This window comes from Nicrophorus vespilloides, unplaced genomic scaffold (assembly GCF_001412225.1).
Source record: "Nicrophorus vespilloides isolate i.1.1-1 unplaced genomic scaffold, Nicve_v1.0, whole genome shotgun sequence".
Classification (NCBI taxonomy): domain Eukaryota; kingdom Metazoa; phylum Arthropoda; class Insecta; order Coleoptera; family Silphidae; genus Nicrophorus; species Nicrophorus vespilloides.
In genome coordinates this window covers 116543-184381 of record NW_017098319.1, presented here as the reverse complement: position 1 = coordinate 184381, position 67839 = coordinate 116543, and the positions used below count along the sequence as shown (strand labels likewise).

At 30.4% G+C, this 67839-nt stretch overlaps 6 protein-coding genes across 8 annotated transcripts; 3 read left to right on the top strand and 3 right to left on the bottom strand.

Annotated features, from left to right (window-relative positions):
• The first annotated feature begins 24974 nt into the window (after positions 1-24974).
• On the top strand, positions 24975-26119 carry LOC108562160. Its single transcript, XM_017920386.1, has 2 exons — positions 24975-25571; positions 25625-26119. Exons 1-2 carry the CDS (start codon positions 25261-25263, stop codon positions 25947-25949), a joined length of 636 nt encoding a protein of 211 aa, XP_017775875.1. The 5' UTR covers positions 24975-25260; the 3' UTR covers positions 25950-26119.
• Positions 26120-26220: 101 nt separating this feature from the next.
• Positions 26221-34606, bottom strand: LOC108562170 (1-phosphatidylinositol 4,5-bisphosphate phosphodiesterase). 2 transcript variants are annotated; one of them, XM_017920421.1, is made up of 17 exons: positions 34202-34606; positions 33936-34136; positions 33680-33877; positions 33507-33586; positions 32474-32710; positions 29370-29561; positions 29104-29312; positions 28853-29047; positions 28694-28799; positions 28474-28606; positions 28266-28416; positions 28051-28208; positions 27754-27993; positions 27278-27700; positions 27163-27217; positions 26668-27107; positions 26221-26617 (listed from the first exon to the last, which is right to left on the bottom strand). In XM_017920421.1, exons 2-17 carry the CDS (start codon positions 34104-34106, stop codon positions 26360-26362), a joined length of 3246 nt encoding a protein of 1081 aa, XP_017775910.1. In that variant the 5' UTR covers positions 34107-34136; positions 34202-34606; the 3' UTR covers positions 26221-26359. The 2 variants fall into 2 exon arrangements, with proteins under 2 accessions (XP_017775910.1, XP_017775909.1); XM_017920420.1 differs by lacking the exon at positions 33507-33586 and adding an exon at positions 33295-33374.
• On the top strand, positions 29886-32446 carry LOC108562172 (phenoloxidase 2-like). Its single transcript, XM_017920422.1, has 8 exons — positions 29886-30038; positions 30093-30509; positions 30568-31023; positions 31082-31246; positions 31300-31428; positions 31488-31815; positions 31870-32102; positions 32155-32446. Exons 1-8 carry the CDS (start codon positions 29922-29924, stop codon positions 32374-32376), a joined length of 2067 nt encoding a protein of 688 aa, XP_017775911.1. The 5' UTR covers positions 29886-29921; the 3' UTR covers positions 32377-32446.
• Positions 34607-44638: 10032 nt separating the features above from the next.
• On the top strand, positions 44639-51060 carry LOC108562167 (patatin-like phospholipase domain-containing protein 2). 2 transcript variants are annotated; one of them, XM_017920404.1, is made up of 10 exons: positions 44639-44954; positions 48486-48598; positions 48657-48965; positions 49028-49288; positions 49434-49609; positions 49733-49834; positions 49956-50113; positions 50177-50261; positions 50324-50649; positions 50708-51060. In XM_017920404.1, the coding sequence occupies exons 1-10, from the start codon at positions 44795-44797 to the stop codon at positions 50944-50946; spliced, it is 1929 nt and encodes a 642-aa protein (XP_017775893.1). In that variant the 5' UTR covers positions 44639-44794; the 3' UTR covers positions 50947-51060. The 2 variants fall into 2 exon arrangements, with proteins under 2 accessions (XP_017775893.1, XP_017775894.1); XM_017920405.1 differs by lacking the exon at positions 49733-49834 and having other exon boundaries at positions 44795-44954.
• Positions 51061-51731: 671 nt separating this feature from the next.
• On the bottom strand, positions 51732-53722 carry LOC108562168 (transient receptor potential cation channel protein painless-like). The gene is made up of 2 exons (XM_017920406.1): positions 53698-53722; positions 51732-53637 (listed from the first exon to the last, which is right to left on the bottom strand). Exon 2 carries the CDS (start codon positions 53617-53619, stop codon positions 52285-52287), a length of 1335 nt encoding a protein of 444 aa, XP_017775895.1. The 5' UTR covers positions 53620-53637; positions 53698-53722; the 3' UTR covers positions 51732-52284.
• A 1450-nt stretch (positions 53723-55172) lies between these two features.
• LOC108562166 (transient receptor potential cation channel protein painless-like) lies at positions 55173-60779 on the bottom strand. Its single transcript, XM_017920403.1, has 3 exons — positions 60467-60779; positions 57516-57807; positions 55173-57458 (listed from the first exon to the last, which is right to left on the bottom strand). Exons 2-3 carry the CDS (start codon positions 57799-57801, stop codon positions 55192-55194), a joined length of 2553 nt encoding a protein of 850 aa, XP_017775892.1. The 5' UTR covers positions 57802-57807; positions 60467-60779; the 3' UTR covers positions 55173-55191.
• Between the last annotated feature and the right edge of the window lie 7060 nt (positions 60780-67839).

Genomic DNA, 67839 nt, shown 5'->3' with positions numbered 1-67839 from the left:
TCAAATAATATTTGTTCTCTTTTAATATAAATGACTATGATTTCTTAATATTTCATATTATTTTTAAAATGTATCAAAAGATTGTGAACATAACGTTCAAACTATAAATAAATATTGCATAATAGAAAAGTATATAAGGTGATGTCTTGTTTTCTTTTTTATTATTCAACCACATATTTTTAGAGTACATGATAAAGTACACTTAAATACAAAATTACAACAAAAAAAAATGGTTATAGAAGTTAACTTATATAACGTTAAGGTGGCTACGCCGAACATCCATCGCTGTCGTTTCGAAAGAGCAACGTAAAGCTTGGAAAAAGGTCCGCATAAAAATAAATAATTGATGGCCCTTTTAAGGGCACAAAAAAGTGCAAGCAGTGCAATGATTACGGCATTTATTTATACATATTTCTCGTCTCGTCCAATACATGCTTGTCAAGTCGTAAAGATTAATATTGGATTACGGTGTCCGAAACTATTGACAATAAAGTTTTATTACGGAAACGCACAAATCCTGGCCTACCAGTGAACATTGATGTATTCCATTTCATTTGCGAATTTATGGATGGAATGCATCCAAATCATGAATCCCAACACCATCTGGGACCCGCATAAAATAAAAACGTCAACATTACTCTACGTGTGAGCCCGGATTGTCGACCAAATATAAATAATATTAATTAATTACCAACAAATGCACTTTAAATTTTCCACTCGCAGAATCAATACAAATGCAAACGTTTCACCAAATTCACGGAATGGACAATTACAATTAAACCAAAACGTTCAGTTTTCAGTACGATTTACCGTGCATCCACTTGAATAACACATGAGCAATTAATCAATTGATTTAAATGAACGTTTTAGTTGCAATTTTAAAAAACAGTCACAAAATATATAAAATAAATGTTATAAACAAAATTTTATAAAACTTTTGTATTTACTCTATAATTAAATTTTTATTAATATACAATAAAAATTGTTGAAAATAACAATAGAAGGATTAAGGCAATAAATGTATTATTTCTTATGTGTATTCCAATTGAAAACCAAACCGTCTTTATCTACTTATTACTAGAATTTTCTCATTTCCTTTAAACGACGGATCCTTCTCCCCTAAAGACATAATCCAACTTATGCTGTATTTAACGGATATTGCATTCAAAGTTAATCACTTCAAATCTTTTAAGCCGTCCTTAGAAATATCTTTATTACCTAAAGCATGTCATCCTCTGAATACAAAACTTTTAGTTATTATATGATGACCAGCAATGTTCTTTAATTTTTAGAATACCCTTATAACCAGAAACCAATTAGTTTTTAAGTGTTTCAGTTTTATTGATCAAATAATTGAATAATCTTTGCTGAATCCAAAAATTTAGTTATTATGTGATGATAAAAAAAACCGGTTATCTGTAAAAATATAACCGTTTTCTTCGTTTTATATTCGTAAGCTTTTTCTAAATATGCAATTGCAAAATATAAGAAATTTTAAAATTACAAATATGATAATGAATAAATTCAATTAACGTGATGATTATAGTAATAATTAATGACATATGATCAACAAATGAATGAGTTATTTTTTTTTATAACAATATTCCATATACTTATGGTTAACTTTTCTTGTGGTTTTTAAGTACTTCTTTATGTTAAGCTAATTTTGATAATAAACCAATTACCAGATACTTCTTTCAGATTTAAAATAAATGAAGCATACATAGATCTTAGAAAGGTGACCTGTACTCTTTACTAATAGATTGGCATTCAGAAGAACAAAAGTTTATTTTTGAACCCTTTGTTACCTGAACATAGAATAAAAAAATGTATTTCTTTTAAAACATTAAAATTAAGTTGTCTATAATTTTTTATTAAATTTGAGCAATAGTTTCATTAAAATTATGTGGTACTTTCTGGTATCCTTAGGCTATTTTAAACTTAAATCGGATAATAAGTGAATTATATTGATACATTATTTTTATATTACAAAAACACATGCAATTTTCATATATTTATTGTAATTCTGATACACAATTTTTCAAGTAACAAGTATTATTTGAATGTAAGTTTATACTCATTTAGTGCATAAGAAATATTGTTTTTATACAATATAGAGACTACTTTAAAGTATCAACAGGTATTTAGGTTTGTTTTTCTTCATTTAAATAGGGATATACTACTTAGCAGTACAATATTTATAATTATAAATAGCCATTAAAGATAAAAACCTCCAAAGTAATACAATTTCTGCTATTTAATTATGTCTAATGTAAAAATATAAAACTAGTAATTAAAAAAGTTATCAATAAGTCAGTTTTATAATTAAAACTAGATAACAGAATAAATTATAAGACAAATATTTCACAATAAAGCAGGAGATAGTAAAATTGGTCATTTAGTATATCTTAACGGCTTCGCTAAAGAATATCTTTGTCGTAAAGTGGATGAGGTCTTGAATTTAAATATTGTTGCAGACTTTCCGCATAGCTGATGCAACTTGTAGATGAGGCCAATTAAGTATCCCCGAAGAGCCCCGCGGAGTTTATTAAAAATGCCGTGCGTTTGTCCGTCGAGGAAAAATAACTTTACAAAGGAAAGAGCAAATAAAAAGAAAAGAAGTGTAAATATGCAAGTGGCATAACAAACATGTGTGTGTGTGTATGCATGCATGCGTGTGTTGCTGCTGCAAAGTCTCCGGGTATATTTATTAAACATCGCTTGTTTCATGCTGCTCGGAGGCAACTAAAGACGCAAGCACATGGAACTTTCTGGAATTCTTAAATACTTAAATATGAATAACTCTCTGGGCCCAAGCAAGCAGAGAAAGAAACAGTAAATAAAATAATGAGAGAGAGCTTGAAAATAAATCAAAACGGTGTGTTTTAATAACGAGCCAATGGAGCTCAAAGAGGCCCGTGAACCCGTTACCAATTGAACCGGAAGTTTTCCATTGCAACGGTTCAATAGTCCCCGCAATTTATATGATTGTACAGGAGAGGTAAAACATATTCCAACTCGGAAACACGACGTACGTATGGTTTTGTATATGTATACATGTGAGCATGAGAGAGAGAGAGAATGTTGTAGAGCAAAAATATATTTATGTTTCCCCGATACAACTGGAGTGTTGGAGCTACAGTCCCACAACGGTTTTAACTAAAACTCTTCTGACATTTCAATTGGGCCCAGCTTTAACTCCCATATTTCCTTCTTTTTTTCCTCCTCACATGCGTTCTCTCTCCCCTAAATCATAACCACCAGCAAATTCACCGGAGCAAACCTCCCTCTCTCACAGGACCGACCATATCTCCTCGTCCATAAAAGAAGAGCGGAATCTCAGAAAACGCGTATTTTATCGCCCCCATCCGCGATTTATACATAGCGAAAGAACGTTCACATTTAATATGCTTTTCCCTTCCGTTTATTGATTTTATCTTTAATCATTTGGAAAAATCAAACGCGATAATGACACGGACAAACTCGGCAGGGTAGAAAAGGGAAAATTCTACCATCCCTCCTCCCCTTTTCCTCTCAGATATAGCTTTTATCAAATTTAATCAAAATTTTCGCAAGCTGGATTCCAGATTCCGTACAGGCAATCACCCGACCTGTCACAGGGGGCTTATATTAATCGTTTACTTTCGTAAACACTTGTCCGAATTATCAAATATGCTGACACGGAATAAAATAAACGGTGCGTCATTTTATTTGAAAAACAGATTTATGTAAAAATTAATCAATGTTTTAACGTCCATCTGTTACTTGATGTTTCATAGCATACAAAAGTTAAACTGAATGGGTGACTGCTACCCTTTGTCATTTCGTTGTAATGAATAGTAAGTAGAAAGAACGATTTGCTACAAAACCATACACATTCACAAATAATGATCAATAATCTTATGAAAGAAACCTACCTAACAAATACAGAAAATAATCAATATTTATCTATGCATCGCAATATAAAGAGTAACATAACAATTTTTCAAGAAACAATCTATTAAAAAATCATAAATATTGTTTTAGCTTTAATTTGTTCTTTTTTATGTTGTTTATCGAATGATATTATATTGAAGTTGTTAAAATAAAAATGTATATGAAAGATATCAAACAATTTAATTACATGATCATAATTTTAGTTTTGAATTCGTAACACAAATGTTATATAATGAAATTCAATAAAGTAATTAGTTTTATAATACTACTGAATGTTATATGATTAAGATGTAAAAAAAATATATTCTTATTGGACTCATTTTTGTAATATCATAATTTTAAAATAACTTTGTAATTAAAATATATGTACCATATTTCTCAGAAAAATATTATGTGTTTATATAAAAGACCAATATTGAATTTTGTACAATCGATTTAATCGAAGCAAAACGAAGTTTCTACTAGTCACAGGCACAGAAAGCCGCATATTTATAAGACTGTGACTCACTCACTCACTTTATAATAAGAAACTCTGTATTTCCAGGATCAAATAACCTATGTAAAATATGTCAACACAATAAATGCATCGCAAATGTAACATGGAAATAAAAATAAACACATTTCATACTTGTTTTTGGTAATTATTTATGCAATTTTAAGGTTGATTCAAAATTCTAAGTTACAAAAACACATCAACTATTTTTTATGAGATTAGAAAAAATAATAATAGCAAAAGTAAACTAAAATCTATATGTTGATATATACATTATAAGAAGAAAAAAACTATTACATCGATTTATTCACGAAATACTTTGAATCAAAGTGAACATTGAAAAATTGTCAAAACATATTGTCAATATAACTTCTTAATAACAAGATGTGAAATAATTTATTGGAAGCATTGTGATTATTAATACATAAAGTTCATTGACTTAAAGAAAAAAAAACAAAAATATGTGAAGAAAACAAAGAAATATGGTCAAGTAAAAACGATATTTGGTAATTTTAAAAATAATTCAATCTATTTCAAACGCTCATGATTGAATGTGCTTTAATAACTGGACAGTGAAGTAAATTTAATGGAAGGAATACAATGGTGAATAAATAAACGTGTTATTTCGTAAAGTAGTAAAGTATGTAGTACAATGTATCTTTGATATCGCGCAAGGATTGTTGCAATTTATGAATAAATAAATCTGAAAACTCGTAAACATTTGCTAACAAATAATTGTCTCAGAGGGGTTAAATAAAAACTTACCATGCATATCACACAACATCATACATGCATAGCATACATACATAAACTATCCTTTGCATTTGCTTTTTGTGGTAAATGAGTTGTTCATTAGTGCACGCACAGTTTGAAACTGATAAACGAACCGTAACACTTTATGATAAACGCCACGACAGAATGTAAAAGAGAAAGATAAACAGAAAGATGGATAGAGAGAGAGAGGGATATAGACATAGAGAGCAGCAGAGGGAAATAAAGGAAGCAAAAGCCTTTGCCTCGATACATATTAAAATACCAAAACGGCATTAATACGAAAAGAGGACGACGACACATTTTTTTTCAACGCCAGATAATATTTAATCTTGCGCGCTTTTCCAGAAAACATTAAAACTGACATGCGTCATGCTATTCGTATCGAAGGCAAGTTTCCAAAAAAAAAAAATTATCGCCACCCTTCTCATGTTACTCGTGCTCATTGTAATTCTACACTTTCACAGTTTTCATCAATTAATTTTCACAAATATTCATCGGTAACTTTATACGCGAGAAATATCAATAACAATAGCAGCGTTTCAATCATCTCCGTAATTTTATATTCGCTTCATCTGTTTCGTAAGGCGATTAGGTATCGAGGAATTTGTGTCAAGACAATTTATTCGAAGTAATAATACCGGTTCGTATTGATTGCAGTTTTCAATGTTTCAGGAAGTCTGTTATTATTTCATACTTAAATATGTAAAACGATATAGATTTGATTTGTATTTAACCAAATATGTTAATTTATATAATTACCTAGTCATTTTTAATTCATTTCTCTTTATAATCTTAAACAGAAATTTTATTATATTATTATGATTAATAACAGAATTTATGGCATAAATAATGCAGTCAATAACCCATTGTATATGTGTTTTTATATATGCAATTAATTACAGTTATTAATAATAAGTTACAAAATAAGAAATAAATCTACAACCAAAAGCATATAATATATCTAGACACGAATTTGAAAGCATTCCTAAAACGTATTACTTGTTGATTTGCTACTTTGTAAATCTTGTCCATTCTAATTATGTGCTATTATTTTTATACCGTGTTTAACTTTATTAAGACATCAAATATCAACAGGTTTTCATTTACATAAATTAATTTAATTGTATTTCCTACCATTGAATTGGTCTCAATTTGATGTAAGTATATTTTAATAAGGATCATTCACTCTTTTTAATTGATTAAGTTTTAAAGAAAATAATGAAATTAATTTAATTAAACACCAAAGTTATATATAGTAAAATTTCTTTTCTGTATTGTATACAAGTATCAATGCAAATTTAATTGTCTATAACAGACAAGATTCAATGATCACCTTTTTCAATACTACAAACAATTTCTTGTAACAATAAAAATGTTTAATTATATAAATACATAAAAAAAAAGTATGAAATTTATTTATTAGTTTGAAATTAACCAATATAAAACTACAGATAAATAAATCCAAATAATTCTATCAATTGATTTATTTGTGCAGAAAAACAATAAAACATGTATTTGGAAGTAAAGAAATAGAAAATACAAGAGATGAAACAAATAGCATCCATTAATATAATTACATTCTGTGCAGTGTAGTGGTAGTGGTGAAGAAAAAATGTGCTGGTCTATCATTAAGTGGAGCCCAAGCGGAGGGTTAACCTTAAAAAGATTTATTTGGAAAGTTTATTGGATTTCGATCGGTTGCGGCCCTTTGTCCAGGCCCAACATAAACCCCTATAAATTATTTAAAGTTGCAACACAGGACCTTCTTTTCCGCTATGTCCTTCTCTCTTCTTCCTGCGCATCACCTTTCGCTCCGTATCCTTCTCCCCCATCGGAACGCCGCGTCTGAGGACGACGTCCGCATATTTATTCCAAGCGAAATGCAAACGCGACGTTGCAACGAAACGAAACAAAAACAAAAGGAAAAGGGCAAAAGTCCGAAGCCGACAGAAAAATATCAATTCGAGATTTATTCGAGACGCGTGCAATTTTTTGGCGGCTGCAAAATAATGCAATTTAAATGCACATGTATTAAAAACTAACGTTTATGAAATATGTATTCTCGCCTGTACCTAACGAAATATTGGAAAGTTATATTGAGTTTGAAATTGAGAGCACTATCAATACAGTCCCCTCGGGATCACATATGCATTTTACAATTCCCCCCGTTTGCAGAACAGAATAAAAAAAAACTGGAGTCCCCCCAATTTCGCACGGGTTCCGGGGATCCCAACAGCAAATAAAATGACAACAGCAACACACGCAAAAAAAAACTTACCCAACCATTGCGGCGGGGGGAGCGAGGGTAAAAGAAGAAAAAATAAAATATATAACTCCACACCACTCGTTTATTTCTCCCCTTTTAATTTCACCGAGTAGATTTATTTCAACGGCTGGAAAAAGGGTTACAGGATTTATAGCGAGAGGCCGAGCGTTATTCCTCTCCGCAGCCGTCCTCATCCTCCTCCTTTTTTTAATCTCCCTTTGCCCGGCTTCAAAAAATATTTGTTTAAAATAATTTGTTTTATTTTGGAAAGGACGAGGGGGGCGGCGAAAAAAGCGAACTTTTACGATTAATAAGTGGATTTGCGGAGAGTTTTACAAGGGTACGAAAAAAATAGGGAGAGAGAAAAACGCGCGACGCGTTGTGCAGAGGAAAGGGCGGAACGGCATTGTTTTATGCGACAGGCAGAGTGAAAATAAAGAAGGTGGTGGCGGGGAAGAAGAGGAAAGGAAATTGTGCAATTTGGGCTTCAAGGAAATGCGCCAAGCTAAATTACTTTAATTAGCGGCTCTAAATTAAAACGTTTCAAACAGGCTTTAAGTAAATTTAAGCGCGGATGATCTAAATCATAATTAGTATGTTTTACGATACCAACCAAATATTAATCTGACAAAAGGTTGAAATTGGTCAGACCTTTGAACAATAAGATACTATGCATTCTATATTTGATCAAGTTGGCAAGTATCAAATCAGGAGATTATATGGTAGCATAAATGATATATCTGTATACTTGATAAATTACTTGCTAAGAACCTCAGAATTTATACGAGATGTTTATAATACTAGATAAACTAAAAAAAATCATTAATTTGATAGAAGATCGCTAATAAACTATCAAAAACGTTAAATTGTTAATACTTTTTCATTTATAACAGTTACGACTTTCTTACTTAATGACCTAATAAGACCCGTAATAAGCGTCTAGTATCGCATAGTGATGTAAAACTATACAAGAAGTTGTTTAGGCTCAATTTGATTTAATCCGTTTAATTTAAATCAAATACAAAATATTAATACTTAACCAGAAAATATAAGCTATGACATGTTACTTAACATTAGTTATGACATTTAAATTCAGTGCATTTCAGCGTATTTGAGAATATGTATTAATTGAGTACAGAAATCGTTCCAGCATTTACGTGAAAATAATAGGAATTCGTATATTGATAACACATGTATCATCATCATCATTTATTTGCTATCTTTAACTTTTTGTTCTAATCAATAATATCAATAATAAAATAAAATAACATAATAAGAAAAATAAACTTAAATTGATTTGCTGCAAAGGGTTGACATAGGTCTTTATCCTTTTCATGTTCTATTATTATTAATTGAACATATTTTTATTTAAAAAAAACTGAAATATTTCTAATTATATTGATAGATGTGTATTGAAAAAATAAACTAAACGGATATTTTCATAATTGTAAATATACTATGTTGATTTCAGATGTCTACAGAGAAATGTTTCTTATAAATAGGTAAGAATATAGCACACGTAACCAGGGTAATATCGCGAACCCCGTAATCGCCTCGCGGAGGAGAGAAGGCGAAAATCGATGTCAAACTGTCATTTGCATAACTCGTAAAACTCAACGTGCACAAAATGAACGACGCCGACGCTTAGAACACCCCAAACACATATCATCAAACACTTTGTACGTCAATTTGCCAATATATATATATTGCAATTTAGCGTCTTGTATTTTCGATAAACATGTTAGCTTCTCTATCTGCAGCAATATAAAATTTATTGATAAAATTTATTCAAATATCATTTTACCATATACAACTAATAATATAGTATAAAATTATTATATAAAATTATCATTTTTATAGATAATACAATATAATAAATTTAATATGAGATCTATAGTATACAATCAAAAACAATATCAAATCAAAAAAATATAAACTAAATGTATATAAATAATTACAACAAATGTTGCTTTAAACTACATTGTTTATTCAGAAGAATCACATACTGTTTGAAATTCCTCCCATCTCCAAATTGAAACTGTATAATAAAACTATCCGGAAACCGACTTTATTCGGTATCACAATGTGAATTTTATGGTCGACTTGTCCAGTTTAGAAAATTATTTAGTATAGTGACGTCCACCCACCACCCACTGTGACGCTATTCACATAAGATAAATAACTTTATAGACCGAAGCATGCATTAAGAATTTATTTGACGTTTATTGCATCTATTGTATCTGTAAAAGAACTTAATGGATTCATCAAACCACAGCACTGCTTTTCAATTCATATTTGATATTTCTGACACACACACATATTCCATAAGATTATGTTATTGATATTTTTAGTATTTCCAATTTTTCGGATATATATTTTTTTACATGAACAATTAAAGTCTATTGGAACTAATTTGTAGATTTTAATGCACGTTATTTCGCTGAACAAAAAATGATTATGGTCATTTGTTGTGTGGATTCGTATGTGACTGATTGCAAGTGTAATTTGTAGTGTTCGGGTGGATCGGATGGTTAAGCCACCATATCCATAATGCAACGAGCGTGTAGTTAGGGTAGCTATAGAGAGAGGTAGTAGGTAGTATTCGCAGTCTATTGTTCATTGTAAACAATGCCATGGGAGTGTGTAGGTACGAAATACACTGTACATGAATACATCTATGTATACGGGTTATACATAGTTTCATGCCTGTTATATCCCCGGTATTATAGCCCTTAACTAGATTGTGTAGGCACTAAAAGCATTATTATATATCAAAAGTTTTGCGGAGAACGCTCACGCTTCTAACTCCAGATATTTCGGCTGGATGTGTGCGAGTGCCTCTAGCTGTGTGAGAAGAGGAAGAGAAGAGGGCCCAGGCTCCGGCCATTGTCTTGTTGAAAGCAGAATTAATGGAAATATTGCCGAAATGTGTATAATAAAAACTACTTTATTATTAAGTTTCATACGGAGAAGCCCAGCTGGGGCAAAATAAAAAAATATGTGTGTGTGTGTATACATATACACATAGCATGATGCCAGCTTATACAGTATGTTTTCAACTTAACGACTCAAACTTCTGACAACCATTAGGTACTTACACATCGCGGCTTTATGAGGACTTTATTAAAACAATCCATTTAAATTTCCAAACAAACTTCCAAAGCTAAGAATTTTTACTATAGTTTTTTTCTTGCATTCTTTTGTAAGTCATTTTATTTTTATTGACATGTTTTATCCTTTCTACCCTTCTTTGAGGGTCAAAACTGATTCAATAATTTATATTTCAATATTACATATTTTTATATTGATATATGAAGATAGAAATAGTTAAAATAATAATGAAAGGAAAACGTAGATTTCTACAAATTTCCATGTGCAATCTAAATACATGTAGTTTTAATGTAATAGAAATGTTGGGTTTGTTTAATAAAAGCTTCCATATTTGGACTATGAATACAAAAAAAACTAGATTACAATGAAACAAAGCGCAGAGCTTGCATACACCAGACATTTGAGTGTAGTAATTGGGCGAAAATTTCATCTCATTTAACCGAAATCGAGGTTTTGCAATAATAATAATAATAACGATCGGCGGGGAAATCTCCGACCGCAGTGTAATGAGGTAGAGAGAATATCACGAAACGTCTGTTTGTTGGTTTGGCCAACCACCCCCAAAACTACCAACCGAGTTTTATTTATATTTTGTGCAAATTTTCACGTGCATATTTTACGTTAAATTCCTCCCCTTCGCCCATGGAACGAAACAATTCAGACCACTCAAAAAGCGAAACTCCCTTTCTTAATCACCAACAACTGTTTCTAATGACCGCATTAAGAGTTCGGCAATTCCAAAAATTAAGTTCCACTCTAACGCGCAGCCGTTTTGGTGTGTGCGATTCATTCTTCTATTATTTTTTTTAACGCTCTTCTCGCTTAATTACATGGAGAAATTTATGGAAGGGAATTATTTATGCCATTTCCAAAAGCGAAATCTTTGCTTAATTTTACGACCCACTAAATTGCCGGGATTAATTTCAATGGGCTCTGAATTTAGAAAGAAGAACTTTGTCGTATTTATCAAATGCACTCAAATTAAGTCAGACGAGGGGATTACTTATGCTTTTAATCTGAGTTTATCAATTAATTACGCTGATTATGGGATCAAAGCAATATATTATAATCACTGACCTCCTAATATTAATAATCGAGGATTATCCTAACTGAAACTATATGAAATATGTTGACCCACTATTCATTACTATTACTATAAACTATATATCAAATAATCATTATTATTGATGTACCCGAGCATTTTTTTATTAAATAAAAAAAATGAAACTACAGTTCTTGGGCTGACTGAAAGATTCAAACCTAAAGCGCCAAAATTACTACAAAAACTACCTGAAATAGAGCAACAATGTCTCCTATAAACTATCATATTATTTAATGAATATTTGAAAACTATAATACCCCCCCAGGGGGGTCGTAGAAAAATTTAATTACAAACGGGATGTTTTTAATTCTTTAAATTTTTAAGTGCAAAATGGGTCGCGGACCAAAAAGTTTAAGAACCACTGAAATAGACCACAATTATTAAACAATATAAATCTCAAAAATTTAATTTTGAATTATAATAATGGACTAAACCAGTGATTCCCAAAGTGGTCTATATCGACCCCCAGAGGTCTATGACAACCTGCAAGGGCTCTACGTCAGCGAAAAAAAAAGTTGGGGGTCCATGAAATGAAAATGGGGGTACACGATAGTGGATCTCAACATACACTGATACTACCTATTTACTTACATTCTACTATCGTATAATATAAAGACATATACATTATTTATAAAAGTACCTATGAAGTAAAAAAAAATATTATATATGTTTATAAAATTGTGTAAGTTGTAGGATGTAGGCCTTCGCTTTGTGATCGCAATACATTTTGAACTTGTAAAAACCTGGAATATAGCGAGGAAATTTTGAATTTCCTTTCCATCGTCATACCTAATGGAAAGAGGGTTCAGCGCTGTTACCAATCTCCTAACGAAACAAAGTAACAGACTGGACATTAATAGCCGAGGAGATTTAAGATTAAACCTTACAAAATTGACGCCAAATGTTGATAATTTATTATTAAAGCATCAGGTTCATTCTTCTCACTAAAAACATTTACTTATTGCTTAGTGTATGTTTATTTTATGTTACGTATATTTTATATAACAGATACAAAATTTTATTTTGAATAGTTTTAATTTAAATTCAATTGATAAATGTATAAAACATAACATGTGTTTTTACTTTAAGTTTTTAACACTTAACTTCACTACAGTTAGAAATTTAAAAAAAAATCAATATCAGGTAAGTAGGGGATCTACCCAAAACCGAAAAACATGGCAAGGGGTCTACGACACAAAAAAGTTTGGGAACCTCTGGACTAAACCATAAATTCTTATTCAATCGTAATTATATTACGACAAATGTGAAAATTTCGAATTGCGTAATTAATAATAGACCATAATAAATAGGATTAAAATTACCGATATTATTCATAAATACAGTAATAATATATTATTTACTCGTAAACAAATACAAAATATATATGTGTAAATATACGTTTTGATTTGAAATATATACAAAATTGAAACCAGATACGAATGCAGAAATGTTCGCAATTCTAAATTATAACTTTCCATATATGCTTTATACGCGAAAGTGTGGAGCAAATGACAAGTTATCTTTATGTAAAAAATGTTCAGCATTGCGGCTGATAAGCAAATTTACTGTCTGCAAGCTGCGACAGCAGTGAAAATGTTATTACACGCTACAATTTCCTCCAGGCAACAAATATTGATTTGAAACTAAAAAATTTACACTTGTCCCAGCGCTCAATTTGCTGATCACACATAGTTATTTCCTTCATGTGTGATTACTCTTCATGTACAAACAAAATATTCATATCATATATGCATAGAATAATTAAAATTCATATTATACATACCAATAAACATGTGTTACATTGTATACATTTACTTTATTTTAAATGCAATTTATTGATATTTTTATACAATTTAAATTTGTATTTTCAATATATTTTAATATAGAAATTCATTTTTTTTTTTAGAAGACAAGAAAAACTTACAAGAGCGTAACCCAAGTGTGTAATAACTTAACCCAGGGGTCGGCAACTTTATTTATGTGAAGAGCCATTTCTAACATTATATATATGAAACATATATTTAAAGAGCCGCACGCGCTGCTGAATAGCACGATCCAACCGATAAAAGCAAAGTTTGTTTAACAACAAAACGAGCCGCAAGAGCACATACAAAAAGCCGTATGCGTATGAATATTAAATGCAATTTAATACTGACAAAATTTTCCCCTAACAAAAATATCAATTATTATTTAATAACAAACATAATCTAAAAAAATACTATTATGTTTATAATATCACTTTTTCTCACTATAAAAAAAAATCGTTTGGTATATTTATACCAAAACGATATGAAATATTAATACACAATGAAGTAAGTGAAAAGAAAATTGTTTATTGTAACTTGTTGAAATTAAATAATAATACTTACATCATGAATATTAAAATAAAACTTCTTGTAAAAGATATACATAAAATAAATTGTAGTACTGTGAAACATCGCTTAACGAGCACCTCGCATAACGACCATTTCGCTTAACGAGCAGAACGATTGACGATGAGAAGAGAAGTATTGCAAGCCCGACAACCGAAAGACCGTCTATTGAAAGCCCGACGTTCAAAATCCCGACTGTATCGAAATCCCAATTATATCAAAATCTCGACAACCATAATCCCGACAAACATAATCCCGACTATATCGAAAAATTTTACAATAACATTTTTAAATTATTTCGGAGCGTAGTAACCTTTATTTATTATTAATAACAATAAATTATTATTAATTTATTTAATTTTGTTGAATTATTCATAATAAACCTTAACATTATAAAATAATCTCAAATACAATTAGATTATTAATTGTTAGTATTTATTATTAACAATTTAAATAATTTATTAACAATTTAAAAGTCACTACGCTCCGGAATAATTTAAAAATGTTATTGTAGACATTTTCGATATAGTCGGAATTTTGATACAGTCGGGATTATGGTTGTCGGGATTTTAATATAGTCGGGATTTTGATATAGTCGGGATTATGGTTGTCGGGATTTCGATACAGTCGGCATTTCAAACGTCGGTATTTCGAAAGTCGGGAATTTGACTGACGATATTGCCATTGCAACCGCATTTGTATACATATTGTGTATACATATTATGTGTATTTTTGAATATGTTTCACTATACGAGTAAAAATCCGGAAATTTTGGAACGGATTAAACTCGTTAACCGAGGTTCCACTGTATATGTCTCAAAAACAGAATTACGATTTTAGAAATTGAATCGTTCACTGTGAAAAGTGAACAAGACTATGTGAACTAGGTAAAATCTATGATTTATCGGTGCATTAAATTCGCACGAATGTGTTTGACGCACGTCCAACATATGACACGGTCGTAAATTGTCATTAATTACGTTGGCAAGTACAAGTGCTAGTACTCCCTTTACGTCTACCTTGCAATGTAATTCGGTGATGTACTAGTTCCTCCTCTCTCTCATTTTTTTTCTCCTCAATCTCACCCGCAAAACGTAACTAATATATTCTACCTTGATTAATTGCATACTACTCTAAATGAATAATTCATAGCCGGTTCTGATTGATGCAGTTTCAAAGCACGTCCCTTAATTTAGCAGAAGCTGCTGCAAGTCTTAGCTCCGGTACAAAATGTAATGCAATTCTCTAGGCAATTAAATATATTCAAATGCAACAGCGTATACAATTTTAACAAATTAATGCATGTTTTATATAAAATTGTTCGTAAAGTATCGGTTCAAATATTCAGATATTAATTTATTTTAATTAATATAAAGATTATGAAACTTAATTTCTACCAATCTCTACCAAAACAATATGTATCAGAATATGATGATAGTAGTAAAATTTTAATAAGTAAATTTACAGTATAGGCTTCAATTTATCCAAGAAAAAGACAATCCCGTTTAACAAAGAGAATCCAGCATGAACATATAAAGTTATAGAATACTGAAGTTAAAGAAACTGTAAATTTATATTTTTATAATTTTATCACAGAAAACGGTAATCAAAATTCTATTCTATGGATGTCGTTCAGACCATTTAATTTCGTATAAAGATAATAAGAAAATACAGAATTAATGAAATTCCTGCCGAAAAATTGTTAACAACCAAAGATCTAAACAGATACTTAATAACATGATAAATTTGATTTAGAAAGAAATGATATAGGCAATTAAATGAAAGATAAAAAAAGGTACAATCGACTTTAGTTAAAATCAGAAGAATGTACTGATGCCTTCCTGCACTGTATAAAAATCACATGAACAATAGTAGAAAAGAAGTATTCCTGAGGAATACTGAACTTCTATCTTGAACAGAGGTTCCACGTCAATTTAGATGATAATACTAATTATTTCGATAATATTCAACAAACCGTATTTCGAACAATGAAGGTAATTTGGATCCTCGCCCTCCTTTTTTATCGGTCGGAATTAATTTATATTATAATAGAATGTTTCCTGCATCTGGTGCACGATGTCTCCAAACGTAAATAAACGAGATTTTAAAGATTGGAAATGTAAATCACATTCTTTTCTAATTCATTTAAGAAATGCTAATTCCGCACGACGGCCTACTAGGCTTCTTCTTCCTGAAGGTGTTTTTTTTTTCTTCTTCGTTTCTCTCTTCTTCTTCCTTTTTCGTGGAAGTAATTAAATGAAATGGAGCAGCAGAATATCTGCGAGGGCGGAAGTAATTCGTTTATATATGTATAGCCTCGGTAATTGCTTTGTTACGGAACGATTTGCTTTTAAATTGTCGATTTAGTCAACAACCATAAGATTATCATCCTCGTGGACGGATATTTTAAATTGACCCAATGAGATTTCCCCCAGACCTCTGTACTCAGCTAACAAAAATCCAAATTAACACGCTTATTATTTTGAACATGTAAATGTTCAAATTATTTATTTTTCGTTTAAATTGATTTTTTTTTGCAATTTAGATTTCCATAGATAATTATTACCTCTGACGGAAATTATTATGATTCACTGGGAAATAATCATATTTCAATTAACTTTCAGAGAGAAATAAATAATAATTATAGTCGTTTCATGCATTATAATTATTTAAAAAAAAATCAAAACAAATTAACGATTTACCGCTTTATTCTCTTGAACAATCTTGCAAAATCATTTCCTCGTTAAGAAATCATAACTCGTGAGTAGGAATTTATGTAATTTTATAGGAAAAAGTTTCTTAAACAAGAATCATTCGTTACTCAGTTTAATAAAAAAAATAATAAAACTATTGCAATAAATTCATTTATTAACACTATAACTGATCAGTTATATAAACATAATATTTTTATGTACTAATTTATTACAACTTATTATTTTGTTCAATTAAAATTTAGTTTTTTTTTTTATTTTCAAACCAGAATATAGTGAATCCGAACTGATCGAAACCGGACTATGTGATGTATTAACATTTTGAATGAACATAACAACATATAACATAATTAATAATTAAAAATTGTACATTTTAAATTGTCTACAGGAAACAACTTCTTACAAATAATAAAGCACAATTCAAACATACTTTGTTTCCAACAGAATAGAATTATCAATTTTTATTTAAAAAAACGGGAATTTGATCAAAAGAAAAAACGATTCACAGTAAATATGCGGCGGCTATAACAGTAGCAGCTCTGATTGCATAAATTTATATTTATGCAATCAGAGTTGGACGAGTCAATTTCCGACAGAAAACCGCATGACGCCATTTTACTGCGCATTGTTCTGAACACAATTCAAAAATGCTTTTGTCAGTTTTAAATCGAGAGAGGTTTCAACAATTACCACATGACAAAAAAATAGATGTACATTGAAATAGAAACATTAATTGAAATTGCTTTTATTGAATTCGGTTATATCATAAAATACACTAGAAAGTAAAACGATATTTCGATTAGATTCTAATGGTTTTGTAAAAATGTTCATAGATTTTAATGAAGTTTGGCTGTTTTAGATTTTTTTTTATATAAAAAACTTTAAAAATGTTATAAATAATGAATGTAATATTATGATAAAAATATTGTTTTTATAATTTGTGTATTTTATTATAATAATAAAATTTGTAGAAAAAATTATAAATATTGAGGAAAAACCTATAGTCGGGTCAATAGTACTTTGTAAGAATTAATTTATTTTTATTTGTTTATAAACTGTGACTATAACCATAAGTTAATTAAAATCATTTACGCTTCAAACCATAAGACTCAAACCAATTTTATCTCGTAAAAAGTTGTGTCTTGCAATCAGAGAGTCGAACCAAAATTTATTTCGTTCCGGTTTACTATTACGTTTCAAGTAAATGTTAAAAGTTCCAACTTCGCATTCGGTTCGTCTAAAATTTCGGTTCAGTTTCGGTTTAAATAAAAATTTTAAATTTTTTTATCCGAAATAATAATTTGAAAAACTTTCGAATTATACCGAATTCAGACGAAAATTTCTATCCACCGTTATATTTCTACATGGAGCATACATAAGAAAGCGATTAATGAATTAATTTAATGAAATTTAACCGACATTAACTCTCATTAAAACTTCGTTTCGGTTTCGGTTTATTAATTGAGAAAATTTAAGTTTCCGGTTAATTTCGGTTCGGTTCAAATTCAGATGCTATTTAAAATTATTGTTTCAATTTTAACATTATATCGCAATTTGCGTTTTGTTGTATTTTGACTAATAAACTACTATTATTTTTTTAGATACAATTAATTGATTTTATTTTTATTAAGCGATGCATACTTTATTATCAAAATAAAAAAACTGCGATTTGTAGTTGATAAAAAAGGTCTTTATTGCATGGAGAACAATGCGCTCAGAATAAATCACGCAGGGAAAGTTAATCCAAACCCTCCATACGTTCTGCTCTCCCTTTTGCAAAGAAAAACAAAACCAAAATTGGTTATCTAAAAAGTGGTTTAAATCAAATATATTATTATCGTTGTGGGGCCGTGATATATACGTTAGATAAGCCGCAGACACAAAGCCGTTGCGGGGGTGGCGCGGGGTGCCAGAGATTAACCCACTTTTTCAGTACGAAACTAAAATTACCCGCCTTGCAAAATCGATAAAACCCCGTGTGCATGTACATATATATGTATCTCTCTGTGTGTGTGTATGAGAGTGAACGAATGTGGATGACCGAGGTTTCTTCCCCTCTTTTTTTCAACACTTCTTGAGCGAAGCAAAAATAATGAGCTCACGCTGCTGAAAATAGTGTTATTAATATGTATCCGGTCGTAATTGGAACGCAAGTGTGTATACACACTTCTATTTGCGAAATACTTCATTGCATGAAAGATGAAAAGAGCCGTAATAAATGGAATGGCAACAAAATAGATACTCGCTCTTTTCACCGAAGACTTTTAATAACACCAGTTGAATTGCGACATTGTCGATCGAATTACAGAATAGCATGAAAAAAAAACTACCGTCAAGAGAATAATAAACCGAAAGGAGGAAAGAAAGTATCAGAGATGAGAGATGCACACACACAAAAAAAGGCCAGTGTTCCATTCCATTCAGATATTCTTTATTGTTATAAGATGGCACCGTTTCAACATCTAAATGTATTTGGGTGTTGAAATTATGCTCACTGACCCGGTAATATACATTCGGAAGGCATTGTGCCGCGAAGGAAGAAGAAACAAGGATGAATAAAGAAAACGAAGAAAGAAAAAAAAATATACGAATATATACATGTAAAAGATTTACGAGCGCGGAAATGTTTTTCCCGTTCCTTTAAAATTGGTTTCATCTCCCCGAACGTATCTATTTTCCCTAAATAATGGACCAATTTATTCGCTCACACATCTTACTCTCCGGGTACACCCACCCCGAACTTCACGACCCCCGATGTTGTTGTTCTCTCTCTCTCTCTCTCTCTTTTATTTTAGTTCGTACACTGTTTCGCATTTTCGCTCTTTACACTTTTATTTATTTATTTTTTGTATCCTAATTCCACCCGCATGAACTTTTATTTGCATGCGATAAGTCAGCCGGGCCCGACATTCTAAATCTGGACAAATCGAAACACTTTTTCTAGACTCTACACATGCGGGGAAAACACGAAGGAAATTCGCAAACTTGAAAATGAGAGGGGACGGAAAGCGAAGAAAACGGAAAAAAAGAGACCTTTTTTTTCTTTCCATCGTTATTAAACCAATTTGTTATTCTTAAGGAAACGATCAGTATCAACAAAATACTGTTTAAATTGATGTACGCAAAATAGTTTCACTGTTTATACCTAGGGTTTTTCTTTTGTAAATAGCTCAAATCTTGTGATTTCATGCTTGAATTGTTTCTCTCTTTAAGATATTTATTCAACGTTTTTTTAGATCTACGAATTCGAGCTATGAAGAAGCAAGAATGAAAACTATAAAACTGGTAATCGAAAGAAAACAAGCTGTTAATACACAAAATGATAACAAAATCAAATTATAAATCGAACATATAATTATCATAATAGAAATGATAAAAGAGGAATTTAATATTAATGTAGAAGAGAAGAAAATAATGATTACCAATTAAATCTTTTTAACTTGGATGAGTAAAAAAATCTTTATATTAGAAGACATTAAATGAATAAACAACAACAACTTCTTCTTTTTAAACATAATAAAAGTGTATGAAATTCAATAACAAAATAATAAACGAATAAATGAATGGACGTATCATCAGTAGATCGCATTTTTATAGCTCTCCATAAAACAGTACTTAAATTGTGTCAACATTGATTTAACTGCTACTTCAAATATTCTCATAGATTATATATTCCAAAAATAAAACAGTTTGTTTGTTAAAAGATATTAAATCATTCAACAACAGATGGTTAAAAGGCTCATTCAGAAACGTTACCTATTAAACTTAAACAATTAAACCATGTGCGTAACAAAATGTAATTATCTACTTATTTTACCGTTGTCTAAGCACCATAAAACATGTAAAAAAATACATTCCTTAGTCTAAAAGAAAAATAGTATGTAATGATAAAAAAAAATATAAAAACACAAGAAAAATTTCATTATCTCCATTTTTAAATTTGATATTCCATAAAAAAATATATAATGCCATTAATAAAGAAATATAATTAGAAACGTTCGATATAATATTTATCGGAGGACAATAGAAATATGCAAATAAACACATTACTTGGTGTCGCACATTCTTTGATTTTTGGGGGATTGTGACCAGACCAGACAATATAAAACAGGAACAGTCAGAATAGAAATACTGTACTTTATGCATGGATTGCTGAGCTTGGAACACCAGTGGATGTGTCACATAAAAAAATATTTGCTATTCATTATTAATCAACATTAATAAATGTATTCAGGTGTTATTTATAAAAAAAAGACTTCTCCATACGCAACTACTCAACTTTAACTTAAATATTCCCTCGATTCACATTATTAATTTCCGACATTGCGTAAAAGTAAAAATTCACTCAATAATACAAATTCGGAAACTGCCGAGCATGAAATGTAAGGAAAATAACCTGTAATTTAGATTTACAAAAAAATATATTGGATGTAAACTTAATGTCATAAATAATACATGACAATAATAATAACAATAAATGTAATAACTGAAACGAAACATGCAAAACTAACATTATTGAATAAATAAAAAATAATAATATAGATGAGTTACGTCTATGATTACTTGTTGCAACATCGTTAATAATTACTGCCTGCCGCAATTAATTCAACACTTAAATTTTGGTTTCCATAAAAAGAAAAATTGTAATTAAAATATATTTTCAAAACTTATTAACTACTTTTTAATTCTGTACGGAAAAATAACATTCTTATAAAGAATGAAAACATTTTAGAATATAAATAAATAAAGAACTCGTTAATTGGAAAGAAATTGCTAAATTTCATAATTACATAATTATAATATAATCTCTATTATTAATCATTCAGGTATTAAAAGATACAGTTTACATACATGCAATTTATATTACTTTAAATTATATGTATTTTACAATTGTAATTTCGTCAAAGTTAGATGATAGCAATCGTTTCTTACTAATTATGTGCAAGAGTGTTGCACTGTATGACTTAGTGTTCCGCTACTCTTTGTAAATATTAATAGCACTAATAAAACGGATATGATTTGTCACATCAGACATATATTATTTTTGAGCAATTAAACACCGACACTTCCGCAATTAATGAACAAAAAAAAATAAAATTACTCTTAAAAAGTATTTGGTAATAAAGATACAAGAACAATTTATCTAATTTGTTAATTATTACTTACTGACATTATTCTACAATATATTTATACTGAACTAATTAGATGAATTAGTAAATTATAATTGCTACTAAGAATTGCGACATGAGATTAAAAAAAAGAGCTATATCTAAGAGTATAATTTAGCATTTTCTCTAATTTACTGCCTGAAATGAAGTTGTCGAATATGTAATGAGAAGAAAGGAATGCGAGGGTGAAACATGCGGGAGCTAAAATAAAAACATGCCAGTGTGATTATTAATTCTTTTATTTTATTACGAAAACAAGAACAAAAAGAATGCAATAATAATGCAATGAATAATTGTGTTCAATTTTTAACGGTTTACAGGTGCAATGTGGGTGGCCTACAAATTAGGAGTGAAATTTAAACATGACGTTGATAGTTGTGTATGTTTACTGCAAGATAGAACAACTAACCAAAAACAAGCAATTGTTTGTTTAAGATTATCCTGAATTATCATTATCTTGAAGTAATTTCTATGTTTAGTGTCAATACAGAGCCGAATGATATACCTAAGTTGTTTTATCTTCTATGTATTAAATTGGAGTGAAGATGCAGTCACGGTTCTATGTTATGATCGAAGGTAAGGTTGTTTCTGCAGAGGAGACATGCAATCGGCGATATGTCGTTAGCAATTACGCAAATTGCTATTTAGTAGGAAGCCCAATGTGCGAATGTAGGTCACATTTAACCTACAACCTTAGCCCACACGGATCCACGAACCCTGTGGAAAGTAAGCCCGTGAACCCACGTAATCGAAACGCCCGGGACATCACGACCATAACATAAACAATCATTTTGTATAAACAAAAACATCACTCGGCCGCATTCATCCTCACTCACTTCGTTCTTTAAGCTCTCACCTTCTTTAATATCTATTTACTTTAAGCGGGGTCTCTCAGCATTGGCGCGCAACGACTCAACAAACATCGGGACATAAACTTAACGCAAACCGAAAACTTAACAAGACATAATTAAACAGTTGCGAATTAACTCAGGATTTGAAAAGGATGTGTAAATGATTACACCACCCTGCACACAATCTGCCATGCTTCGCCTCGGACTGATCGGGTATGAGCGCATGCTCCGCCTCTGTCATCTCGCATTCTGCCTTATAAGTAGGCATCCCCAAGCACACAACCTTTATGTACTGCTGATGCTGCTACTGCCCGAAGCCGCATTATGTATTTAAAGCCCAAATGCCACGATAAAAATCGCAGCTACACATGTATTATTTACAGTACTCCATTCATTATTGATTCTGCACAGCCGAGCAGCACAACAATTGTTCTGCGCGACATTGTTCAAACGCCGTGCACACAATCACAGTCGCTCTCTCCACACAAATCACAAACACATTATATATGTATGCGATACAACCATTTCCATACATAATAGATCTTCTCTATTTAATGCAATCTCAACTTCTGCTCCTACGACCAACTATCAACTAGCACGTTTTATTTATAGTCTGGTCTAGCCGAAAAACCATTAGATTTTGATCACACCGATTGCAAAACTTTGATTTACTGTACGCAAGATACTACATTAATAGCATTCCAACTGTTAAAACTGATTTAAATGACTTTCATTCCAATGATCTTAATCGCAAAAGTTATATGTAACCATGGGTTCTCCTTCCTAGATATGAATACATGTATTAATTTCTAATTATTTAAATAATGAATATCAATAAACAAAAAAAATAAGGAAATATTTAATCAAATAGATATTTCAATATAATATAAATAAATTGAACATTTGTAGAGTAGCACTTTTCTTCTTCAGTAATGAAATGGTTATTTTTTGTTTAACGTAGATTTACATGTTAATTGTCCTACTTATTTGGTTTAGCGATAAAGCCTATATAGTCCAGGGTCTAGTGACACCGGAAATTACCAATCCTATGGGGGTTTATGTAAACAGATACGCAAGTGCAGTGGCGCAGACATAGGTAACACCCTCTTCAAAATATTAAAGCTGAATTATTAATAATTTAGGGAGCAATTTTATAGTTGTTGTAATAAATGTAAATGTCCTTTCGAGCAAAAGCAATTGATCTAAGTCTTTCAGACTATTATATATTATTTCTAATTATTTCTTCAGTTTATCATTATTTTATAAAAAGTAAATAAATGCTTTGTTTATTTAGAATAATCATATTCTATTCATATTATCACGAGTGACATTCATTTTGCAAAAAATGTCATAAATAACAGTAGCAAAGTAATACTAACACAACGTATAATAGTGATATTACTTCAAAAAAGATAAAATGATGACGATGGTAATATCAACATTTTGTGTAGTAATGGTATTTAGTAAGTGTACAGTATTTTAGTATTATAGGACGTTTATGTGTAATAATGTGTGCTAAAATACAGTGTTCTGGAGTATGGTTCAATATCAACAAAATGAAATTTGTTAACAGATATAAGTTTATTAATATTTCTTATATTAGTTTTAAAAACATTAATAAAAATGCTTAATTATAGGAAAGTTTCTAAGCCAACTGCTTTTATTTAAAATAATAATCATAATTTATTTCATATATGCACATATATACCAAAAGCTACTTACGTGCGTTATATTTAATTAAAATTATAATTATAAATCAGAAAATTGAATGGCTTTACAAAAGATTTTACTATATTCTACCTAAATTCTTATTCATTCATATTGTTTGTAATTTGATGGTTGTTGAAATAAATATAAATATTGAAATAAATATAAATTTAATATTTTTGTATGATATTAACTATAATTCAAAATCAAATTGTTGAAATAAACTATTTAATAGAAGTAATACTATTTTTTAGAATGCACAGAAAATTTTAAGTCTGTGTTTCGTGCACATTATAAAAAAATCTGATTTGATTGAAAATTTGATTCTTGTATAAATAAATCATACTATTTTCGCCATCTGTAGACTATATATTAAAATACTTTGAGAAAGTTTTTAATATTGTTTATAAAATTTAAATAGAACATGTGCGCATATACATTTGGTTAATTGTACCCTTAGATTAGATAATGCTTTGAATATACGTGAAAATTATTGATATGGCACAAAAATAGTCGAAAGATGTCACTATGAAGTTGAATCGAGAATTCTCTGGTAAAGTCTGGAAAAGAACCATGCAAAAAGAAATTACGAACATCAGCTGTTCAGGTTCTTATTAGATCCGTTTGACGAAGCGCCGGTGCGGTAAATAAACAATAGTGCGAAGACCCAACTAATAAGTGTATGTTTAAAGAAAACGGACTCAAATTAACTACTTGACACTTGCCTTTGATCTGGAAGAGCCTCAACCATAATTCTTGTAGTAATAATATGAATATGGCAAACGACCATAACCAACAAAACAGGCCAAATATATTTGGACCAGATTTCAATTATCCTCCACCAAATGCAGAGTGGAATCGGTTTGTAGCTAGCTCAACATACTATGAACACCCAAACTTCCCATTCTCCTCCAATTTTGGACCCAGTCCTGTCACCTTTCCAATCCAGCCAGCACAGGTGATCACACCATCGTTCACTTCTTTCCCATCAACATCTTCAACAGATTCTCTCAGTGAATACTCTGCTGCATTTCAAAGATGTAAACAGATGAGATGTAAGAGAAAAACTGATTCACCACTGTAAGTATTTACTTTTGATTATGTATAAACAAATTAATGATTGACATCCCTAGGCCCACTATGAACAAGCAACACATAACTGAAGAGAAGATGGCTGAACATTTAGCAAAACTTCATATCAGTTCAGAGACACCGGCAAGAAATGAACCAGAGGAAAGAAGAGTCAAAAGATTATACATGTGTGATGAAATGAGGAAATTGCAGTCTGAGTCTATTTTACCAAGTTCCTTATTGAATAAAATACAGAGGCCATGCACTGCCCTAGTCCTGTGGCAACCACCACAGAGGCTTGTACCTGCTGCTGATGTAAATGAGAACAGCAACAACAACAATGAAGAGGTGCCAGACCATAACTTAATGGAAACGGATGGGCGATAGCATCATTGATTTTAAACTTTGGATATTTTACAAAAAAAAAAAAACTTATTTAATATTATTGAGAACTCTCTTTCCTTACAAGACTAATTGTTTTCAACTTGTTTGTTGTATATAAAATGTACTTCATTTAAAATTATATATATATAAGCATTAATTATCAGGATGGTAAAAATATGTGTGTGTTTCACTGTCGAATATGTTTTATTTTTCAATAAAATTTGTTTCATGTAAATGTAATACTTGAGATATTTTAATACAAGAGAATAAATATAACATTCTAGATCTGAACAATAAAATATTTTAAAATCACAACAACGATAATATGAGGCCGAATATAGGTTAAAATACGCTAATAAATTACTTTTATTATTGGTCCGTAAAAATAAAGATCATTAAGGTAAAAAACATCTCTAGGCGAAGAACTCATTCTTTCCGCATAGCTCGTACTCGCTTTCCTCGTTCTTGTACATTTCTATTAGTTTTTGGATATCGTGCGAGAGCATCTCCAACTGTTTGTCGTGCTTTATCTTCAATTTATCTTTTTCTTTCGCTTGCTTAATTTTCATAGTCTTTCTTTCATCAACAAATTTCTTGGTGTTATTCTGTTGCTTCTCCTTCAATCTTCTATCTTTTTCTTGTTTAGTTTTTAAAGTTTTATCATTATTAACCTGTAAATAATTTAATTAAAAATAATATTCAGTTTACGCTTAATAATTACCTCTTTGGCTGTTTCAACAGAGGTCTTGGCTTGTCTACTATTCATTTCCTTCACGTCCCTTTCATGTCTAGCCTCTAATTGTTTCACTTGAGAAGCTTGAATTAATTCCATATGCTTCCTGAGTACATCCCTTTGATCGTCCAGTTGCAAACGCAATGATTCCCATTCTTGTTTCCTGTGCTTTTCCATCAATTCGCTCCATTGCACAGTTTGTTCAGCAACAAGCTTTCTAATAGCCGGGTCATTATTCAAATCGCCTTTATTCTTACCTTTAATTAGTTTATCTATGGCAGTACACTGAGCCTTCTGCATTGCTAATTTCTCTTTAGACTGTTTCTTTTTTAGCGTTTCAAATTCCTTTTGCTGTTTTTTTGTGGTTTTTTGAAAACCTTTATCTTGTCTTATATATTCGATTGTAATAGGTTCAAAAACCAACGGTTCTGAAAAATGTCTAACTGTAATTCATATTTACCAAACAATTATTTAATCACAAACCTTCTTTCTTTTCTTCTTTCTTATCTTTGTTGATATCTCCCTTACTATCAGTTACCTTAATTAATAAATAAAAATAATTATTGAAACACAACTACTATTTGTAAGCTACTTATACCTCAATACCCATGGAAGACATCTGCTCATTCTGTTTTTGTTGGGCTCCCATGAAACCTCTAGGGTCGCTTAAAGCGGCCATAAAGTCTTCAAAACCATCAGGTACATAAATTTTCAATTCAATATTGCAAAACAACATGGGTAAAGACATGGGAAAATTGGCTTCAGTCCTTAAAGAGATATGACGGTATCCCGCCTGAAGACCATCTAGGGGTAAAATCCTTTGGCCAAGTAATTTTCCACCTTCGTCGTAAACTCCAAAACGAAGTACAGCAAGATCTGGCAGGACAACTTTACGGAACAAAAACGGTTCCTCGTTGTAAACGGGGTTTAGACCATTTGCTGGTACCATGCGGGTTCTAAATTCCTTTCTGATTGTATCGGTGGGCAAACCATACATATCGACCTCCACATAAGTTCCTACCTATATAAATAATCATTTAATATGTTGTTAATCTTGGTACAGATGATATTCACCTTTTTATCGGATAAAAATTGTCCTGCAATAACTCGAACCGAACATTGAGCTGCGATTACACCATCCACAGGGCTTTCAGCGAATGGATCGAAAGTACGGTCAGCCCTTCTCATAAAGTCAGGTTTCAGCAGATATCCGCAGTTACCATTGTATTCGAATTTACCCTGGTTCAGTTGCATAGGCAAATCAGAAGTTTGAAAATTCAATGAAACCATCTGACAGCCAGCATTCCAGAACACCTAAAATATTTCAAATCATTATGTTTCTATGTATGTTTTTATTTAAAATCAATTCACCTGTGGCATATAGTTAGATGAATTAGCACGTGTTCCGCTAGGATAAATTCTGGACATTTGCCTTTTATTGTAGTTTACAAATTCAATTGCTTGAGTTTTCAAATAATTCAATCCGGTGGGTTCGGAAAAGCTGGACATATTGTGGTGAACATTCTTTTCTGCAATAAACAATTCAATAAATATAAATGCTTAAAGATTCCTTTAGATATACACACTTTCGGCTATATCGAAACTCTGGAATTTTACCGGCTGCGCGTAATTTACCATTGAACTCAACCATGGATGGACGTTTGTTGTGGAGCCAGTGTATTGTACTGGCGGAGGAGCATCTCCATCAGCACCAGCTGGTTCTTCCGGACCAGGTGTCTGAAATATACCGGTCGTAACCACTGTTATGTATTATTGCAAACGAAGTTGAATTACCACTTCTACAGGTACTTCAGGTGGTGGAGTCTTGTCAACTGGAGCACTCGCATCTTCTTTTTCTTCATCTTCAATAACAAACTGACCTTGCCTGAACAGCTCAAGTTCCTGCTTTTCCACTTCTGGTTTTAATCTGAAAAACAGATAAGACATTTGGTATTAGTGCATAACAGGATGTGGTATTCTAAGATATTGTGAATTTGAAAAAATAATAATTTACCTCTTGTTTTTAATTAAAATCTTTCTCTTCAGCAAACATGGAGGTGCCAATGGGGCACCCGGTTCTAGAGGATAATCTTCCAATTGTTCTTTCAACAATAAATCCCCTAAAAACAATCAATTAAAAATATATAATACTATAATTACATATGTATTTTACCAAATATGTCATCACAATATTTAGCCATTTTATGCTGTTGAGTTTTGCAACAATGATTCTCGAAAGAAAGAATGACGGGGTAATCGGAAGTCACAAAAGCTGTATCTCGGATTGCATAGATAACATCTTTGAAGAGGATGTCTGTACACATTGCTTTACCGTGGGTTATAATCGGTTCCTCGTCTTCGCCCTTTCCTAAATTTAAATCATTAACAATTTTCGGGAAATTGAAAAAATAATCAAATTCTTACCATCCCAACAATCTAATTCGACGCATCGACAACCAGCCAATAAAACTTGCCTGTACATTTCTACTGAAGATTTTCCACCAAACTGTCTGCCTGATAAGTAAGTGTTATGACTAGAATTGATGTAATAATGGCATAACGGCTGATCCATCTCCATATAAATGTCGAGTCGGTCCAGGAAAACTGGAGCGTTTTCGTCGGACATCAAATATCTTAAAAAACATTCAATTTTAATTAATTAACTCAATTGTACATCTTTAAACGCCTACCGAATTAATCCATCTTTTGTTAGTCTGTTTTCTTTTACGACTGCTTCATCCTGTTCGTAAGTTGCAATAATCTCTGCAGCTCTCTTCTCTTCGTAAAGTGGATATAAAATTTCATTTAGACGAGGATCTCTTTGTTTATCATTCATAAATGTTATAAATTGCTCTAAGTTGATGAATTCTTTTCCTTTTCCACTGAAACAATATTATAAATAAGTTCAAGAAAATAATATAAAAGCATTTAAAGACGTTATTTAAATAAATTTATATTATAAAACTTCTAATATTTGGTAAAAACCCATGATTAGCACTTTGGATTTACGTTTGGCTAACTTTAAGTAAATATTGATTTTTTAAATTTAAACAAATATTATTTGCATTAAAATATGCACCTTTTTCTAAGGAAGTATACTAAATCAAAACAAAACTTATCAATTTTCAAACAAAGCCTCAGACCACAACATCCTTATCATAGAGTATAAAAGGCTAACACAACCAAAATTCTACAACAGTTCTCGAGGTGAATTGTCTTGAGAAACACCAAAGCTCATAATCATGACGGCAACTGACAAAAAACAAAACCTTTTGCTGCTCTTCGATCGCCCTCAAGAACCGGTATTCATTCCAAAGGGTCCCAAGAAGAGTAGCTTCAATGTTCCTCAAAGCTATTTGGTAAGTATATATTTAGATCATATATAATTTACGTGCAATTATATTGTTTTAAAGGCTGATCGGTATAAACCAATCGGGGTAGAATTGTTTAATCGATTCGGAGAAGACGCATCCGAGAAGATTCCAGTCAAGGAAATTGCGCTGCCAAATTTGGGCGAAATTTTGGATCTGGGTCGTCATGAGAATTTCTCCCTGTTCTTGCCAAAGCACCGTAGATTGGCAGGTCGTCTGATCGACATTTTCCTTGGAATGAGAAATGTTGATGAATTGCAATCCATTGCTGTCTTCTCTCGTGACCGTGTGAATCCGTACTTGTTCAACTACGCTCTGTCTGTTGCTATACTTCATCGCAAGGACACTCAGGATCTGGATTTACCTTCCTTTATTCAATCTTTCCCTGATAAATATGTCGACAGCAAAGTATTCACCAGAGCCAGAGAAGAAGCTACAATTGTTCCTGATGGAAATAGGGTAAAATCATGATATAAATAATAACAAGAATTATTAAATCTCAAAAATACATATTTAGGAACCAATTGAAATTCCAAGAGATTACACCGCTTCCAACTTAGAAACGGAGCATCGTCTTGCCTACTTCCGTGAAGATTTGGGTATCAATTTGCATCATTGGCATTGGCATTTGGTTTATCCATTCGAGGGATCTCCTACTGTAGTCAACAAGAACAGGCGCGGTGAACTTTTCTACTACATGCATCAACAGATTATCGCTAGATACAACTTCGAACGTCTCAGCAACAAATTGAAGCGCGTAGAAAGGTGGACAGATTGGAAGGCTCCAATTGAAGAAGCTTACTTCCCGAAGTTGGACAGTTTGGTTGCTAGTAGGGCTTGGCCAGCTCGCGTCGCCCGCCAAACCATTTCCAATTTGAACAGGGAAGTTGATCAAATCCAACAAGATGTTGATGATTTGATCCGCTGGAGGGATAGGATTTACGCTGCCATTCATTCTGGATTTGTTACCAATGTAAATATGATACACACAATTTGCAAAAAAATGCAATTTTTAAGTAATACAACTTTAGGAAAGTGGACAACAAATCCCGTTGACTGAAAACGAAGGTATCGACATCCTGGGCAACATCATGGAATCAAGCAACTTGTCTCCAAATAGGACTTTCTACGGAGACATGCACAACATGGGACACGTTTTCATTTCTTACATCCATGACCCTGATCACAGGCATTTGGTATATACAAACATTAATATTTTCCAGATTATTTTTACTAATATATAATTTAGGAATCATTTGGCGTTATGGGAGATTCGGCTACAGCCATGAGGGATCCTATTTTCTACCGTTGGCACGCATACATCGATGATATGTTCCAAGAGTACAAAGCAACCTTACCGAGATACAATGAAGAAAACGTAATTTAAAATTAGAAACTAGTAATAACATAATTTCTTAAATTCTATACTTTCTATAGTTGAATTATCCTGGAGTAACTGTCGATAAAATCGAAGTTATGGTTCAAGGAGGAAAACCCAATATGTTGAACACCTTCTGGCAACAATCAGATGTCGATTTATCTCGTGGCATGGACTTCCAACCTCGCGGTCCAGTATTCGCTAGATTTACACACTTGCAACATCAACCATTCACCTACAATATCACTGTGAATAACCAGGCCGGAGCTGGCAAGATGGGTACCTGCCGTGTCTTCCTCGCTCCTAAATTTGACGAAAGGGGCAACCCATGGTTGTTCAGAGATCAAAAGAATCTCTTCATCGAACTTGATAAATTCGTGGTGACACGTGAGTCTTTGAAAATATTATATAACTAAACGACATTGAATATTGGAATTTTAGTTCGTCAGGGCATGAACACCATTACTAGGACTTCTGATCTATCTTCTGTGACTATTCCATTTGAACGCACTTTCCGTAACCTCGATAACTCGAGACCAACCGGAGGTGAAGCTTTGGCACAATTCAACTTCTGTGGTTGCGGATGGCCCGCACACATGTTGCTTCCTATGGGAAGCCCCGAAGGATTCCAATGTCAACTGTTCGTTATGATTTCTAACTACGAACTCGATAGGGTAAGTACATAACAAAATACAACGAATACATAAACTGATGATTGAATAATAGGTCAACCAGACTACGGAAGGTGTGTGCAACGACTCTGCTAGTTACTGTGGAATCAAGGACAAGCTGTACCCTGACCGCAGGTCTATGGGTTATCCATTCGACCGTATGCCACGTCCCCGTGTTGACACTCTTCAGCAATTCTTGACAACCAACATGAGGGTACAAGATTGCATCATCAAATTCACCGATCGCGTGGTCCAGAGACCAGCCGCACGCACTTAAAGTATTTAATGAAGACCATGGCATAATTTTTTGAATTCGACATAATTGATATGTAGCAAAATGAAAATAAACAAATATATCTTAAAATTCTTCTTACATTTCTCTGAACAGCTCCTCGATGTCGTTCCTTGGGCAGATCTTATGATAAAGCGCATAGAACTTATCGAAGGTGAATGCATCCTTATCCATGACATCGCCCTTTCCGGATGGCAATCCCATTTCCGACAAGCATTGATGAACTAATTTCTCGGTTTTACCAGAGGCAAACGTTTTAGCGATCACTTTCACGGGAATCTTCCCTTTTGGATCCACCAAGAAACCCAACCTCATCCAACTAAAATACAGTGAATATTACCATTGATAATAAAATTAAGTGGTTAAACGTGCAAAATGTTTGTTACTTGATGAATGATATTGTGCAATTTGTATTTAAAACTAATTTAACAAATTCATTTTTGATTACTGCTATATGAACACATCTACAAATAGTTTCGCAATTTAAGTTTGTTAATTTTTATTTGCAAATATCGATTTTTTATTGATCAATCAAAAATGAAAAATATAAATAACGTTTTATGTGTGTTTGTTGTTTCAGTGTTTCATACATATCGTTAAATAATAATGTGAATATATGCATGCATTTATTATGTACAACTTTATGGTTTTGGCGCATTATGTAAAAGTATTTCACAAGTTGGCAAATATAAAAGCAAGTAATAAAGTGTGCAAGTACAAAGAAATAAAAAAAGAACATTAAGCTACTTCAAAAATAACTATTTGAACTAATAATAAAATCAAATATTAACAGTATTGCCGTGCGGGCGCATCGTTCGATAAAATATTATAACATTTATTAAAAACAAAAAAATAAGTGTTCTCATCTATTTGCGATGATTTCGGGTTAACAGAAAAACTCACTGTTTCATAAGAGTAGTACGAGGACACACATTACTTATTTTATTATTATGAGTAATAACTCTCAAGCTCTCCTGCCAATTCTTTAGACATGCAATATAAAAGAGACCTGATTAATTTCGACATGCAATATAATGGATTATATAAGAGACAGAAGAGAAGAAGCATTCTGAATATTGCCTGCATGCAATTATTCAAATCAACATTAAACTTACTGCTTTTTCAAACAAGTCATTGGACAGAAGTTATTCGCTTTGACATTATGTGTAATCTTTCTCAAACCATCCAACCACACCTTCAAGATATTAATAAAAGTTTAAATTATTACAGAATACAAATTGGTAAATTTTCAAGCATACATGCAATTAATCTACTATATTCAATTTACCTTAGCTGTGGTAGCATCTGGACACACAATATGCTGATAATTTATATTGATGTAATCCGTGCCACTGCATATTGTTAGAGATTTCTCATCCAAGTTATTACCATGCTTCTTCTCCAGATTGGAAAGCAGCTTTCTGTCAATTGGGATTCCACCAGCTCGAATATCACTCACTTGGCATAACTCAATAACATCACCTTCCTGCAATAGCAATGTACTATAGGATATCCTTTTTAATCAATCTATGTACAGCCATTACCTTGTCATCACTCTTCCAATAAATAAAAAATCCATACTCATCCACTTTAAACATGCAGCTCTTCTCAAATTCAGTGTTGTCCTTCTCCTCAGTCCATCGATCAAATACACAACCCTGCTGCAGTATTTCAGGCACAGGGATGTGCCAATCAAACTCGAACTTCTTAGTCATGTTTCCACTCAGCAACTAAGCAACCTTAAACTGAAGCAAAGGCCTCGGTGAAGGAAACTACTCAAAATAAACTCACCAAAAATAAATTTATTTACATTAAGGAGAAATCCAAAAATATTGTTTAGATTAGAGAAACGAAGGTAGAACATAAATTGGCGGAAACCGCTTTGAAACTGACATAATAGAATACATGTGTTTGGGAGTATGGGCAGCTAAAAGTGCGAGCAACTATTTAATAAAATGAAAGACGAGGCGGTGCGATCTAATTGACAACTGCTTTCATGTACAACACTCACTCCAAAACATGAATGGAAACCGAACGGAGATCACATTGTTTACATTTGTCCGTTTGTTACGGCAGCAAATTGAAATTTGCGTCATGAAGACCAATTGATTTACGTCAAAATTCTACAGTCAGACATTACGGCAACTTCGTGAACATGAGCAAACAAATCAACAAAGGCGTAGCAGAGCAGCACAGCATCAATCTGAACAAATCGAGTAGGCGGGTTCCTGCAGAATATCAATGAAAACGTTGACACGTGGCTCCTTCCAGCGACAAATTATGGAATCATTTCAAAATTCAAATTATACTCAAAGATAAGACTGTTTACTGGATAAGATATCTTATCTTGGTGAATTATACTTAAGCAACTGTGGTTAACATATATTTGGCATTTCCTTCAACACTTTAACCAATTTATTTTCAATAGAAATTATCCACATTGTATTACATAAAGTACAAAAACAATATCCAAAAACAATTTCATATTAATATCATATACATAATTATTAATACAAATGAAAGTTTGTAACTGAACTATTATCTAACTTTTGCTTAATTGTTTACTTATTGCACAAAACCATATATAAAGTAATATTAACGGTAGTCGTTTCGTCAGTATTTATTTATCTCTTAATTAACACCTCACAGACAAACACATTAAATGAGATTCAATTGCATTTCAGCATTTACAATCTAGCTTTTAATTATATGCACATACATCCATATATTCATGCTTACTTACAAGTTCTTATATCAGTTTCTTGAAATGTTACCTGCAAGATTAGTTATATATACAAAACCATTAAAAAAGAAAGGAATGTTAGGGTTTGTGAAGCTAGAGTGTCTACGTCACTGATGTTATAAAACAAAGATTCCAAGATTGGATTTAACCGCATTTAACACGGCACAAACGGATGAAATTTTTGAATAGTCGACAAGTTGAAACTGAAAGGTACAAATACAGCTTTAAAAATAGTTTAAATGCACAAGGACACGTCTCCTTGTAAACTGTTTGTAAATACTCGAATTCTTTGGTGATGTTGTAATGCTCTTAAATTACTGAATTTATATAACAACAAAATAGTTATTGCTATTCTAATATCTCTAATACCATAAAATAATTATCAAATATTTATATTTTTGATATTCTTAACAACAATTTTCATATTGTTTAACAAAATTACAAATTTGAAAGTAATATTGTAAGAAATCTGTAATAAATTGTTCTTACATTAGTATATATGAGAATAAATATAATTGAATCAATATAGAATGTAAGGATTCGAATAAATAAAAAGGATTTTGAAAGGTTTCATTTGTTTTTGTACTTAAGAAGTCGTTTTATCGCATTTCAAATGCGAATAATTTAAATGTTTTGTTTGTAATAATTATGATTAATATTCATTAACTATTGTTAAGAGTTTATCTGATTTATCTTATCTATAGCTGTATAAAAGATCACCTTCTTTGTATATATTCGCTTGCATTATAGAATTGCGTACTTTGGTCGTTCCTCATACTGTTTTTTATTGTTATTTTTACTATTAAATAAAGCTTTTTTAAAATTATTATATGGACGTGATGCATTATGTTCAAGATTATAAGTAATGTAAAATTAATTATAAACATAAAAATTAATAATTCTTAAGAATTGTTAACACTAACAGTAATAATGACGTATAAAGGTTTATTTAACACTGTACATTTATTATGACAGAACATATATGTCACAAGTTACCTCATTAACTTATATTATTATATTTAACTTTCACAAGCTTGACAACTGCAAAATGGAAGTATTGTTCCAATTTATACAAAGAAAGATAATGTAATTTTGGTAAATTACTAACAAAAGTGTAGTTCAATATGTTTTAATATAATGGTTTGTAGCTACCATCTGGTAACCATATTTTTGCTTGTGCTCAAAAGATTATCAGCATATATACATAAAATCACAAAGGTTGTAAGTGGGTAGAACCAGACTTTCATTGAGTTTTTTCCTTCTACCTGTGCTTAATGAAGGATTTATAGTGTTCAGAACCTATTAAAATTTAATTTCCATATTAATAAATCGTTTTATATTTCGATCAATGGCAAAGACCCACCCATAGTTCGTATTCTTAAATCGTCATTTGGTCAGGCTATTTTTATACCAACTAACATAGACTGTGATAGGATTGAAATAAGAAGTAAAACAATACAGCTAGGTTTCTTAAATACACTGTATAACATGAACCTTTTCAAAGTAGCTAATTAATTAATTAATTTTAAACATTTATCTTCGTATAATGAAAATTTAATATAAAAAAATCGTTATCTATCGATATCACGAGATTTCAATGTACAAAAAAAAGTTCGAAATTAAATTTGAAACATAAAAGTCCTAACTTCATTGTTTATCCGCAAATATAGGAAAAAAAACTTCATGCAATTCAAGATCGTGTAAAGTCCAGTTTGTTAATAGCTCTAAAATAATATCTTACGTATGTAAAACAAATTGCTAAATGCGTCTTATTATTGAAACTGAACAAAATAAAAATTGATGTCCCGGTTATTGTATGCAATTATTTTAAATGCTAATCTTAATAGTTTTGATATACTTTTTAGCATCCACAAATTTAGTGATCGATTTTTAAAAGATCATTTCGATAACATTTATATAATTAAACCGAAAGATAAAATCGATCGCACAATTAAAAAATTACAATTTGTCTAAATTGAATGGAATGCGTCATGATCTATAATTGCAACGGATTGCAAACAATTGCTTTATTAAATGTGATATTACTTACTTTGTCAAGTGCATGTTAAACGTAAACTATGTGGACTGATTCTCTGACAAAAAAAACACACACACAAAGAGGTCTCACCGGGATAGACAATTCAATTATCGGATTATTTTAAATTTAATTTAGCTAAGCCATAAACTCATGCAAATATACTCAAAGCATTAAAATAATATGCATATGGATTCAAAAACGATCATATGCTATACAGTAAACTTTCATATAACGCGTTAATATCATAATTCGACTTCCGTATAACGCGGAACAAATTTGCGACAGTGGTTTTCTATATCAAATAAATGTAATAAGATGAAAACGAATTGATGACATTAATTAATTTCTATATTAAGTGTATTGGTAGATGAAACTATAAATAAATAATGGATTGACAATATACATTTGAATGATAACAAATGGCGACTTTATTTGAGAAATTATTTGAATTGCATTTCTTTAGGACGCGAATTAATCTGATTTATACTCAAAATTCTGAGATTTATATTAATACTGAATTTCATGTTACGCGATTTCCATATTACGCAGTATCAATAAATCGTGTTAGTGTACTGTATGCTATTGATTGATTTATTCGCAATATAATTACTTACAATTATCTCCAATGTTTTAATACTTTTAGTAAAGTGTCAAAAGCACATTAAAAGATTTTCATACCAACTAACTAAATATGAAAAATATTGATTTACATTCTTATTATATGTTATAAATAATCAGATGAAACATAATAATTTCTGAAAAAAATATCTATAAGACGCAAGAATTAAAGTCCAGTTTTTTACAATAAAAATGTAAAATTATCAAAAGATATTATTAACACATTAACAATACAATATAGGAACAATATAATTTCATGAATGTTTTACATAGCTATACAATCAAATAAATTAAACAAAATTGGTCTTTCACATTATTTATATTATTTGTATATTTGATATACCAATATCAAATCATACAATAGTTACTACATTTGTAGATAATATTAATGTTGACTCATAATAATCAAGAGGCATGTCATCATTCAAATTGACCTAAATCATTAATTATGTCATTTTTGAACAAAGCCAACTGCAAAATCCTCATATTTCGTTGAATTACTTATTTCTATATATGACCAATTAAATTTAATTGAGAATGTAGATTGTTTAAAAAAAAATCTATTGTATTTTAGAAGTAAATAGTTAAAGAAAACTTCATATTTCGTTAAATTTGTATTTATTTTTATCGGGATAGTCAAATAAAATGTGTACAATAAAAAGCAGGAGAAAATTACATAAATTCTTATTTAATGTATTTTAATTGAAGCGATATTATCCAGCTGCTTTACAAACAAGTACAAAACAAGCAACAGCAGATTCCAAATACAAAGAAATGACAACATTGGTTATTCCAGCAACTAAATAAAATTCCAAATTGCGTCTTTAATGATTCTCCATGCTACGTACTTTGTACATTTCCATGCGAAATCTGTAATAATCGTGCGAATACATCCATATCTCAACTACACTTTAGATATTAGACCCACGGGCATTGTTCGCAAATCTCGCTTTATCAAAATTGCCAAAAAATTAAATTAATGACATTTTCAATAAATCGAAATTAAATTATCGCCAAGATGGACATCTTTTTCGTATTTGTTTTTTTTTAAACAAAGGTTAAATAACGTAATAGGTCTGCAGTTATGAACTGATTAGTACCAATTGAGCAATTCTTTGTGCATTTCAATTAATTCATTAAAGTGTTTAGTGAGGCACATTGGCGAGGATCAGTGACCTCTGAGTTGCTGAAATCTACCTCGTCCATTGAAAAATAGTTTTCGAACGTAGGAACAACGATCAACAGAAACGTGCCCCTCTGACGTATATCGCTGATATATAATTATAATATCGTAATAACGCGATTAAGAATTGAATGTATTTTTTCACGCTCTACTTATTCTAATATCGATCTATAATGTTTTTTTTTTGGTTTCGCGTAAAGAAAATAAACAAGTAAATAAATAAATAAAATAAAAATTAAATGAAAGAGGAAAGCAGTAGTAAGTAAACAAATGGAATCGTATATTATGCCAGTTATTATCTGCTGAGTTGATAGATAACGTTGATGGCAAACGAGCAACGGCTCTTTGTTCGGCTTTTTGTTTTACATGAATTTGTGTTGATTGAGACCCCGAGTGGCCGTGGATACATATGACCCATACACACTCACACGCGAAGGGTCATATGCTAACTACGTCAGATGGAAACATGTATAATCTGACCTCTTTGGAATTATCTTAATTTCAGAGCGCACACATTTGCAGTCCGTTTATCCGTACACACGAGTCCTTATTTCCGCCATACCACAGAATCCGATCTTCTTCCTTTCAAAATTTGTTTTTTTTTTTGATAACTTATCGGAAACGAAAGGCTCGATCTTTATCATGTATTTCATAATTTTCTGATACAGAAACAATAAGCATCAATTTAAAACAAGTTGAGTGTTTTTAGAACACAATATTTCTAAAAAAAACAGTATTTGATTTGATTAAATAATAATATATTAAAAATATTTTGATTTTCATACATATTTCTTATAAATTGCATTTTAAAATGCATTCAAATAATAATATTTGATTGTTTTTCATCTATTTTTTGGTTGATTTAAAAGTTGTTATTACTATTTTGAAAACGATATAATTTGGAGAGTAAATCAAAGTTTACTCAAACTATTTTAGTGAAATCTTTTCTAAACATTGATAGAAACGATTGGTACTTTAATAGGAAGAAAATAGAATTTTATACGGTAAACACCAAAGAAGGAGTTGAGTGATTAATTACCAATTGAGAGCAAATACATACACTTTTACTACTGAGCAAAAATAGAAACATTACAATAATAATAGTAAAAAGAGATAGCAATAATTGGAACAAAATCTACGATAAGTAAAGGATTATCTCGGCAATTGAGGCGCATAACGCAGAAACTAATAATAATAATAGCTAAAAAAAAAATAATCAGAAACGGAAAAACAACATTCCTAATCACACTTCTTTGTACAACCTAGCATTTGCTCAGATAAAGAAAAAACATTCGATTTTACGAGCCAAAAGATTAAAAGCATCTTTAACGTTAAATATTTGTTTATACAGATTTTATAAAACGCATTTTGTTTTGTAAATGAAATAATATAGAATTAAATATTTTGTTTTAAAATTATTGAATGGATGAAGTAGATAAGTTGATGTAAATGGGTCTATATCGCAAGTCCTACAACCGAAAGACCGTCTATTGAAATCCCGACGTTCGAAATCCCGACTGTATTAAAGTCCCAACGTTTGAAATCCCGACTACCATAATCCCGACGTTTGAAATAGCGACTATAAAATCTACCATAATCCCGACTATATCGAAATCCCGACTACCATAAAAATGTTATTGTTGAAATTATAATAATAAACGTCGGGATTTTGAGCCAGCCGGGATTTCGAACGTCGGGATTTCGATCTATCGGATAGACGGTATTTCGGTTGTCGGACTTGCGATTGCCACCAGATGTAGATATAACGAAATTTTCGAATGGTCATGATTCTTTTCTTTCCTTTCTTGTTCTTAAAAACATAACATTTTAATTTAAACTTATTAAAGAAATTTGAAGTGACAATTAAGTGTTTTTTCTTCTTTAAATATTGTTATTTACCAAATTTTGAATTAGGGCTAACGACCTTCAATTCATTCATTTGTATGTTCCTCTGTTGTAATCCTTTTGCTTAAGTAAGTAAATAATTAAATATTAGAATCGAAAATAATTTTAACGTATCGAATGGATATATGTAGATAAAGTACTAAATATATTGAAATGTTTGAATGGTCGTGGTTTTCTTTCTTTCTGATGTTGTTTTTAAATTTATTTTTAATTTAATCTTATTTTAGTATAGATATTGAAGTTACACTTCAATGTAATTTTGTTTAAATATAATTAATATGAAGTACATTTTTTTTTATTATAGTCTTGTATAAATAGAATATTAACAGTAATCCTTTGCGAATTGAGAACTAATAGAACAATTTTTAAGTAGAACGGAAACAATTTTCTATAAGTTTTTCTACGCAATACGGATATCCAAAGAAACTCATATTTAATGGTCTTGTACTTACTACTTTCCACTTACTTTAATATGTGTAACTTCAATAGCAGCATGTAAAACAGGTAATTTGTAGTGTTGAATTTTATGACCATTTTTATATTATGGCGTCAAAGTGCTGTACAGGTAAAAGCCGAATGGTTAAGATTGCCCTATCCACGGTCCCGTTAACGCCGGTTCAAATCCTAGGCATGCCAGGCGCTTTGTGAGCTCCCTTGGTGCAGCAATGGTCTTATTGTTGCAAGCACCGAGGGAGCTCACGTTCTTCATAAAATGGATGAGATTCAACATATGGCACTAGCAAAGTCGATGGACAATGACAGTGTTAAGGATAACAGCAGATACACAGACAAAGGGAATAGTGGAATCGCAGAACATCAATATACTACTGAAGCCAACAAACAAATTAAAAGATGAAAATAGCTGTAAAAACTTCCATTGGAAAGTATACCAAAAAACAAATGTCTTAATTTGATTTGTATAGAAAGTTGATTTTAACTTACCATAGAATTATATGTTTATCTTTTATAAAACTTTTTTGTAGAAGAGAGGAAACCTTACATAGAGAAACTGTAAAACGTCTGGGAAGGCAATAAAGTATTGTAGCATTTCTAATAGTTTTCTTTCATTGTGTTGTTAGGTCCATGTATTGCTACCAAACTGACAATATTTTCGTGCAGGTATAAATGAACATATTTAAGTTTAAAAAAAGTTAATTAGAAACTTTCCTAAACAAATTAGATCTTATTCAAAAATCCTTAAAACATTTCACACTTGAATTATATACAAGTTATTGTTTTTTATCTTAATTAATTATAGATAAGTAAATAAACAATTAATTATGACCATTGTTTCTATCATTTATTTAAAATTTTATTCTTAAAATAAATATATATAATTTCAAAAAAAGTCAACTGATACAAAGGCCTATTGACTATAGGTCTTTCTGTCCTTTTATTCTTATACATAATATAAACTAAATCAAGTACACAAAATATAAATACAGAAATATTTTGAATTGTCCGGGTAATCGGTTGTTTCAATGTCCCGGATTATTTGAAACAGGACTAATTGAGAACTTTAAAACATCATATAAATAATGAAAAAACCGATCATTTATATTTATAACAAATTATTTTGTGTAGTATATTTTTTTTAATTCATTTAAAATTTAATCAATAATTTTTTAAAATTTTCTTTCTATTAGTATGGTAGTTGATTTTGTATCTTCATTATTATGAATTCACGTAAATTCACATTCCTTTCATATTAATTAATGAGGAAATAATTTAACATAATTATTGTTAATAAATGTATGCAACGGACCAAGTAATTTAATTTGAAATATTTTAATCAGAATGTAATAACAAAAAATTATGAGATATCAACACAAAATTCCAAAAGTTTCTTACATATTCTAATATTTCACTACATTCTTCTTTATGAAATCAACATTTCAATATTTGATGAACATGCAAATTTGATTTGTTGAATGACAATGGATTAAAAAAATCCTTCTAACAATACATGAAATTTATTAAAACATAGATGTCATTACTTAAGATGCATGCATTTCATGTAATTTTTTTTCTACATAATGATGTAATTATTGATTAAAGTTATTTTGGCGTGTGGTAACACAATGCTTTTTGATATTTCATTGCTTATAATGTAACAGCCGAATGGCAATTTAAAACCAATTTGCAAATGACACCGAGTCACTAAGTAGTTGACTGTAAGTAATCGTTCCAAAGAAATACTTCAATTACTTGGAAACATGAATTAATTGAATTTAAAAAAATAAATAATTGATGATAATGGCATTGATTAATCGAAATCCTTTATTAAAGTTGGTTTTGCAATACTTTAACTATTCGTTTTAGATAATGACAAAGACGCAGTAAAAAATTAAAAAATATTATACAATGATTTTTTACTTTAAATATCATTTTTTTTATTAATTATTTACCAATTTGTATTAACACTTTTTAAGCAAAGTTTTCTGTTAAATGCTTATTTAGTGTAAAAAGTGTATAAAGTATTAGCAAAAACCATTTGATGAGAAAAATCAAGTTTTACATATTATATTGTTACTAAAAACACTTCGATCATTAATGCAGTGTATATTAATAGTGTTTTAAGAGACAATCAATAATTTTAGATGAATGCTTCTCTTTATTAAAAAGTAGATGACCAAGAAATATGTATTTATAGTTTAATTTTTATTAACATAAAATATGCATGAATATTTAAGAGATTTATGTAAATTCAATCATTAATCCTAATTAAATATGAGATTGACTTTAGTTAACAGTTATTTACACCGCAAATGTATACCAATATTATTAGTATTACTCGAATTACAAACGAGTTTCTCAACATCAGACAAATTTAATTAAAAGTGTAATAACACAAAATAAATAAATACATATTTGAAATATATAAGATTTAATGTTAGAATACTATTTTTTTATTAGTTTTTCGTTTTATAAATTAATTAAATATTGTGTACTATTTTTTTAGAATTTATTTATGTTTTGTCCAATTAAAATTTAGTTTGTTTTAAAATTTTAAAACCGGTATAATTTATTTAATTTAATAGAATTTGCTTTGTCTTCTTCTGGGACACGCGACAATTAACTTAATGTCATTCATATGGTTTTGGTTTGTACATCAATCGTGAATTACGAATGATAACCATTGGGTATATAATATGTATCATTATTTAAGTAAGATTTACTGTAACCAATTTACTAAATTTAATTACTTTATAAATATATGGTATTTTTTGATTATCGGTAGCAACTGGATCGATCAATATCTGAAATCAATAATCGGTTATTGCGGTCTTAAAAGCCACATACATGCGTTTATTTGTAATAACTATAATTAAAATGTTGGTGTTAGGGGACATAACAGCAAAGATATAGCTTTCCTTGGGTAAACAATCTACCCTAAAATCTACCCCCATCGGCTTATAGATCTACCTGCTATATTCTGAGAAATAGAAAGAATAGATCTTACTAGTGTGTTCTATTGCACCCACAAAATGATGCATTAAAGTATTATACAAACCCGAATAAATTGAATAAATGGTTAATTGCTATTAATGTGGATATAGTAGTATAGAAAGCATAAACATTTTATGTGAAAGCCATTCAAAAATCCCGCGATTTCGATCAGCTGTGCGGCTTGGAGTGTTTCTATTGGACGGCCTTGGACCACACCACCTATCTGCAGCGAATGGACGACGTCCATTCCCCACCACGTTTTTCGTTTCATTCAAAATTGTATGCAGCACAAGATTGCTACTCAGTGCGTTCGTGTTGTTATTGTTATACGGAAGCTCCGTTTGGTCCAAACTTAATAATACGTAGAAGAGAAGCAAACACATTCCATTCTAGTCTTTATATTTTGATTGAAATCATAACAGTTACCGATCGAAACCTATCCATTTACTTGTTAAACTAGTGTAAGATGAATTTGTCATTTGCTGGATGCGGATTCCTAGGCATATATCACGCAGGGGTAGCTGTCTGCTTCAGGAAGTATGCACCACATCTTCTACTGAACAAGATCTCTGGGGCATCAGCTGGAGCCATCGCAGCGTGCTGTCTTCTTTGCGATTTACCATTAGGTAATTATTACATTATAATACACTATAATACCAAAATGTACTTTCTATCCGTTCGCCTAAAGCAAACAGCAGAAGAGCGAACACATGACCTTTTTTTTTATAAACACTCGTCATCTACAGGAAACCTATTTGTTTACTAACAACATTAAGTAACATTTTCAAGAGCAATCTCTCATTACGTAACCACACGATTTGTTAGTATATTTAGCATATATAGTTACAGTACCTTAACAGCAGTGATCATATAGAAAGAAAAACAACAAAAACTGAAAGATTATACGAATTGTGATTAAAATTAATATAATTTATTTTCATTGTAAACTAAGTAAAGAGTATTAATAATTTTCAACAACTTACTGAAACAAATAATAGTTAAAGCATTCCTAAATATTATAAAATTATTAATTAAGATCGCTATAGACTAAATTCAAAGTTCCTTACGTGATTACAAACAAATAAGTATGATAAATATAAAAATACTAGAATCATTGCAAAATTCTTTGTCCTTCTAATTATAACTATTACTAATTTTTCGGTATAGATCTTTCCCAGAACATTTAATACTCAATGGATTATTTTTTGATGGATTGATCAAATGTAATAATAATTATGTTAACGTTTTATCAAATTAATTACACCAGAAGAACCTCGTACAGATAGTGAAAACTCATCTGATCATCAAGATTATATTTGTATCAATTTATTTGTCGTTATTGTTATATAAAATAAGTACAAAAAAATTAAAGTTAACTTTTTACTATCAATATTTACATAATTATTAATGTACATATATTTATTATTGATATCTTACTAATATTTTCAAGTATACATTTTTTTAACACTTCGTCGAATAAGTTGAAAAACTTGTTTACTTTACAATGAAACTCCGCACGTGTTATTTTTTTTTGAAGTAACTACAGGTGAATGTAAGTTGTTGTCGTTTATTACGTTGTTTTAAATAAATTATTTTACAGTTTAAGCAAAATTGCTAGTCGCATATTTTTGTAACGAATGTTTACAAAAAGAAATAAATGTTTTATATAAGAAACAAATATGGGAATGGTGTTGAGAGAATATTACGATAAGTTTAAATGTTATTGATGTAATTAGAATTGATTAAACATATACATATTTTTTTTATCACCGTTTGGTGTTTGCGTTTCGTGCCTTCGAAAACATTTCCACGTGGAGTGTCTGAGGTTCTGGCGGGAACGGAGCCACGATGATAATCCAGTTGGAGGCTTACCTAAATGTTAGGAAGGAGTTCAACAACTCACTGTTTACATAAACTCGAAATAATTGCCGCTGTTGTTTTGGTATCGATGATAATGAGGTCGTCCGTACGAGCGCAGAAGAATATTAATACAATCGATGTTAGTTACACGACTTGTGCTCAGGAACAACGCGCATATTAACAAAAGTATACAATTGATAACATCACAAACATTCGAAAAAAAAAACATAATATTAATTCACATTCCCACGCGGATGATTCAATGTTTTTGTAATTGGTAAAGCGATAGAGCAGAGTAAATATTTGCATAAGCAGTAAGAATAGTAAACAAACCAGTGCCAAAAAACATAATAATAAACAACGATTAAACGTTATGTATTTTTGGAGTGATAGAATTCATGTTTTTTAATTTTTTATTAAAAACGTTTTTTTCTACTGGTTTCGATAACATTTCTTTGGCTAAATGCCAATGACCACGCTCGATTCGCATTAACTTTTCTGTTCAGGAAATTAAATTTTCTACCGAGAGTATTCAAAGAGGAGATGTTTGTTACGCATTATCTCTGCTCGTATGTATGTTGCGTATGAAGAAAACCCGATTAAATTCCTCTCGATATTCTCATGATCGCTATATTTGTCTTTCACAGGATTCGAATCCTTGGTTATTGAAATAAACAAAAACGTGTCTACTAAGTGTGCCAAGTCTGTTAATTTAAATTAATTACTTAGGCTTTAACCAATATCGGTTTTACGAATCGAATCGTAATTATAAATAATTACATTGTTCTTAATAAATTTCGATGTATAGTTAATTACTCACTAATTATTATTAGTTTTTACTTAAAGTAGGTTTATGAACGCTCTCACTGATCTGCTAATACGAAGAAAGTTGTGCACTTGCACAAAGTAAAATCGAGTGCTTTCGAACAACATTCTCTCTGTCGTCGTTGATAAAACTGTGAAAAGATTAACGTTTTTTAGATCGCCTCTTTTATTCCATCATAAATCTATTTCAAGTAATTAACATATATATTTAAAAATTTTATTTGAATATAATTTTATTAATGAAGTGATAGCAGTTCTATTTTAGTATTATCGGCAGTTGGACTGGTGATTTTCCTATAAAATTTTATCTCAATATTGATATTCTATTGTAGTTTGCAGAGCTTATCTGCTCGACAGATTAATTCTCAGATATCGAAAATTAATCGAAATATCTTCTTTTTGCATTTGTTTTTCATATGCTTTGTTCATGAGATGATTAATGAGTTTAAAACTTTCATTACCAATTATCATAGAAAATCCTTACATCATCATGTTGTATACACTTGACAACAAGTTTTTCCAAGTAAACGAACAGAGTTGAAGACTAATTTCGATTTACAAAACCTGTTAAATTAATTTGTCAATTGATGTAAACATTATATATAATTGATCAAATTAATCTGAATATAATTTAAGAAATTTTATTGTAAAGAAATTACGAAATGAATTATTTCCAGTTTTTTATGCATCAAAAATATAATATCAACAACTAATTAATACGTTTGATGAATACTGAAAATATGCTTAATTCTATTTTATTTATATATCGCTTTTTGTTTATGTAGAATAGATGACGTTAGTAATATTGTAAACAAGTATTGCTGTTTCAACTTTTGTTTTCGTGTCCGTTTCAAACATAATTAATTTAATGCGACGCAAGCTTAGAATATTTATAATACTGGAAGTGGCTTCAAATTGTTGTTGCGAAGTGGGAAGGTTAATCACAATAAATTGTTCGTCGACGTTCTGAGAACCGTTATATTTCGTTTCGATTGATGTATCTTGTTTTTTTTTTGCAGTACAAGTACCTACTTTAACCGATTTACAAAAAGTTTGTTATCATGGAATAGACAATGAAATGTTATCAATCTAATCTTAATTTTATTTTGCACATTTTTCCCCTTTAGATAACAAAAAATATTATACAGTCAAATACGTAATATGTAAAGACGTAATTATTATAATATAAACATGATTTGCTTGAAAGGAAATGAAAAATGGATCTAATTAGATGACTTAACAATTGTCTATTGAGTGTGTGTTGAATGTTTCTACATTTTTTTCCTTTTAAATTAGAAAAAACTAAAAAATTACATAACAATTGCATACAATGCGATGATGAGTGAACAAGGTCTTGAGTGTAAAGATCGTTTTAAATATTCTATGCTTTGTGCTGAGTCAAGTGCGCAGCATAATCGTGACTCATTATAAGTAGATTTAGGAAGTTAATAATTTCCTGTTATTATTTCCAGGTGATTTGACCAGCGATGTGCTTAGGGTGGCAACCGAAGCTAGGAGTAAGTCATTGGGACCATTTGCACCGTCGTTCAACATACAAGATATCCTTTTTGAAGGAATCTCTAAAGTATGCCAAGCCATATACTTCTGCGAGATATTGATTTTAATCGATTGTTTTTGATCAGGTCCTTCCAGATGATGCTCACTTGATGGTGAATGGCAAACTGCACATCTCCTTGACTCGCGTTTACGATGGCAAAAACGTCATCGTGTCGCATTTCGATTCCAAGGAAGATTTGATGCAGGCTTTGCTGTGTTCTGCTTTCATCCCCTTATTTTCGGGGCTTCTTCCACCAAAGTTCCATGGTGTTAGATACATGGATGGAGGCTTCAGTGATAATCTTCCAACGCTAGACGAGAACACGATCACCGTCAGTCCGTTCTGCGGTGAGAGCGATATTTGTCCCAGAGATGACAGCATGCAATTATTCCACGTAAGAAACCCATCTGAAAAATAAGTAAAAGTAAACGTTTATTAATTTAATTTAATTTGCAGATTAACGTAGCGAACACTAGTATTGAATTGTCGAAGCACAACATATACAGAATAGCGAGGATCCTGTTCCCGCCGAAACCGGAAATCCTGTCAAATATGTGCAAGCAAGGTTTCGACGATGCTCTGCGCTTTTTGCACAGAAACAACCTAATCAATTGTACTCGCTGCTTGGCTGTGCAATCGACCTTTGTCGTGTCTGAAAGTTTGGATGAAAGCTTCGAGTACGATCCGCAATGTAACGAATGCAAAATTCACAGACAGGTAAATAGATAAATGTATAAATATAAATTTGATGGTGATTACTCAGTGCGCAAAGTACATTTTTGTTCTTATCGAGCAAACGGACTTTGAATTTGTTTTGCTGATTTGCTGTTTTATTTTTACAATTATTTTTTTTCCGTTGTAGGAAGCATTGGTTTCTAATTTACCGGATACCGTCTTAACAATCTTCCAAGATGCAATCGATACCGCCAATAAGGGTCTGGTGAATTGGGTCTTTAAGCATCGCGGCATGAAACTCTTATCAGTACTTAGTCTCCCTTACACTGTTCCCGCAGATATGGTTTACGCAACATTCACCAAGTAAGATATTTCATTTCTTTGTACTTAGAAATACTTAATACTAACCTTATCATACGGTGCTTAAATGTGAATGGAAATTACGTTATAGTATGGTTTAATAATCTTATTCATATTTCTTAATAGCGTGGTAGGTGGTAAATTAGAATCGAGATCGTTACAATACAAAGTCAAAGGCCATATAACAGCACATAATAACCAGCCATGTACCCATTTAACTAAAAAGAGGTGAATACACAAAAATAACATATTCTTTTCATGTTTGATAAAGAAGTTTAGTTCTGTTCGTATTTGTTGTATTCAAATGCAATATTTGGAATTCATTAAAAAATGTTCCCTTTTTTTTTAGACTAATGTCGTCCGCTCCATTTCTGGGAAACAATCTATGGGATATGAGCAAATTCTTCATGGATCAGTTCTCGTCCGTCTTAAACAAAGTAAACAGCAAACGTCAACAGCTCAGTGCCAAAATCTCTTGCCAATTGGCTATTACGGAATATGGCGGAAGTATGTTTTTATTTTTTTTTTAAATTTAAGTATATTATTTAATTTTACTTATTTTTTTTTCAGAATTGTTTTCAGACAATTTCGACGTCGAAGCCTGTCAAGGTACAAACAAAATGAACTTAAATTTCACTTTCAACTTGGACGACGAGTAAGTGAACTTTTTTTTTATTGATTTATTTTCATAATTAACACTTGTTGTTGAATATGCAGAGACTTACCTTTGAGCAAATCCTCTGGACGAAGATTTACTACAAACAAAGTCTTATCAAGGAAACCTAGTATGACTGTGAATAAGACGGATGCCCCGGTGGACGACGACACGTTCGATCATATTTTGCACGTAACTGCTCAGCACGAAGCGATCATGGCATATTACTACTTAGATGAGAACAACAAAGTCAAAGTCACTGAGATTTTTGATGTTTCCGAGAGCGAAAATCCCGCGTTCCAAACGAACTTGGAGAAAGAGCTGAACCGCCAATTGGAATTTGACGATGATTGGGACGAATCGACTTGGTCAGCGGATCAACCCGAGTGTAAGTTGATACAAACCATTGACCTACCTTTGAAACTAAGATCTGTTGCTTTTAACAGTTTTGCGCATAGAAGATCGTTCACGGAGTATGGCCGAACTTTCAGAGTATTCGATTGAGGATATTCTCGACAAAGACACTTCAAACCTGTTCTCTGACCCAGAAAGCGAATGGGTGGGCACTTACAAGATCGACGAGCCAGATGATTTCTTTTCGGATGCGAGACCCGAATCCGATCAACCCGACCTATCCAAACCATATGTTATTCCATCTATGAGTTTTGATACAGAATATATGTAAATAGTAAACAAAGAAGGTAATAGTATTAACGATATTATACTTTAGCCGCTAGTCACAAAGAGGTATATCAATTATACAGAACTGATGCACAAAAAATATATCTATATATGAAACCTAAAGAAAAATATATTTTGTAATATTGTTATAATTTTTTTTTGTAAAAAATATTATATTATATTTAATTTTGTTTTTGAAAGCAATTAATTTATTGTTATTTTAAAAGGAATTTTAAAAACGAACTACGTTGTGAACATGTGTGATACATATTTTATATTTATAACATGTACCTATTATTATTATTATTTAATATTACCAAAAAGCTAGTGATTTATAATATTTATGTAATTATAATATTATGTTATAAACTGTAAGAAATTAGTATTTTGTTGTATTTTCTAGTAAATAAAAGAATGTTATATGACTTTGATGCTTATTTATTTTATGTTTAAAAATACCATTTAATATTGAATATTCATGAATACAATTTTGATCTGACCAATTCCGTAATTTTAATTGATTCTAACTTATAGCAGTCAATTATTATTGTTTAGGTATGAATCTACAATTCTATACAAAATGTGGAATATCTAATTCAAGTAATAGCAGTTTGCGTTACAAGTGGTTTTCAGTTTTTACCATCTGATTGTCTTCTTAATATTTACTGTTACTATTCTATATGTATGAAATCCATCTCCTTATAAATGACAATAATCTTTACGTAGCTACTGAATAGGACTTTAAATCTTTAATTAACATTAACTCTACATTTGTTCTGATACTATAACTATTGATTATATGAAATTTTAAGAAGTATTAAAATCCCTCATATTATCTTTGATATTCTATCCCAATCATTTTATTTTGTATTTCTCTAGTGTAGTAAAGCAGTGGTCCCCAACCCCCGGTCCGCAGGATCAAATGGACTTTCCATGGACGATTATTTATGTTTTTATTATATTGTGAATCCATTTTGTTTGCAATTTTTGCATTATTTAGTTGCGTTTTTATAAAAGGCACTATTTCATTCTTTTATTTCTTTTAAGTCCTTGTAGTTGTATGCTGGATTAAAAATTTTGAGTTTGGTGGTCCGCGACATTCAATATTTGGAGTTTTGTGGTTTGTGAGGTCAAAAAGGTTGAGGACCGATGTAGTAAAGCATAATAAAAATATAATTAAAAACTTTGAGAAAGACTAATAACTTGCGATTAAAAATGGTAGGTATTAACGCATATTATCTAAATAAATATTACATGTATATATTTTTGGTAATATTTAATAGTAATAATTTAATACAAATATTAGAAATAAATATAAATTAAATATTTTACATTTAATTAATTATTTCCTGAAATACAGATCCAATTCACTTCTAACAATTTTCCTTATTTCTTTGAGGAGCTTATCACCCTGCTGTTGTTCCTCTTCTGCTCGCATATGAAGTATTTTCTTTGCTACACGTATATCTCCTGTGGTTTTAGGCACCATAACTTGCTGAATTAAGTTTACCTGTTCATGATTTCTAGACGATAAAGAGAATGAACAAATATATTTCTTCATGCAAGATAAAATTCGCATATTATCCAAATAATTTAATGCACTTCTCATCCACTTGCACTCATTCACATTTATGTACAGAGCTTCTATATTATACAACAATTCTGTTAGAGCAATCAAACTGTTGAGTTTCGCTTGCTTTCGAATTTTCTGTATATCATTTACCGCTAATCCGTTGATCAGATTAAGCAAGACAATAACTGCAAACAAGATGAAAGTAACAAAAATACCGTGACTGATTATCGGATGCCTATCGAATTGTATTGCAGTCGAATCGAATTCCCCTGTTAACATTATGATAGTTTTGAAGAAAGCCTGCAAATAATTTTTGAAACTGTTGTCGGAGTCTTCGCCGAAAAGCTTGTGAAAGCAGACGGCAAATGCGATGATTATAAAGAAGTAGAAAGAAAAGAATTTCAGAAAGTTAAAGGAAACCGTTCTGAACATAATTATATTAACGGACATCACTGGATATTTCCCCATGATAAATATAAATTGAAAAGAACCAAGTAAAATAATAACGGAAATTAATTGTTTCATGCTTTCAACGTCTGTTAGATTAGTAGAGAACAATGCTAATAATGAAATAATGAAAAATATCTTTAAATAATTTTCAAAATTTTTGATGTAACTTTGGAACGTCCAGACCAATAATACACTCTCTCTGAGGATCATTAGAGAAGTAAACAGTTTACACAAAAAGTTAAAGATACCATTTGAAGTATTATTAATATGCAAGCATAGAAATAAACTAAATAATATATAGAATATGAAATTCAATGTATACAGTAAACAGACACTCGACCATTTTTTATATAGAAAACTGGAAACGACTGGATGCGCTAATAACGGTTTTAAATCGGAATTCTTATAAATTGATAATATTTCTTTCACTTCATTCTTAATATTGCGATCATGGCTGTCGTCTATGAGTCCATCGTTATTTTCTGCAGATGCTATGAAACAATCATAGTTAAATTGAGGGTACCCGAAAAGTGGACGACGGTCAAAATCAATATCATTTTCATATTCTATACAATTGTCTAAGAAGTTTTTTAATTCAATGCAATCTCCTTCTTCTATTAATCGTAATAATATTGCATTTTTGCTAGAATCCATAGTTGTAATTTTGGAAATCTAAAAGTATATGAGACACTTACAATTTTGCTTCTAAATTAATAAAAAAAATGCACTTACCAACTTTGAATATATATATATATGTAATTGAGGTTTACTATTGAAAATGTCAACGTTCGAAATAAAATTGAACAATATGATAGAAAATAGATAGATTTACTTATCACAATAATTTTATATAAAGTAATCTTGTTACTGATTAGAAGTTGTTTAGTAACTATTTTATTTATTTAAACATTTGTATTAGCCACAATCAGTGCTAAAGGGTTATCGAACGAGTTTTTTCCGCCTTATTTAGTAATTTCTAAAAACAATAAAAAACTTATTGTACACAACATTCAATATCTTGAATGTATATTTTTATGATTTAAAAATTGAAATTCATAAGATATGGGAAAGTAAAATAAACAAATATTAGGTGAGGATCAAGAGAGACCATAAATTGGATTTCTAAAAAGTGGGTCACAATGTATAAAAGTTTGGGAATCACTGAGTTTGGGAAGTATTTAGTGGCAGACCGTTAGCTTTGGAGGCTTTGCCAATGTCGTATTAAGGTTTTCCTGGAGCGTAGACACCAGTTAAATAAATTATGATGGTCATTCAAATATTCTTTGCGCTATCAAACAGAGTAACTATTCTTAAAACAATATTATTTGATCATATTTGTACTGTTGCTTCCAAGCGGAAGTTTCCAAACTGATACTGATACCACCCACTATGCGTAATCCGTAGATTGAAGCTCAGTAAATTTGCCATTTTCATAACATGATTAAATAACGTGATGGTGATACGCTTTTATCACATTCATGAACAATACAGAAGCAGAATTCTCATATGCAATACGAAATGTAGATGTGTACTTATTTTGAATTCCCAACTATTAGGCGTTGTTCAATCATGATATCTTCATGAACTTCTGGATTTGCAGAGATGGCGTACTTCATAATAGTTGTAACCAACGATAGGTGTGACTAAGACACAACTAAATGTATTCCAGGACGTGCCGATTTCAATGAAGGTGTAATAGAATTTATTGATACTATTCAGATGGACATTTTTTGAGGATTTAGTAAGGAAAATTAGTATATTTTCCAGAGATATCTTTTCATAAACTTCTGGATCTGTAAAGATGGCATACTTCATATCAGTTGTGACCGACGATAGGCGTGCGTGACTAAGACACAACTAAATGTATTAAAGTACCTTCGATAACGTGCCATTTTCAATGAATAAGTAATAGCATTTATTGATACTATTCATATGGACATTTTTTAAGGATTTAGTAAGGAAAATTAGTATATTTTCTAGAGAAATATTTAGATTTAGAGGATCAAACATTTGATGCCTTACACAAAAGACGGAAGGTTAATAATCAAAGTAATTTCATTATAATTAATGATTGTGAATATTAATATGCAAAATACAATAAAAAAATATATATAATAAAACAATCAAAATTAAAACCACTTAAAATAAAAACATTATCAATGATAACAATTATAAATAATTTACGAATATGATTTGAATATTTGTCAACAATTGATTTGAAATAAATTATACAAGTTTTGGATTTTTAAAATTAGAATTAAAGTGATTAAGATTTTTCAGTTCCATCAGTTCATTTTTAATGATATTTGTTAGACTCTCCAATAACTGGTTATGTTCCTTATCTTTCTCCCTCCGAATTTGAATCATTTTTCTTGCTGATCTCACTGTGGAATTATCGAGTAGAACGATTTTGCATCTCTGGTCCCTTCGGTTTCCAAATTTAACTCTTCCATTTTGATTTGGGTAAACCTCTAACTGATTGTCATGCAAATAGTATGGAAATAAGCAGACTCGACTAGCCAAAATAGTTTTAGAATCCTTGGGTGTCCTGTTATTACCTTGACAAATACAGAATTTCTCATAATATTCAGCTATCCATGCTGGTATTTGAATACTAAACAATATATCTTCAGCATATGCTACGTACTCTGTGCGGGCGATCAAACTAATTAATTTAGCCTCGTTTCTAATTTCTTGGGTGTCGCTTACAGCCAAACCGTTCACCAAATTAAGCAGAATAATAACAATGCAAAACACGAAAATAATAAATATCAAATGACTTGTGATTGGATGTTTATCAAATTCTATATCACCAGCTTCCAGTTCTCCTGTTAACATAATAGCAGTTTTGAAGAATGCTTGCGAGTAACTTTCAAACTCGGAATCTTTATCTTTATTAAAAATTGTGTAGAAGCAAAATGCGAATGCCATGATGATGATGAAGTAAAAACTAAATATTTTGAAGAAACTGTATGAAACTCTTCGTAACATAACAATATTTGTGGTCAGTGAAGGTAAATTTCCCAATAGGAATAGTAGCTCGAAAGTGGCTAATATTGTAATTATACCAATCAATTGTTTCTTTGTTTCTTCAGTAGGTTCATTGGTAACGAGCAACACAATGACAGCACCAATTAATAGCATTTCAATGTAATTTTCAAAATTTTGGTAATATTTTTTGAAGGCCACAATCAATTGAAAAACTTCTCTCACGGAGAGTAATATAGTCATAATTGCAAGAAAAGACTGCGTGCCATTGTACACATACAGCATAAAGGAGGAGCAAAAGAGTAAGTAGAAAAACAGGTTTATCCAAAAGATGAAACTTATTCGTTGCCATTTCATATATAGAAAACTAGCAATTAACGGATGAAGAAGCAAGTTTCTTAATTCAGATGATTGGCTCATATACAAAATCACATCTGTCTCTTTGGAATCCTTACGAATACCACTGCTCTTTCCCATTTCCTCATCGAATTTAATCTCATTGGATGTTGGCAATAGACAGTTGTAGTCGAACACTATTGTAAGATCTTCCTTGACGCTCTCCTCGTTAGGTTTCGCTGTTATGCAAGAATCGAAGTGCTCCTTCAAAGTCTCAAAGTCCATCTCGCTAACTGAAAGTACATTGTACTTGTCACGGTTCGCTAATGAAGCACCTTTTTGAAGCAGCAGCTTTGTAACATCTGAAGATGCGTATCGGGAAGAGTAATGCAATGGGTAACTGCCATTGTCATCCTTAATGTTAACGTTCACAGGAGTCACATATTCCATGTAATATTTGAAGCAAATGTTGCGATCAATTCCTTTCTTCGGAATCGGATCCAAGTCTATACATTTTAAAATTTCAGAAAGAATATTTTCTGGGATGGTTAAATTCCGAATGCTGAAATTCTGAATTAGTAATTTGAATATTTCGTGGTATCCCCTACTTCCAGCTATTGTAATAATTGGTTTTGTATTTAACTTGATATTTGGATCGCATCCAACTTTTAGGAGAAAATCAACTGCTTTCGGCAAATTCTTGTCTACAGCCAAATCCAAATAATTCGTTTTGCTTTTGTATAATTCGTATTCACTTTTAAAAATATCTTCATCTCCGTCTATGAGCAATTGTTTCAACTGTGCTTCGATATCAAGTTCCATTGGTTTGAAATTATCCACTTTAAAGCCTAATTCGGTTAGGTACGATCTAGCTGATTTATTCATGGAATCCTTATAGTTGTCTATATCGATATTGGGTATATCTAAGAGTAATTTAATTACTTCTTTGTATTGTTTTTTTGCCGCCCAATAAATGCAAGTCTGATTCTTTCGATTCGTTAAGTTCACATCAATGTTTGCATTTATTAATAGTGTGGCACATTCCACAATGTCCTTGTCCTCCTCTCCATCTTTGAGTAACAGAAGTAGTGGACTATTGTTTTCGTCATCCAAGCAGTTCACGTTTTTGGTGTTTAAAAGAATTACCTTTAAGACGTCTGGATTCTGGCCTAAATTGAAACAATGAAACAGTTATTCGAGATAATTACAGATAAACAAATACAAACCTAAAACGGCGTAGTGCAAAGCATTGTATTCTTCACTGCCGTATGGATCGTCAACGTCAGCTCCATAATCGATCAAGATTTGTATGGTTTCATTCTTTATGGTATCAGCTAAATCAAAGCAGGCGATTTGCAATATTGTCTTATCATAATCATAGTTGATTTCATTTATTATGTTGGGGTATTTTGAAAGTGTGTCCTTGATGTTAGAGAAACTGTTGTACTTCACTCGTTCGAAAAGTTCCTTGTGATGATTCACACTATTCTCGCGTTGTAATTTCGAAGTCATCTTGATCTAAAACAATTTTTTTAAACTAGTTAGTTAACTTGAAAATTATCTGTAATATTTTGAACATATTCAATTTTTATATAACTTAACCAAAAATAAAGAACAATTTGAAAAAAAAACGATAATAATGAAACGCTAATTAGGTGTACTTCGAAATTTTTATAATATAAAATTAATAATCTAGAAAAACATAAAAAGTTTATAAAATCATTGCCTTAATGGAATTTTCTATTAGGATCGATGAATCACTCTCACACAAACGATACACGGAATTGACCATAAAATGGCCCCATAAAGATCCAATCAAGCTGGCCAAACAATTGATACCAAATAAAATAGTTCTTCTATAAGACTCGAGTGTTTATTTTTGCACATATAACATTACACATGTACCTTCATATATAAATTTATATTGAATATCATCGAAATAGCCGCCTTTATTCTTTGTATCGGTAATTAATCACAAGTTTGTCGTTGCAATTAATCTAATGTGTTTGATCGTTCTATTTGTGTTACGTTAGGGGTAATCAGATAACGATGACCACTACACTTACTAATGGCAGCAATTGAAGTGATCAATATTATTCCATGCACGCATCTTCATTATTCAAAAGCACTTAAAGAATATTCGTATATATACCAAAATTTCAGACAATGTACACATACATTTCTCAGTTAATGCACTTGGACATCAGCGAACTTTTCCTTATTAGAATAATGGCGACGTTTAATAAATCATTCGTCGAGTTTACTAACTGCAATTACCATTAAAATTTTAAACTAATTCGACAGACGGCAATTTGCAGCTGCACGTCCTTTTAATCCTATACGAATCGATCGTAAAATCCATGTAAATATTTAGAACATACGTTTTATACGCCTTAGTCTTAATCACAGGGCTCAAGTAGGTATCAAACCCAGTCATTATAGAAGTGGATACAATATTTCTTTTTTGTATTTATAAAACACAAAACCTTTTGTGTCACGAATATAATAATTTATTTACACCACTAGAACATCCTTCGTAAAAATGAAATGTATATAAATCGATTGCCTTATGAACTAAATAATCAATCTGCTTAAAGAGACCAATATTTTACGTCGTTTGAATGTTTTGTGTTTTAATTTTCATACACCATTATTTATATTCATTCAAAAACTATAGCTTCTTGTCCAACATGTTCCAATAGAAATTGTTAAATTATATAAAAATAAATAAAAACTTCTTTGAAAGTTTGTCCTCTCTTTCAGCAATTTTTGAGACAGAAAGACTTAGCCCTTTGTGACTAATAAATATTATTATTATTATTTAAGATTAAAATTTAACTTAATCTATAGTTTGTACAATATATTCTGTATATTGATTGAAATAAAAATATTTCATATTTAAGTAGTTTGGCAGATTAGATAGTGAATGCTTCATAAGATATTTTTTATATTGAAAATATGATTTTTTCGCAACTATTGTAATATTTATTTTTTTTAATTTTCAATATTAATTCATAAATGATCAGAAAAAAATAGGGGATATAACTGTTACAAATGATAAATAGTAAATTAAAGTTTTAAAAATAATTGAAATGCAACTCAACATTATTATGAAAATCCCTGAATGGAGGAGTTTTACATAAACGTTAAAAATATTCAGCACGTCTTTGCAAGCATCCGGCCTTGAATTAGTCATAACTTATTTAATATATGTGGAAATGAGAAAAACGTCCAACGTAATAAGTTTCATCTTTAAAGTTTCGATTCACACATTGATGAGTGTTTGAATAAATATTATTCACTATTGTCATAAACATATTTAGCAAAACAATGCAACAAAAAAGTATTTAAAAATGTTACTGAAAATATTGAAAAGTAGATTTTTTAAAGTTTTTTATATTAAACTTTTAAACGATATATGTATATATGTATCGAAAAAAAGATAGAAACCAATTGTTAATAACAATAGTTTTATAATTAATTGAATACATTAATAATAATAAGCCTTTGTGTATGTTGTTATACAATAATTTTTATGTATTATTACTTATTTTCTTATCAAAGCTTCATATATTAAACTGAGTTATTCTAATTATCAATTATTTACTATAATTCAATAATTTTCTAATCTACCGAAAATATAATTATTACTAATAACAAATTGGAAAAGGCATTCGACCTTGATCTGTCGCATGTCTTTTCCAGATGTTAATTTTATTGGGTTTATAATTATTTATATTGAAGTTTGTTATATTTTTTAGTCAATAAATTGTTATTATATTATATTTAATGCGTACAAGAATGTTTTTTTTCCATTTTTTTCTTCTTTAGTTGTATTTGTAAATTATTAGGACAAATAAAATCAATAGTATGTAAGAATATATGCAATAAATTATGTTTATTATTATTTTGTTAAAAACATGTAAAATATTGTAACATTTGCGTGTGTTTAACAACTGAAGAATGTCTGTTCTGCAGCATCAAGTGGACCAAAAATAAACCGGTTTCTAATGAGTTTTATCCGCAGGAAGAGAACTTTCACGCGCGAACCTTTATTATATTAATAAAATTCTTAAAGTAAGACCATATTTTATAATGAAAATATTGGATCAGTCATCTCTATTAATTACTGTAATTTTTCAATTGACAGAGTTACTGAGTCAAATAAAACGCTTACCTTGTATTCGAATTGTGAAATCAGTTGGTGAAGTGGTCGTTCTTTCAAAGGAATGCATACACCAGACAGTTCTTGTTGTAAGGAATTTTCAATACCATTTACTTCATAATTGCTTTTCACTAGACACTAATTAACAAGGATGATATCTTTGGCGTAAATTGAATGGTTTGCATAATCCGAGCTGCGTCAGTGTCAACGCTAGGCTAGAAACTATGACCATATCCTGTACAGCCAATTGACTTGACCACCTCCAACTCCAAATATGGACGCTCAATGCTCATTCAAACAGGCAGCAGCAACAACAACGACTAAGCGTCACCATAAATTCTCCACCCATCCGTTAATCCATACGACACTTGATAAACATCTGCATACATCAGTATTTTTAATGACTTCATCAAAATTATATCAACATAAAATTGCGTACTATTGTTTTTTTCTGCTAATTTGTTTGCAAATGCTTTTTCAAACCAAACTGTTCACGTAAATAATTTTAAAACTAATGTTATAAATATTTATTTTATTAATAATATTTATCAATAATAATTAATTAAATTATGTTAAAAAGTTTATACAATGTTATAAAATTTTAAATGATTGCCGGACTAGTACATTTTGTCCCGATTAAATAAAGCAAATCATAAATCTATATGTATGCAGACATATTGAAAAACGTATACTTGCTACATAATAGAAAATTATATAAATTTTGAAACAATAAATATGTATGTATCAGGCGCTGTTCGTCAATAGATGTGGTTCGAGCACAGCATCCATGAGCATGGCGCGCATACGGGGATTCACACACGATTACTGTCCCGATTAAATGGAATTTTGTTATATGTATATATATGTATAGTTTTGTTTCCGTTCTTTAGGATTTATCCCTAATAAGCGGCTGTCCGAATTACCCCGTGTCCCAATTAAGCGTAATCGACAAATTCTCAATCAGCTAAAATTTAAATAAATTAAATAGATATTAAACAAATTCAAATTCAAGTAGTAAGGAAAAATAAATATAAATAATAGGAATAATTTGAATGGAAATTACCAATTTATATTTACATTTTACTTATATAAAACAATTATTTTCACCAGAATATACATAATTTACAGTAAGAATAATTATTTTTATGAACTTATGCTACTGGTAAGAAATTAATCATGATAAAATAAAAATTAATCAAGTTTAAAATTGGTTAATGTTTACCATTATTATGATTAATGGTAAACATAATGGTACTGATTGTTTACAATTAATGAATTGCAAATAAACTTATTACGATTAAATATAGAATTTCAGAAGAAACGCAACAATAGACAAATTTTATGTAATAAAATCATAGCCATAATAAACATAAACTAAAGTAGCTGCGTATACATAAATATTGTAAATAATATGTTTATATTTCGTATATAATAATATTTATTAGAAAAGTAACATATTACAAAAATTAAAATTAAAACGTATCATAAAAATGAAACAAAATAGATTAGTCCAGTTTAAACATTCCGGGATATTAGATATGAACCTTGCATAGTGCAAGTAACTATGCGAGGTATTGCTGATTTGAAGTCTATACGAACTGAAATATAATCGATTTAATAAGACAATAATAACATTTATTGTAACAAATCATACTAAAACAAACAAATATAATATAACAAGAAAATAGAAAACAAATTGATTTCAGATTTGAAAATGAGATCATGGTAACTGTTATCTAATTTCATGTAATATTTACACTTGGGAAAGCGACCTTACCTAATAATAATATAATGACTATAGAAATAATATAGAAATTCGAAAGTATATATAAATCAATTTGTTAATTACTACAATGATTTACATCTAGACTCATTAAAATTCTGCAATTTTCTTTCAAGTGTAAGATGGTTTTTCATTTCCATCAATTCATTTTTAATATTTATTAGAGTCTCCAAAAAATCGCTATTTTCCTTAGATTTATTCCTTCTAATTATAATCTTTCTTGCTGATCTCACTATGGAATTATCGATCAGCACGTCATTGCCTCTGCATCTACATCTCTCGTACCAACTGGTTCGAAATATTGTTGTACATATACATGTACATAAATATTTTTGATTAGGGTAAACCTCTAACTGATTATCCTGCATGCAGACACGCCGCCATTTACAACATGTACGTAGAAAAATGTAGATTTTCAAAAAAATTTTATTCATCAATTCATTTGCAAACAATATATCTTCAGCATATGCTAAGTACTCTGTGCGGGCGATCAATTTAAATAATTTAGCCTCGTTTCTAATTTCTTGAGTGTCGCTTACAGCTAAACCGTTCACCAAATTAAACAAAATAATAACAATGCAAAACACAAAAGCAATAAATACCACATTAATTATAAAATTTCGTTCATTTAATTTTAAATTACCAGAGTCCAGTTCTCCTGAAAACATAATTGAAGTTTTGATTAATGCTGGCCAGAAACTTTTAAACTCGGAATTTTTATCTGTACTAAAAACAATATAGAAGCAAAATGCGAATGCCATTATGATGATGAAGTAGAAAAAAAATATTTTGAAAAAACTGCAAGAAACTCTGCGTAGCATAACAACATTTGTAGACAGTAACCTGAAATTTCCCAGTAGGAATAGTAGATCGAAAGTGGCTAATATTGTAATTATACCAATCAATTGTTTCTTTGTTTCTTCAGTGGATGCAACAAGTAACCAAATGACAGCGACAATTAATGCAATTTCAATGTAATTTTCAAAATTTTTGAAATATTTTTTGAAGACAATCAATTGGAAAACTTCTCTTACGATGAGTAAAAAATTCATAGATGCAAGTACAATGGAAGAAAAAAGGCCATCATTGCACACATACAAAATAAAAGAGAAGCAAAAGACCAAGTAGAAAATCAGGTTTGCCCAAAAGATGTACCTTATTTGTTCCCATTTCATGTGCAGAAAACTTTCAATCAACGGATGAAGAAGCAAGTTTCTTAAATCAGATGATTGGCTCATATAAAAAGTCACGTCTGTCTCCTTGGAAAAAATATGCGGAGAAACTGTGGAGGGTTGGCTAATGTTCAAATCTACGTGTGCCTCTTCGGAAATGCAATGAGGACCACTAATATTTTCCGTTTCTTCAATATGTGGATTTAAGTGTATCTTATCGGAATTTTTGCTCTTTCCCGTTGTTGGCAATAGACAGTTGTAGTCGAACACTATTATAGCATTTGTATTCACGCTTGTAACGTCTGATTTCGTGGTGATGCAAGAATCGAAGTGGTCCTTCAAAGTCTCAAAGTCTATCTCCTTAACTACAAGATCATTGTACTTGTCACGGTTCGCCAACGAAGCACCTTTTTGAAGGAGCAGCTTTGTAACTTCCGAAGATCCGTATCGAGAACTGTAATGCAATGGGTAACACCCATTGGTGTCCTTAATGTTAACGTTGAATTCCTTTGCATTTTCCATGTAATATTTCAAACAAATATTGCGATCAATTCCTTCTGTCGGAATCGGATCCAAGTCTATATACTTCAAAATTTCAGAAAGAATGTTGTCTGGGATTATTATTTCCGATTTCTGAATTAGTAATTTGAATATTTTGTGGTATCCCCTATTTCCAGCTATTGTAATAATTGGTTTTTCTTGTATCTCGATATTCGGATCACATTGTTTTCCTAGGAGATATTCAACAACTTTCGGCAAATTTTTGTCTACTGCCGAACCCAGAAAATTTGTTTGGCTGTTGTTTAATTTGTTGTACTCTGTTATAAAAGTATCTTCATCTCTGTCTATTAACAATTTTTCCAATGGTTGTACGTCTAAATTCCTCATTTGCAAAGCCATTTGCAATACAGTTTTTTTCGTATATTGATGTGTGTGTATATGTTTCTGTTGTACTTCACTGTTTCGAAATATTGCCTGTGAGAACTCAACTTGATCTAAAACAAAATACAATTTTATAATTATATTGAACTTTTTATATAATATTTTAAACATATTCAATATTCATCTAATCGACCTGATGAAGCGATTGCAAAGAAGAAACTATTTTGTAATGGCTCTTTATATATATTTATATATATTATTTTCGATAAATTATTCATAGTTTTAATTGATAAAGCGCAGATTACGTGTACTTCAAAATGTTTAGCATATGGACCTCCAGCCAATACCATGGACATTAACGGTGTTAAGAATATCAGCAGAAACACATACAAAGGAATTGTGGAGTTGCAGAGCATCCATATGAAGTTAACCTACAAAACCACAGCTAACCAATAAAATAAGAAGAAAAAATGATGGCAAAACTTTTATTGGGGATGATAACACAAAAAACAAAAATAGATTGTAAAAATAAATACTATATGACATAATAAAAAAAAAATAGTGAATTTAAATACGGATGTTTCTTTATACTTAAGGCTTATTTAAAAAAAAATCTCAAGTATAAAAATTACAATTTTTGAGTTATTTATTTCTTACAACAATTTATAATACTAAAACAAAATTTAATTCGTATTGTACAGGAAAAAAACTAGATTTTTTTTGTAGTAATTCAAATGAAAATATTCCATATTTAAAATCTGGTATACTGTTGCTCAGGTCTGGTCAATAATATATTTGTAAATACTCTTGGAGAGATATAGACCCGTGGTGGCAAACCTATGACACACGTGTCAGTTGTGACACGGCGAAACATTTTCAGTGACACGCCAAAAACATATTATTTCATGATCTTTGAATCCAAGCAATACGTCATCAAGTTAAACTACATGATCCCAACAGGTTTGTCATGACTGATATAAATTGAACTTTGCAATTTATAATTTTTGGATACAAGTTCTAAGAATAGCTGCGTTAATTTTATATTTGGATCAACAGAAATGCGATAAACTTTCAATACTTTATTGACACCTCTCAATTGTATTTTTTTGGGTTTGGTTAAATTTTTGGGTTTTGCAAAATTAAAACCAGTTTTAAATGATCATGTATATAGAGGAGACAATTATTTATCCCGCTCAATTCAAATATACTTAATAAGTGCATTGTCAATATTCTCAGCAATGTTTTACTTTGTCAAACATCTGGGAATATATGTCGAATGTCAGAAGACTTCTATGAAAAAGGTTGGAATTATCTGTGGATAATAAATTACTTATATACAAAGTAATACTGAAACAATAGCAACATTTAGTAGTCACATACAAATGTTCTGGATATTAGCTTACTCGACAACAGTGAAACAATAAATAGGCTGAAGCGTTGCAAACCACTAGACTTAGTATATAAATATTCAAAATCGTCATAATGGCAACCAATGGGATACATTGAACAAATTGTAAATAAAATGATTACGACATTAAAAAAATACAGTAAATAAAATCTATAGCCTTTTGTATGTGCCATAAATGCATTAAATTATATTTATTATTATTTCTTTTGCTATAAAAGGTAAAATATTGTTACATTTGTGATTAACAACTTTCCTGCAAATCTTTGAAATTTGTTTTATCCACAGAAAGATAACATTCGCGAGCAAACCTATAATAATATATTATTAATATAATATATTATTAAAATTATTACAATTAGACCATATTTTATTATCAAAATATGAATAATTGCTATAAAACGCTCACCTTATATTCGAATTTTTAAAGATGTTCATTTATTTCACAACTGCTTTTCTTTACTTACTAAGTACTAATGATGAAATTATAATTTTATATGCTTTATATGTAATTTTATATGTTTGCATATGGTGACCAAGCGTCACCATAAATTCTCCACCCATCCGTTAATCCAGTGATTCCCAAAGTGGTCTATATCGACCCCCAGGGGTCTATGACAACCTGCAAGGGGTCTACGTCAGCGAAAAAACAATTTGGGGGTCCATGAAATTAAAATGGGGGTCCACGATAGTGGATCTCAATATACACTGATAGTACCTATTTACTTACATTATACTATCTTATAATATAAAGACATATATATTATTTATAAAAGTACCTATGAAGTAAAAAAAATATTATATATGTTTATAAAATTATGTAAGTTGTAGAATGTAGGCATTCGCTTTGTGGTCGCAATACATTTTGAACTTATAAAAACCTTTGAACCTTGTAAAAACCTTACAAAATTGACGCCAAATGTTGATAATTTAAATTATTAAAGCATCAGGTTCATCCTTCTCACTAAAAACATTTGCTTATTGCTTAGTTTATTTTTTGTTTATTTTATGTTACGTATATTATATATAACAGATACAAAATTTTATTTCGTGTAGTTTTAATTTAAATTCAATAAATAAATGTATAAAACTTAACATGTGTTTTTACTTTAAGTTTTTAACACTAAACTTTACTACAGTTAGAAATTTACAAAAAAAAAAACAATATCAGGTAAGTAAGGGGTCTACCCAAAACCGAAAAACATGGCAAGGGGTCTACGACACAAAAAAGTTTGGGACCCTCTGCGTTAATCCATACGACACTTGATAAACATCTGCATACCAGCAGTTTAAATGACTTCATCAAAATTATATCAAAATAAAATTGCGTACTATTGTTTTTTTCTGCTAATTTGTTTGCAACTGCAATAATTTTAAAACTAATGTTATAAATATTTATTTTATTAATAATATTTGTCAATAATAATTAATTAAATTATTTTATATTAAAAAGTTTATACAATGTTATAAAATTTTAAATGATTGCCAATAAAAAATATTATTTTAAATACAGTCGATTCCGTTTAATCGGGATACATCCGGACTAGTACATTTTGTCCCGATTAAATAAAGCAAATCATAAATCTACATGTATGCAGACATATTGAAAAACGTATACTTGCTACATAATATAAAATTATATAAATTCTGAAACAATAAATTCCCAATCAGCTAAAATCTAAATTAATTAAATAGATATTAAACAAATTCAAATTCAAGTAGTAAGGAAAAATAAATATAAATAATAGGAATAATCTGAATGGAAATTACCAATTTATATATACATTTTACTTATATAAAACAATTATTTTCACCAGAATATACATAATTTACAATAAGAATAATTATTTTTATAAACTTATGCTACTGGTAAGAAATTGCATAGTGATAAAAATTAATCAAGTTTAAAATTGGTTAATGTTTACCATTATTATGATTAATGGTAAACATAATGGTACTGATTGTTTACAATTAATGAATTGCAAATAAACATATTACAATTAAATATAGAATTTCAGAAGAAACGCAACAATAGACAAATTTTATGTAATAAAATCATAACCATAATAAACATAAACTAAAGTAGCTGCGTATACATAAATATTGTAAATAATATGTTTATATTTCGTATATAATAATATTT

Excerpts from the sequence above, each read along its gene's own strand:
- LOC108562160 (XM_017920386.1), top strand. The coding sequence starts at position 25,261 with ATGAATATGGCAAACGACCATAACCAACAAAACAGGCCAAATATATTT. Across the intron at positions 25,572-25,624 it reads AGAAAAACTGATTCACCACT|GCCCACTATGAACAAGCAAC; the intron begins GTAAGTATTTAC and ends TGACATCCCTAG.
- LOC108562167 (XM_017920404.1), top strand. The coding sequence starts at position 44,795 with ATGAATTTGTCATTTGCTGGATGCGGATTCCTAGGCATATATCACGCA. Across the intron at positions 50,262-50,323 it reads ACTTTCAACTTGGACGACGA|AGACTTACCTTTGAGCAAAT; the intron begins GTAAGTGAACTT and ends TTGAATATGCAG. Across the intron at positions 50,650-50,707 it reads GTCAGCGGATCAACCCGAGT|TTTTGCGCATAGAAGATCGT; the intron begins GTAAGTTGATAC and ends TGCTTTTAACAG.
- LOC108562168 (XM_017920406.1), bottom strand. The coding sequence starts at position 53,619 with ATGGATTCTAGCAAAAATGCAATATTATTACGATTAATAGAAGAAGGA.
- LOC108562170 (XM_017920421.1), bottom strand. The coding sequence starts at position 34,106 with ATGACTAAGAAGTTCGAGTTTGATTGGCACATCCCTGTGCCTGAAATA. Across the intron at positions 33,587-33,679 it reads CAGATGCTACCACAGCTAAG|GTGTGGTTGGATGGTTTGAG; the intron begins GTAAATTGAATA and ends AATATCTTGAAG. Across the intron at positions 28,607-28,693 it reads ATTTTAATTAAAAACAAGAG|ATTAAAACCAGAAGTGGAAA; the intron begins GTAAATTATTAT and ends TCTGTTTTTCAG.
- LOC108562166 (XM_017920403.1), bottom strand. The coding sequence starts at position 57,801 with ATGACTTCGAAATTACAACGCGAGAATAGTGTGAATCATCACAAGGAA. Across the intron at positions 57,459-57,515 it reads TTTGCACTACGCCGTTTTAG|GCCAGAATCCAGACGTCTTA; the intron begins GTTTGTATTTGT and ends GTTTCAATTTAG.
- LOC108562172 (XM_017920422.1), top strand. The coding sequence starts at position 29,922 with ATGACGGCAACTGACAAAAAACAAAACCTTTTGCTGCTCTTCGATCGC. Across the intron at positions 31,429-31,487 it reads CGAGATACAATGAAGAAAAC|TTGAATTATCCTGGAGTAAC; the intron begins GTAATTTAAAAT and ends TACTTTCTATAG. Across the intron at positions 31,816-31,869 it reads TGATAAATTCGTGGTGACAC|TTCGTCAGGGCATGAACACC; the intron begins GTGAGTCTTTGA and ends TTGGAATTTTAG.